Source organism: Hippopotamus amphibius, chromosome 3, assembly GCF_030028045.1.
Source record: "Hippopotamus amphibius kiboko isolate mHipAmp2 chromosome 3, mHipAmp2.hap2, whole genome shotgun sequence".
In the NCBI taxonomy this organism is placed as follows: domain Eukaryota; kingdom Metazoa; phylum Chordata; class Mammalia; order Artiodactyla; family Hippopotamidae; genus Hippopotamus; species Hippopotamus amphibius.
This window is the reverse complement of record NC_080188.1, coordinates 41,525,103-41,587,203: the sequence shown is the minus strand read 5'-3', so window position 1 is coordinate 41,587,203 and position 62,101 is coordinate 41,525,103. Positions and strand designations below refer to the sequence as shown.

Sequence of the window (62,101 nt, the reverse complement as noted above, 5' to 3'; positions counted from 1 at the left end):
AGCAGACAGAGATAAGTAAATCAAAGAATAGTCCAGAGTCCAAAGTAGACCTAGGTGTATGCTTTCAGACATGATTAGTCAATTATAAATGGTGTTGGGAAAACTGTACAATGAGACCCCCCCTTCCATGCCATTTCTCACACACTGCAGATTGAATTAAAGATTTAAATATTAAAAAACTTCTAAATTTTAAAATACAAAGACCACTTTTCAGAAACTTGGAATGAAAACAGCATAAACTCAAGAATCCATAAATAATTTACATGTTTAACTCTATGAAAGATTTAAACTTCTATATGGAGGAAGGTACCATATGGGGTATATGTATAGACAGAGCTGATTCGCTTTGTTGTATAGCAAAAACTGGCACAATAGTGTAAAGCAATTATATTCCAATAAATAGCTTAAAAAAAAGAAAATTATGCTTAGTGGAATAAGTCAGAGAAAGACAAATACTGTATAACTTATATGTGAAAGCTAAAACATAATACAAATGAACGTATATGTAAAACAGAAACAGACTCACAGATACAGAAAACAAACTACTGGTTATCAACAGGGAGAGGGAAGGGAGAAGGGTCAAATTAAGAATATGGGATTTAGAGATACAAACTACTATGTATAAAATAGATAAGCAACAAGGGTATATTGTATATGTAATTATAACCATTATCTTGTAAGAACCTATAAAGAAGTGTAATCTGTAAAAATACTGAATCGCTATGCTCTACACTTGAAACCAATATAATAGTGTAAATCAACAATACTTCAATAAAAAAATTATTAGGAAACAAAACAAAACTACCTAAAAAAAAAAAGACAACCTATTATTAGCTGATAACACTGACAATATATATCACATTAATTAGCATTCATATGTAATTATTAATATGTATAAAGTATAAGAAAAAGGTAAACTCATAGACATAAGCAGAGAATAGGAAAAGGCAATTTCTAGGAAAAGAAATATAAATGTTCAACAAATTTATGAAAAGATGCTTAGGTTTATAAATAATTAAAGAAATGCCAATTAGGATAAAAATGAAAGTGTTTTTCTCCTGTCTGACTGCAGGAATTTAAGGGCTTTATAGTTTCCAGTGCTGATAAGGGTACACAGTAAAAGGGCAAGTGTCATAGACGGTTTAAGTAAACTGTACAACTATTTGCAGAATGATTTGACAACACCTATCAAAATGTAAAATGACTAAACCATATCAAAAAGAGTGTAAGTGTTAAGATACATGTATGAGAATACTCAATACAGTGCAGTTGTAATAGCAACATTTAGGAGTTCTCTGTCGTAAGAACAGGTTAATGGATAAAGACATTTTGGTACATCAATACATTAGAAAAGATGGAGCCATTAAAAAGGAAAAAACAGTTAATATGCTCTAACTCAGAAGTATGTTCATAATACAGTAAGTGGAAAAAAGCTATTTGCAGAAATATTTTCTAAAATAATATTAAACAATGCATGCAAAGAATTATATATAAACATAGAAAAAGTGTGAAATAAACGTCAAACTGACAATATGCTACCCATGCTTCCTGGGATAATCTCCAGAGACAGAGGCTGGCAGGCACCATTTTCACCATCTTTTTTCTTTCCTCTCTTCTTGACAAGTACCATCTTCATTCTCTCTCTCTGCTGGTGACTCAGTTCTTGCAGTTGCCACACAGGGAACACACCTAATCGCTTGTCTCTGAAGGCCACAGGGGCTTACAGTGCTTGCTTCCATGGCACTGTAACAATCAGAGAGACAGTTTTGGGCAGACTACCATCCCCAGGGCACTGCAGACAGTAGACAGAAACAAACCCCCAATCATTCTAAGAAAGAGGACTGTTTGTCCAGGAGCTTTGGTTTTTTTGTTTGTTTGTTTGTTTGTTTGTTTTTAATTATTTTTTTTTTATTTTTTGGGGGGTACACCAGGTTCAATCATCTGTTTTTATATACATATCCCCGTATTCCCTCCCTTCCTTGACTCCCCCCACCTCGAGTCCCCCCCCACCCTCCCCGCCCCAGTCCTCTAAGGCATCTTCCATCCTCGAGTTGGACTCCCTTTGTTATACAACAACTTCCCACTGACTATTTTACAGTTGGTAGTATATATATGTCTGTGTTACTCTCTCGCTTCGTCCCAGTTTCCCCTTCACCCCCCGCCCCCTCCCATACCTCGAGTTCTCCAGTCCATTCTCTGTATCTGCATCTGTCCAGGAGCTTTGGCCTGAAGGGTAGGCTTCTGGTCTGGCACACTTCTACAGGCATACAGAGATGCCCTCAGGGAGCTGTTAGAGCTAATAAATTCAGTAAAAGTGTATAAAATTAATATACAAAAATCTTATATCTCAATACACTAACAGTCAGAAAGAGAAATCAAGAAAACAATCCATTTATAATTGCATCAAGAAGAAAATCTCTAGCAATAAATTTAACCAAGATGGAAGATCTGTATACTGAACACCATGAGACACTGATGAAAGAAATTGAAGACACAAATTAATGAAAAGATATCTGTGATCATGGATTGGAAGAAATAATACTATTAAAATGTCTATACTAACCATAGTGACCTACAGATTTAATACAGTCCCTATCAAAATTCCAATGTCATTTTTCACAGAAATGGAATAAACAATTCTAAATTTTTTATGGAACCACAAAAGACCCCCAAATAGCCAAAGCAATCTTGAGAAAAAAGAACAAAGCTGGAGGTATCACACAGCCTGATTTCAAACTATCCTACAAATCTATAGTAATCCAAACAGTATGGTATTTGCATAAAAACAGACACAAAGATCAATGGAACAGAATAGAGAGTTGAGAAATAAATCACACATATATGGTCAACTAATTTACAACAAAAGAGACAAGTATATACAACAGGCAGTCTCTTCAATAAATGATGCTGGGGAAATGAGACAGCAACATGTAAAAGAATGAACTGGGTGTCTTACACTATACACAAAAATTAACTCAAAATGGGTTAAAGGCTTCAACTTAAGACCCGAAACAATAAAGCTCCTAGAGAAAAAAATAACATAGGTGGTAAGCTCCTTGACACCAGTCTTGGCAATGGTTTTTTGGATCTGATTCCAAAAGCAAAGGCAATAAAAGCAAAATAAACAAGTGAGACTACAAGCAACCTTGTTTTATTGTACTACCCATTAATGTGCTTCACTCATACTGCATTTTTTTATAAGAAGGTTTGTGGCAACCTTGCACTGTCAGATGATGGTTACCATTTTTTAGCAATAAAGTTCTTTTTAACTAAGGTACATACATTGCTGTTTACACATTGTTATTGCACACTTAATAGACTATAATATAGTGTAAACATAACAAATGCACTGGGAAAACAAAAAATTCATGTGACTAGTTTTACTGAGGTATTTGCTTTATTGCAGCGGTCTGGAACTGAACTTGCAATATCTCCACCATATGCCTGTACATCAAACTAAAAAGCCTCTGCACAGCAAAGGAAATCATCAACAAAATGAAAAAGGAACCTACAGAATGGGAGAAAACATTTGCAAATCATATATCTGATAAGGTGTTAATATCCAAAATACATTAAAAAACTCATACAACTCAACAGCAAAAAAACCACTCTCCCAAATTCAATTTAAAAATGGCAGATGATCTGAACTGCTATTTTCCAAAGAAGACAAACAGATGGCCAACAGGTTCTTGAAAAAGTACTCATGATCACTTAGTCATCAGGGAGATACAAATTAAAACAATGAGATATCACCTCAAACCTGTTAGAATGGCAATTATTGAAAAGACAAGAAGTAACAAGTGTTGGTGAGGATGTGAAGAAAAAGGAACGCTCCTGACTGTTGGTGAGATTGTAAACTGGAGCAGCCACTATGGAAAACAGTATGGAGCTTCCTCAAAAAACTAAAAATAGAACTACCATACAATTCAGCAATTTCACTTCTGGGCACTTACCCAAAGAAAATGAAAACACTAATTCGAGAAGATACATGCACCTCCATGTTAATTGCAAATTTACAATAGCCAAGATATGGACATAACCTGAGTGTCCACTGATGTCTGAATGAATAAAGAAAATGTGATACATACACAATGGAATACTATTCAGCCATAAAAAAACAGTGAAATCTTGCTATTTCTGACAACATGGATGGACATTGAGGGCATTATGCTAAATGAAGTAAGTCAGACAAAGACAAATACTGTAAAATTTCACTTAAATGTGGATGGAATCCAAAACAAAAATTTAAAAAGTAAAAATTTTATAAAGTTCAAAAATACAGAAAATAGGTTAGTGGTTACCAATGGTGGCAGGTGGTGGGGGTGGACAAAATGGATGAAAGGGGTGAGTAAAAAGGTACAAATATCCAGTTACAAAATAAACAAGTCATGGAGATTTAATTTTAACAGCATGGTGGCTATAACTAATACTGTATTGCATATGTGAAAATTGCTGAGAGAGTAAATCTCGTAAGTCTTCATCACAAGAAAAAAAAGTTATAGTGATGGATGTTGACTAGAATTACTGTGGTGATAATTTCACAATACATACAAATACCGAGTCATGCTGTACACCTCAAGCTAATGTTATATTTCAATTATGCTTCAATTTAAGAAAACAAATTAAAATGTTTAAAATTTTTAAATGTCTTAAAAATATTTTGATTTTTTTCCCCTTAATTCCTAATCAACATCCTATCTGGACTATTTCACCAGATTGCACCAGGAAACACATTTCCAAACACAGAGGAGAAATGAGCTCTTCCTGCCTCCTCTCAGAAGATTGTGGGCTATGGAGTTAAAACAATGTGACTCAAAGCCTGGCTTTGTTGCATGTGAGCAATAAAACTGAAGCTCATACCAGAGAGAGATGTGAAGATTAAATGTAACATCGTTCAAGTTCTCCCCCCTTCTCTTTTCTCCCTTTACCAGATTTTTGCTATGAAATTCCGGTGTGCTCTGAGCACCTTTGCCCCACATCAGCACTTGGACCTGATGAGTTCAAATGAAAACATAACCCTGTGTCATCTTTTCATGAGTTGGAGTGTACTTTGTCTTATCAAGATTTGTTTGTCCCTGTTGATCCTGCACCCTCGCTTACCCTCTGCTTTACTCAGATCTATGACCTCTTCCCAATGTTTTTTTTTCCTGTTTCTGTACATCCTTGACTGTACTTAGAGCATCTTTGGTTCAAGCCCCAGTGAAGTAGAAAAGTTCCTCAAAGATTACGGACAGTTCTACCCTATTCTATGATGCAAGATAGAATGGGTTGTCCTATTGTTTGTTGGATTTATCCTTAAACCAGTTCCCTGAAGCTGGCAAAATAGTTAACAGTTCCAGGCTTCACATTCACATAATTTAGTCCCATGAGGTGAAAAACTATCTATTTCAGTGACTCTCTCCTAAGAGCCGGCAAACCTTTCCCAGAAATTCTCAGAAAAACTCCCATGGCATTTCATTGGCCTAACAATGCTAACTCCCTAGTTTTAAGCCAAGTCCTGGCAAAAGGAACGCCATGCCCTGATTCAGGAATTCCTAAAGGAATGGGAAAACCCAGGCCAATCAAGTTCACTCTCTGAGGATGGGCCCAGCTATTTCTGAATCACATGAGTTCTAGTAGGGTGGATACTTGAGTGATAATTGAAGAACTATTAGGATGGATAAAAGAATAAATGGAGGCTATAAAGCAAATCAGTAACATTCACTGTAGCTATTATTTAGAATTTATTAATGAGTCAATGTGTCTGTTCTCAAATTACCTCTCAAGCTGTATGACCTCACTGTGGTGATGAAAGACAGCTGCTATAGTGCAGATAATGTATGTCTCTAAAGATGTCTGCTTACAAAGTAAGCAGTTTTTGTTTTGTTTTTTTAATTTATTTTGGTTGCACTGGGTCATTGCGACACGCAGGCTCAGTAGTTGTGACATGCGGACTTAGTTGTGGTATGTGGGATTTTAGTTCTCCAACCAGGGATCCAACCCCAGGACCCCTGCATTGGGATCTCGGAGTCTTAACCACTGGACCACCGGGGAAGTCCCATGAAGTAAGCAGTTCTTGCATGAGTTTTTCTCCAAAACAATATGGATGATTTTGAAATAAGAAACAACACAAATGGAGATTTAACTTTACCCAAAATCCCAAAAAAGAAGCTTATATACAGTATTTTATGTGCACTTAGTTTTGAAAAAACAAAAATAGAAATGAACAAATTGAGTATTCTGAGCTTAAAATTAATCCCAATAATATTGTATCTCCAGACTTCAGTTAAAAACTCTCAGAAGTTACACAGAAGAAAAACATTACTCCCATAGTAAAAGAAATACTTTTAAATAGGACGTTCCCATAAAAACCACTTACAATTCCTAATTTTGTATTAAAATTCTCAACCATTTCTGAAAACCATTACAGATGAAGTGCGTAATAGGAATTTTTGCATTCTATAAGCCAGTTGTTTGCCAGTTGATTGAATATTTCCAACCAAAAATACTGAGCTCATATTCCAGAATCATTGAGTTCCTTGACAACTATGTGAGGCTAATTGCAGCCTCCTGTCTTTTGCCATGTAATTTAAAAATAAAGTTCCTGGACTTCCTTGGTTGCACAGCGGTTAGGAATCTGCCTGCCAATGCAGGGGACATGGGTTTGATCCCTGGTCTGGGAAGATTCCACATGCCACGGAACAACTAAGCCCATGTGCCACAACTACTGAGACTGCACTCTAGAGCCCGTGTGCCACAACTACTGAGCCTGCACTCTAGAGCCCATGTGCCACAACTACTGAGCCCACGTGCTGCAACTACTGAAGCCTGAGCAACTAGAGCCCATGCTCTGAAACGAGAAGCCACCGCATTAAGAAGTGCACACACCACAAAGAAGAGTAGCCCCAGCTAGCTCCAACTAGAGAAAGCCCATGTGCAGCAACAAAGACCCAATGCAGCCAAAAATAAATAAATCTTTAAAAACAACAAACAAAAAAATTTCCTTTGAGTGAGTTCAGTGGAAGCCAAGACCTGGAATAGTTTTCTGACCTGTTATACCCTGAATATCATTTGTAGGATTGAATAGTCTTTCAGATGCCACAGGCAAGTTTAGGACATAAAGAAGAAATTGAAAAGGAAACATGAAGTGTAAGACAACATGAAAAGGAGGGAAAAACTTAGATGACCCAATGTACAGAGGATAAAATACTATGAATTAAGTTCTAAGATTCCTATTCCTACTACAAGGAACTTGAAGTCTAAAAGTCTGGATCAACAGTGTCACATGTGCCTCAATTTTTAATATGTATATCAAATTACATTTGGAATGTTTCCTATTCAAATCAAACAAAATTTTTAAAAGCTGAGATAAAATGACCCACGTGTCAGTAACCCTTACCTTGGGGTCAGGGAACTCTAGCATAATCAATGAGATGCTGGCAACAACTCACATTTCTTTATTATTCCATATATTGATGCCTTAAGATCATAATTTTTAATAATATGACAAAGTGGGATCTATGTTCTTCAGGAAAGTGACCAAAGCATATTCTACAGAAGGATGAAGAGACACATCCAGGAACAGAGGAAAGCTATGCCTATGATGACAAAATATTCTGAGTAAAAGGTCATAGAATGTTAGTTAAGAGAACATTCAACAGCTATCAGACATCTGATATTTGCCCACATCATTTGGGAACTGCCCCTCTTGATATAATTCCAGTGGAGCTGATACAATATCCCCTGCTTCCCTTGCCTCCCATACTGGCTAGTCCAAGAACTCCATTTCCCTGGACATACACACTGGATCAGCAGAGCTGGCTCCATGAAACTAGCATGCCTATTCAGAGTTCTTTCGTGCAACTGACATGGAAACTTATTGGAAAAATGGTCTCTCTCCTTCTGACACTGAGAACTATATGAGTAATAGAAGCCTGGAGATGATTAATGGCCATTTTTGGAACACTTAAGACTATGCCTGAGAATAAAGTCATTATCAAGGAAAGCAAAGCCGAAAGAGAAGTGACATACCTAAACTAAATTTCCCTCTCTTGAATTTTTACTCCACCCAATAAAGCCCTGAATTTCTAAACTCCAAATAGGGAATTCCCTAGCAGTCCAGCAGTTAGGATTCTACACTTTCACTGTTGTGGCCTGGGTTCAATCCCTGGTCAGGGAACTAAGATCCCACAGGGCCAAAACAAAACAAAAAAACAAACACCGAACAACTGAATTTTGTTTTTGACTTAAACATGTTGCTGATGTATAGATTTTTAGAGTCAATACTGTAGAATACATGGAATAAGGGAGGCTGTCAAACAGCTAATCACAATTTCCATTTTACATTTCTATTATTTTGATTTGTGTGCATAGGAAAAAAATTATCATGCAATCTTTTGCACCATGTGTCACTTCTTTCATTCAAAAACATCTGGAGGGGAGAAACCAGTTACTGTGAGGATTAAATCAGCTAACAATGAGTATACAGAATTATACATGATACACAGTAAGAAATAAATGTTAGCTTTTAGAATAGATTAACTGGATACTAAGCATCTTAACACCGAAAATACAAAGCACACTTTAACAAGTAACTGATTGGACACTTCATGAAAACCCTCTTCTTAATAAGGAAGCTTGAAATATGTTTACTATCTTTAGTAGAACCCAGTACCATCATTTTAAATACTTATTTTCTATTTTTTCCAAATGGTGAAGTGACTTCTTCAAAAACACCAAATTGGATAAAAAGTATGGGTAGAATCCTGGCTCCATCAATTACCATCTTTATAATCTTGGGCAACTCATTAGCCTCGTTAGGCCTGTCTCTCCATCTATAAAAATACGGAGTGAGATGTTATATGAAGGTGAAATAAGTCAGTACATGAATGCCCAAAGTGACTTTATATACAAGGTGCTCAATATAATGTATATTTTATTGTTACTATTATTATTTCAGGAAAAGGACTAATATTACCTACCAGATTTGTATAACTGGTTATCTCATAAAGTAACATTTCTGATGATTCCTCTACATCTTAGAAATTCTCCAGTGTTTAAGAACTTGAAAAGAAAACCTTAGATATTAACTTGTAAAACGTACTGATGAATACAAACAAAATGTCAGTGAAATGACATACCACATATTATCAACTAGTTTAATCAAAGGCAATACTAAAACTAGAACACAGGTTTTTTTTAACACATTGTTAAATGTTCTTTCTTCTCTACCACACTGCAGATTTAAAATAAATCCTTAGGCTTTATTTTTGAAATAGGTAAATATAACTACTAATTATGAGTGCATGGAAAAATATTCTAAGTGTCAGTGAGAATATGAAAGCAGTAAACTGATAGTTTTAAATATCCTTCCACAGTGAAGTTCCTGTGTTCTTTTGGGACTAATAAATAGAGTAAATATAAAATTATAATCGTGATCTGGTACAGAACACAATTATGACAATGTATGAAAACAAAAAAATGTCAAATATTCAAATATTCCAAATATTTAAACATTCAACATAACAAAGGTCAAAACTATAGGTATAACTCATAATCAATATAAAAAAATCTCATAAACTGTATTTTATTCAGCTGTTACTACTGAGAGGGACTGATGATTAACTTAAAATAACTACAAAATGCTTAAATTTTAAAAGTGTATTTTAAAAGTAAAATAGACAATATCGAAAGTAGTTAACTTATAAAAGATGAAAACACAAAACGTGAAAAAAGGAAATAATCCTGTAACCAAAGTAGATTAATAAATGTTATCAGATGAATACTTAACCAAAATATCAATGAAATTCCACTGTGTATCATCAGTAGTTCTTATATTAGAAATAGCTTTTAATATAATTGACTTAATCATTTCTGATAAAATATGCAAAAAAAGACAAATGGGGTTCCCACAATTCCTAACACAAAGCATTCTTTTATGTCCACTACTAATACATAAGAAAACAAACTTGTATCCAGACAAGAAATACAAGAGATAAGTGTCAATCTTTACCAATTTATTTTATACAAAACAGTAGCAATGTAGAATATGGGAATTATCTTCTGCTGCCACACACGCAAGTTGTGAACATTCCAAGCCAATGTATACAGTTTGGAGGGGAAGGCTAAACAATAGCATCAACCATGCTACTGAACATAGGAATTTTTTTAATCTAAAAAGATTAAAAATTAGATAGCAATGTCTTCTTAATATTGCTCTCATCATTGAAGATGGAAGAAAAATAAAAAGTGACTTTAAGATTAAAAAAAAGGAAAGGGAGAAACCAAGAGGCTGCTACAACACTGCCATACAGTCAAACCATCATACTTCAATATTTGCATACTTGATAGCAGCATTATTCTTACTGAACCGTGTGCAACTACATTTAGAAATACATCAAAGCAAAATATCATGGCAGTCATCAATCAAGATCCAAAAGAAAGAAAACAAACAAAAAATAACTCTAGGATGAACACACTATAAGTAGATGAACATTTATGGAGACTGAATCAATATCTACATTCTTGGACTGTTTCATTCTGCCCCAATAAAAGTGTCAACTCAAATTGTCAACTGCATTTTTGGAGGATTTGAGTTTTTCCAGTTCTTATTATACTGCATGCTTGGAACGAAGAGGGTCATAATAAATCCTTCTACACAATGAACTTTAAGTAGACAGTTGAAAATAAATTTACTACTTGTAAACACACACAAAAAGAAAAATACAAGATTTTTTTTATCTTTTAACAATCAGTGCTTCCAAAAGCGCATTATCTTCTATATCGACCTCTCTCCCCTCGGTCTCTGTCCCGATCACATAATCGCTCTCTTTCTCTTTCTCTATCACGTCCTCTGTCTCGCTCTCTGTCTCTTCTGTTGTCTCTAGGGCGGTCTCGCTCTCGCTCTCGATCTCTTTCACGGGGTCTACTTCTCCGACCACTGACGACAGCTTGTGTTCGACGAAGGAAATCATCCACCCTCATATCATAATCGTGCTAGAAAAGGTAAGAAATGGCTAAGGTATGTCAAAAATCAAATGGAATTTATGAGTCCCTTTAATTGTTGTCTGGTAGAAAGAATCTAAAGTAATGCCCTAATGCATTAATTCACTGAATGTAATTCTGACATTGTTTAGAAAAAGGATTTTTTTGTCTTACTAATTAGACACCTACAAAAGATTATTCAAATCTCATTAAAAAATCATTTCATACAGTTTTCTATTTAATGATTTCTTCACTCAATCCCTATAAGATTTATGCCACAATAATCACCTAATGATGACCATCAACCACATGATTAAAACATCAATACAGGCTGCCAACTATGCTAAATTAAATGTCATCAATGTTTTTCTGCCAGAGGTAAACCCTACTTATTTTTCCTCCTTTGATTCTACAATCTAAAACCAAACCAACTCTGCCCCCTTAAGGTGAAATTAGGAATTCTTCCATTCCTGATTTTCTTCCAAACTATATCACTGTTAATGACAATTCAGGAATCTGACAGAATTTTAAGAAAATATGTACTGCAGTAAGATTGTGAAGTCTATGCCACACGGCACTAATAATACACAAAAGGTTGAGGAGGACAACAAAGGTTAAGATAAGCAACTAAGTGAGGCGCAAGGCTGTCACTGTGGCTACTTCTAAGCTTGAACCCTGCTCTCAATTTCTACTCTTATTTCTCAACTCATCTCTACTTACTGAACTTGGTCTCTTCAAAAGTCAGCTTAAATATGCAGAATATAAGGTTCAAAAGCAATTCCACACTACCCTTCATATGTAATAAATATGTGAATATTAATAAGCATGATATACATATATGCAAACCAAAAAACTACTATATAAAGGTGCATAAAACAGAACTTGTTAAAAACGACAAGTATATTTTGGTAAAATGATCTCAGAAAAACTTCCTTTTTTGAAAATAACGTGATCATTTACCAAAGGCATTTTTAAAAACACCACAACCCAGCTAGTCAACTAAGTTTTCATTGTACATAGGCTGTATATTTCTTCTCCTATGACTGAAGAAAAAAAAAAAACTACTAAATTAAAGTCTATTAGTCAATCAGGATTCTCAAATTGTTTTACTGAATATTAAAGGTCCTAGCATGACTTTATTTTGAAGGATTAGTATCCTAATGAGGATAAGGAAATAAATGACAGATGAAAGTATCTCAAAGATAGGCTAGGCAACTACTGCTCTGACTAGTCTTCTCAGATACGCATGCTCTTCATCATGTGGGGGGATAAAAGGATGTTTATGTGGCCCAGCACAGTCATCGTGCATGTGTGCGTGCGTGCGTGTGTGTGTGTAATATTCAATAAACAAACTCAGCCCAACTACTACACTGAAGACCCAGAAATCTCAAACTCAAATACAGTCTAAATCATCAAAGGGATTAGCCATTTTTGATAAAAACAAGTTGTAAGTTACTTCAGTCTGCAGTAAGAATATGAAACCATCTATCACTAAACATAATCTGGTATCCCCTACATTTAAATTATCTACAGAATTCTAAGGCGTTCCCTCATACTTCTGCCTTCTTATACACTTACTACTCGTTTATCTCTGTATCTTGCTTCATGTGGTACTGGGTGATGTCCTGAGTAAGGGGGATGAGCTTGAGGAGGTGGAGCGTGGTGCTGATAGTAAGGATGGTGTGGAGGTTGTTCCATTCCAGGATAAGGAGTCTAAAAACAGAAAACCACTTCCATAAGCATCTACCAAACATCCTTGTAAACAAACCATTCTTAGAATTCCCCTACCCAAACCACCCATCCCACATATAATTTAATCTGTACAAGCCATTCACTTTGATGGTATTAGGATTCTTCAAAATACCCTCTTTATTGCTTGCTGAAAATATGTAATGAACTCTCTAATTACGTATATTCTAAAATTTAATATTTATACTTTTATAACATACCATTTAAATATTAACAGAAATAGCAAGCCCTCATTACACAGTGATTACCATGGACCAGGCACTGTCCCAAGCACTTTACATATCTCATTTAATTCTCACAGCAACCCTACAGACAGGTACTACTACATAATCCAGGTTTACCAAAGGGGAAACTGAGGCACCAAATGGTTAAGTAACCTGCTTAAGATCACACTGTTAGTAAAGGCGTGGAAGTTAGACACATCATCAGGCATTCCAGCTCTAGAATCAGTCATCTTAACCACTATGTGGAAATGTACGCTTAAAAACAAACAAACAAACATAAACAAAAAACACTCCAGGATCTAATGAACTTTTACATGCCATTATAAAATGAATAACGGAAAATCAAAGATATTTCTCCCCTAGTTAGTGCCAAGTTAATATTATTATATATTTCTTTACTTTCATAGAATCTGAAGAAAAGAAATCTCATAATTCATCTATCTGTATACAGTACCTTAAATGAAACAAAAGTCAGATGAAAAGGCCACATTACAGGCAGCATTTAAGATAAAAAAGGTAAGAAACAATCATAACTACTTAAACTTCCAAGTTTTTATTTTTTAGGGACTAATGCTTCAACTACCCCAATACCTTAAAATATACTCTAAGAAGAATATCCAGTTTTCTTAAAGAAAGGAAAAAATTAAAGTTTAAGAACAGGGTTTAATTACATTATTTAATACAGAGAATTCGCTGAATACTAGGGTCAGGCACTATGCTAAACTTTACACGTACTTTGTAAATTTAGCTTCTCGGCAACTCTACGAAGGTGACACTATTTCATTATATTTTAAGCCATGCAATGATAGGCATAATGTCCAATTTATTCACCAGTGTACACCCAGCCAGAGCAAGCACAGTGCCCTGAAAAGAGTAGGTACTAAATATTAGTTTAAGGAACCAAAGAATGAATGGGTGCTCACTGAGTTTTACAGATAAGGAAAATTTAAAAAAAAAAAAAAAAAAAGTATTATGAAACTTGTCCAAGGTCAGAGTTGAGAAGGGAAAGTATTTGAATTCCAAAGAGTTTGCACTACTAGCCACTACAATAATGAATCATAACACCTATCAATTAAGCATGTACTATCAAATCAAGTCATTTATTAGCCTTTAGTTTTAAAAACAGCATGTAATTATCACCCAAGATATGTATTTTAAATCTCTTAATGGGTAACTGGTATAAACATATTCCAAGTAAGCATTCAAAATGCATGGAACTGCAAATGTAGTTAAATAACTTGCAAAGTAGAATAATACAAACCATTCCTTGCCAAGGTGGTGGTGGTCCCATGTTATGAAATTCCCTCACATAATCATTGTAGGACTAAAATGAAAGATGACAATGTCAATAAATAAATAAAAAATCCAGAACTTACAAAGTAAATCAGATACTGATTTTATGTACATTAAATATAAAAAATGCTTACCCCATTTAAAAACACATCTCGGCGAACTCCTGAAAACCGTCTGTTGGGAATAAGATTTGTGAAACTAAATTCAGGTAATTCATAAACTAGTTCCAACAATGTAATTCAAAACTAAACAAGAGTGAACCCAACTTACCTATCTACTTCCTGGTATCGTGGATCCTTTAAATACCCTGTTCAAACATCAAGCATTTTAGTATATCAAATTTATATTTTTTATTATGGCATTATAATTAAACCTTCCTTACCACTCATTTCAATTCTTCCCATGAAATAATAGTGATGTTATTAAATGATGCTATTATTGTATTATTCCATTTTCAGATTTTCTTCTCAGATTACATAATAATTTAGAAAGTAACTAAATAACTTACTGATATCACAGAATTATAAACTGCTAGAGAGGTTTTCATATGGATCTTCTAAATCCACACCCCAATTCTTGCTAGACAGAAATTTCTTCATGCTGCACCATAAGGAAGGTAAGGGCAGAGGAATTATCTTGAGGACACTGTAATAGGTCTTCCTTAAAACAAATAGTTTACCTTCCACCTTGAGTATATATAAGACTCGCTAAGTCAACCAGTTTTAAAAATGCAAACTTAAGGGAAGAAAAACAAAATTACATAAGTTGCAAAAATGCAAAATATATACACTTTAAATAAAAGAACCATGGTAATAAAAGAAATACTCTCCCTCCTTTTCATAAGGACTCAGTAAATTAAAATATAAAAAATCTGAGTGGCCAAGTTACTGGGGAAAACTTTAATTTTACTCTCTAGAATATCCCATTTTGGAGAAGAATGAGGCTTATCAAGCCACTTGTCACGTAACAATGCTGTAATGCTCACTAACAGCAACTTCCAAACTGCCTAATTTTTATAACTGTATCACTGACTGCTTTAAACAAGTATCTTCTCTCAAACAGAGTTTGCCTTTTTCAACTCCGGTAAGGGAAAGACTAACTGAAGAGCTTCTTTTAGATTACAAACCAAGTATTTCCCATTCCTCTCTAAAAAACATGAAGTCAAAGATATTTTTATTTAGAAAAATATAGCATAATTTCAGTTTCCAATTAAAGTAGTATACACATGAACTACTAAGTATCAAAGGGAATAAAAAGCCTAACAGAGTGTAAGATCATTGCTTTCCCTAACTACATTTAATCTTAAAAACACAAGTGCAGTTTCCATTTGTGCAATAACGATAAATTAGTAATTTCAGGTATTTAACAGATTATGCTAATGAGTCACACTAGAATAAACAACCTTAACAAAGTAGCAGAAGAATTACTAAATGAGAACTATTAATAATCCCCTAAGGTTTAAGTAGCTGCATCCTAAAGTTTTCTCACTCTTAAAACTACAGGTGATAGAAGTCTGTGTTGTTGTTGTTGTTGTTGTTTCTAATAATTTCAAGTCAAATAGCTGCAGGATTATAAAATATTAACCTGGTCTCTGATGAAACTCAGGGGCATAGTCAATCCTTGGTTTCTTTCTGCTGTTATGAATATCATAATCTTCTGGTCGACGCCTACACAAATTAGACACATTAGAAATTAAACCAAAAACTGCTCGGAGAACAAACAGCAAAGCAAGTGTTTGTGACAGAAATACGCACAAAGAAAACCTCATTATTTTCTTTAAAATAACACCCTAATTTTTGGTGAGAAATATATTAAAATACCTAAATTTTAATTCCTCAGACTAATTACTATACACCAATCCTTAGATGTGTTGCTAGAAATAGATATTCTCTGTAATCCTCATGCTATGATGAGACACTTGCAAAGAGAAATCTGCTCAAAACATGTAAATTACATTTTAGTAACCTAAACAAAAGTAAATGAGCTGCCCTCAAACTAATATAAACATCCAGTCTTTCTCAAATAAAGTCTCCATTCAGGTAAAAAAGAAAGGGGAAAAAAATTATTTCATCATAACACAACAGGTTACTCTAAAATCTATATATTTAAACTTACTAATGTCATTTTAGGCTAAGTATAAAGAAAATTAAGAATTTCTTAAATATTTTTCTTCTGCTTTGCACAAAATTATACTTTTCACATGATCGTACAAAAAATTGATACTTATTAAAAGTGACTTCACAGAAAAGCTTTGAAAATCTTAATACTTTGAAAAACTAATATCTGAAGTTAATAACATTTAGGAATTACGGGAATTTTCTTCCAGAGACAAATGCCTCAAAATAAAACTGGCAAGTAATGGGGCAGAGTTTTAACAGAGTTCATAAAAATGAGTTCAAAGTGTATTCTTTAGAAGGTGAAATTTTACTGTCCGCAGAGGGTTGCTCTTCACTATCTTTCATAATCTCAATGGTTAATGTAAATACATCATTAAATACACTTCATTTTACTTAGCATTTAATAGAGCTACACAAAAGAAAAACAAAAATCCAAGTTTTTAAGGTAATAATATATCTTTTTACCCTTAACGTAAAAAACTACACAATAACCTGGCATCACTAGTTTTCCAGCTATTTCTCTGAATATCAACTGCTTTCATTAACTTTTGCAACACAAGTTCACTCAAACTATGAAGCTGCAATAAACCCAAGCCCCCCAACAGAATAAAAACAGTTGCATCTACAATAAATAAGACTAAGAAAATTAAAAGCTGGTTTAAAAAATAAACATACCGCTTTCTTGTAGTTTGGGGAGTGCATTTACGACCGGTATAAAACATGATAGTAACAGTTCATAAAGTAGTCCAACTACTGACTTTAAGCTGTAAGCCACATACAAATATGGAGGCCCTGGCAGGCTTGAGAGAAGGTGTAGTGGTGTAATAAGTATAGTTTACAGTCCATTGCAAAACTGAGGTAAAAACTTCACTTGTATGTACTGTATTGCACTGGAAACCTCTTAGCTTAAAACTTCAAAAGACATCTCGGTGCTCAGTCCTTTTAGGCCAAAAATAAGGGGGCTCTGCCAGGTTTCCTCCTACCTACTTGACAGCGTCCTTCTTAAGCTCAAAGAAATGGGGACTCTTGTTGGATTATCTGTACCTACCACAGGATGTTTCCACCAAAAGGAAACTTAACCAAAGGTTTCATCCCATCAACCACATATCCAACAGTCTTTAGCAGGATATTTTAGATTTAGCTGTATGCAAATCTATACAGGGGAAGGTGTTGGGTAGAAGGGCTTAAATCAGTCCTTTGCAAAGACTTCTCCAATTCTGCAACAAGTTAAACCCCCTTCTCCTGGAAAATGCTGTTTAGTTCATAAAGTAGTGATCAATAACCATGGCGATCCTCTAAAAAACACTTTAAGTCCACAGGTACTGCCAGCATCTGGAAAAGTTGTAAACAGACACAGCAACAGCCCTTCTTTTTGGTTTGTTGCAGACACAGCAACAGCCCTTCTTTTTGGTTTGTTGCCGGGTCTCCCAGGGCCACTTGATCCCCTTTGGAAAGAACCTATTGTTTTCAGAAGCTCAGCAAGATGTGTGAATTCACTGGGTACATGTTAGACAATATTTGACAATGGGGTTAACACATCACGATGGTAAAATTTGAAATAGTCCCAATAATGCTCCTCTTGAATATCAAAATAACTTAAAATATTTTATCCTCTAAATGAGGCGTCATCTTCTGAAAAAACATTAGTGATCCTTTATAAAAGTCCCATATCTGATAAGGCTTATCCAGAGACACACCTGAAAGAAAAGGCTTTTTACAAAATATTAACAATTTTTGCAAATAAAGATTTCCTCCTCTTCCTCCTTTCTAGCCTGTTCTTAGCAACAAAGGCCTACCTCATTTCAATGGTATACATTGTATTATCAGATTATTATCTAATCTAAACTGGTTATCACTCTTTAGCAGATAATTTTTTCTGCATAAGGAAAGATCCCCATTTTCCTCTTGAAAAATGACTGAGACCAAGGTGACCATGTGAAATCCTCAATGAAGCCACAAACTAGTCCATGCAGCTTGATTTGAGGATTTTCTCTTTCTTCTTTACCGCAGGACAAACTTTTGACGAATCACATTCCTCCATCATGTTATTCTGATACATGTGCCTATTATCAGTCCAAAGAACGTTTCTAACCTTCCCACATCCCGGACTGGTTCTCGACGGGATGGACGTCCTCTTGATCGGGGCTGAGAATGCATTCTTCTCTTGTGACGCATTTTATGAATGACCTGATACAAGTCAATACTTTCATCAGGGGGAAAGAGAAGACAAAGCTGGGTTCCACATTCAAGTTCAATTTCCTAGAATAGGAAAGTAGTAATTTACAAGATGAAAAAAAAGGAGAAACTTTCAAAAGACTCGTATTTTCCTCATGTACAAGAACAAAAACAGACTAACACAGAGGCTTCCTTCCCAAAGTTGATGATCATATGAGATTCTGATAAACTTTCTTGAGAAGTTCTTAAAAAAACCTTTCAAAAGTGTTTCATGTGTTTATATAAAGGGAAAAATTAAAGGTGTACAATTTCCAAAGTTAGCTATACAAAAAATTCTGTGACAATCACCCTCTGCAACAGAGGAATATTTCTTTGTGCAAAATACAGAAGTATCAGGACAAAGTCATCCATCTTAATACAGTGAAGGAAAAACATGTTTGTGTGTCAACAAATTTCATAATTATAAACTGCTAAATGCACTTAAATCCATTATATTAACTACAAAGGCAGACTAATCTTTGGACTTTTTTAAATTAAATTTTATTTTCAAATACCAAAATTTTCACTTATGAGCAATGAAAACCTAGTTCAAAATTACATGTAGAAACTGTAAGGGTCACAGGTTTGGTTTTATTTTAAATTACTACATGCCTTTACTCTCATTTGCAGATTTGAAAACCTGAGTACACACACTTCTCTCTGATGAAATAAAGCTTCCTTCTACTCAGAAAACTTCACCAAAGATGTTAAATGGCATTTCTAAAATGTATTATATGAAGTTCAGAATCTGTTAAACAGTAATAATACGTTTAAAAACCATTTGAAATCACGCCAATTCTCTTCAAAAACTTTTCCTTCAATAATATTAATGAAGTATCATATAAAACTACCTATCCTCAACATTAATGGAGGTCAGATTAATCAGTCACAATCACAGTAATCACAAACTCCAAATAAGAATATCTTCCCACAAATTCATTCAAAAATGGTTTTAAATATCCTCCAATAAAGATCTCTAAAAGGGTTGATTAAATACATTTTTTAAAGAATCAATTAAAACAACAAACCTGTCCATCACGTCCGATCTTTACTGGCTTATGTTCATTCCAAGGATTGGTGAGATGAGCCGACTTAGTGAAGGGTAATTCACGCCTAAATACAAAGTAATATCAATTATTATTATTATATTATTTTGCAGAATCCTTTAAAGACTTTATACTATGAGACTCACTCCCATGTGTAATCAAAAAAAAAGCTAAATAACACACTTAAGAAAATGAGCTTGGAAACCGAGATAATTTGGGGTTTAAATCCCAGCTCTCTCTCAACTTCTCTGAACCTGGGTTTCTTCATCTTATAAATAAGGATATCACCACCTACTTCATACTTGTTTTAAGTAGTTTGTAAATGAAATAACATTTCAAATGTCTAGCATATTTCTTGCTTCTGTGTACTAAAAATCTTCTATTTTTTAATAACTGATCAACAGAGAGAGAAAGCTTATAACCAGGCAGTTAATATCAAATGAAAATATTTGTCCCCATCCTTGGTTCAGGGCTGCTTTTCCCAGATTCAAGTGTCCTCCCTTTTTGATAAATCAATACTCCCCACCACATATGGAATGGTTCTTGATGATACAAATTTTTATATTTATAAATTCATATATTTGCAAGTATTAATTAAGCACTTTACTTACACTACAGTGCTATACCTATATAATTTAAACAAACTCTGACGCTAAGCTCTCTGAGTCACAGGACAAAATGCTCTTCCCAAGTTGAAAAAAGATATCCTGCATTTTTATAGTTATTAACCTAAGCACAACAATGAACACAAACATGACATGTAATAAACACTTGTTGTCAAAAAAAAATCAGAAATTAACATCATTCAATAAGGTTTCATCTACTTGTGCATAAAATGCATAATGCCAAATTAAATAAATGCTTTAATTAAAGAGCTACCTATTACACCTACAATACAAGTGAAACTGCTCAAAGGACATTCAAAAATGAATAAGAAAAACAGCTTGCATTCCTAACCTTTCTTCCATAGCTTTTGTCAAAGAATAAACAAGCACAAACAATTATTTTGTAAAAGAATGGGTACCATAAGCAGAGTATAGAAGTTTTGTTTTTAATGTGGATGGTCATATCTGTTTTGGAAAGAAAGTAAAAACAATCAGAAAATGCTTTCTGGAAAAGGTGGCATATGGGATAAGCCTGAAAGAGAAGTGACTTGGGAAAAGCCAAAGGTAGAGAGGTAAGGCAGGGTTGCATTTGAAGCAATAAAAAGGATCTGAGCAAAGACATAATGGAGAAGAAAAAATACAAGCAAATAACCTGGTCCAGTGGACAAGTTATATAACCATTTATTTTAACCTCATGTGAATTTTCTTAAAGATGAATATTAAATGCTCAAATTTTATACAACTTTTTTAAACCCCAGAAAATATTTTGACACTTACAGGAAAAAAGAAGTATATCTAAAATTGAAGTATCAAGGTGGCATATCTGTGGTGGTGGTGATGTGAATGTATGTGAGAAAGTGAGCAGTGAATGATGCAAATGCCCGCTAGGTACTACTAAAAGGCCTGGATTCTTCATCTAAAAGACATCTTATATCACACATCAAGAGCATGTGTATATATATCCATACACACACACAGCTCCATCCCCCCTTTTCAGGGAAGGCAGGAGTAAAGAGTATCATTAAGCTAGAATAAGTCCATACCAAAAGCCTAGAATATCCAGGCACAGATCTATAGTTAAAAACTGTGTATTTTAATATTCTTAGACTTTTCCTCTAAATTGCCAGCTTAAAAAAAGTTACTAAAAGGAATAAATAACCTACAACTACCAAAGTGCAGGAAGGTTACAAATTATATTACAAAGAGTTACCGCTGTTATTTGAACATTAGCAATGGAAAGCTTAGGTCCAAAACAAAGGCATATGTTGAGCTGGTTGAGTCACTTGCGGTTAAAATTCTCTGGTGGCACTGGTTCTAACTAGATTCTAGAGACATCTGCCCCTTGTTTTGACAAATCAGTTAATCCCAGCCTGAATATCACAGAGCAAAACAGAGCTCAGATTAAGACTAAGAGAAATTACACATCTGTGGTCATCACGATTACAGAGCAAGCATCCTAAAAGTCAGCTTTTGAGCAGACGTAACGAAGAAGCCTACAGATGATTATCTTTACTGTGAGTACTCTAGGTAACATGGCAGTGATTCCCTGCCTGAAGGACCTTAGTAAATGGGGCATATTTAACAAAAGAACATGAGACTGTACAGAGGCTCTTATGTACTAGACAGTTGTTTGGTCACTAAAGCTAAAAGGAATAACATAGAGAAACCATGAAAGAAAAATGGGTTATCTGGACTGGACATGAAAGAGATGAGGTTAAAATATAATATCATCAGTAGATTTAATTCTGGTTGAATGACATTTTATAGATTTTAGCCTTATTTTGATCTAACTCCCAGTGGCAACTTAAGTCACTTTTAATGCCTCCTTCCCTATCTGCTACCATACACCATCTAGTTTTAAACTCCAATGTGCCTACAGGTTTGAGATGCATGTCAGGATTCTGCACTTTAATAATCAAGATACTAGTGATGCAAGTGATCCAGGGACCACACCTAAAAAAACTCAAGGCCAGTTACTATTAAATCCAAAAGGTGCTTAAAATAAAACTCTAATAAACTATCACATCTGAAAAGAAAACATATCAATAGCAGCTACTGATAGCAAAGCCCTTAGGGTTTATATTTATTGAAGTTTAACCCTTCTAACACTGAAGGTCAAATGTAATTCTCATTTCATATAGAAAATTTAGAGTTCAAGTGACTTACTCAAGGAAAATATCAATGCATTGCTAACACTATCACGTGCCCCAAGCACTACCAAGTACTATAAAATTACTCTTGAACATACTTAAGAGTATTTTTTTTAAGTTATAGTTCTTTGTTTTTTTAATTCAAGAAAATTCTTTCCAGGTAAATCTAAAACTTACTTAAAAATAATTTAAAAATTTACAACTCAAAATTTTGCACAAAACGTTAGCAGGATGAACTATTTAGGTTTGTACCTCTTCTGCTGCTATATATATTTCAAATGAGTTAGTAGAAGAGTCAGAAAGTCAATAAAGAAGAAAATGAAGATAATAATCTGTGAATAAATTAAACTCATCTTCTAAAATTAAGAAATAAATTTCCTTATCAATAATTTGAAAATAAAAGGTTAATAAAACAAGTAACATTCAAAATAAAATCTGCTACCACCAATCTAAAACTGGATAATTATTTTTCATGTACTCCTCAGAAAGTATCATCTCCAGATATTTTCCAGTGACACCAATAATGTTTCTAGTCATAAAATCACAGACTTAAGAAATCTCTCCTTTAAAAGGCATTTAGTTATCCATCCAAAAAAATAAGTAAAAATGTCTCTCTCTGCTAAAAAATAACTGGCACCTTGTCTTCCCTATAAACTGCTACCAGATTTTTAAATTTTATAATTTTGAATTATGATTTAACTTTAGAAATTAAGAATTATAAATTTATATTTAAAAACCCTAGGTACAATGGAGTATGGGAATACCATCTATAGTCTCAGCACCCTAACAATGCATTCCAACATTGTAATTATCCATTCTTTCATTTGTTATATCTTTCCATGTTATTACATGGACAATTATTTCTACGTATTACATTTAAGTGACAAACTGTAATTTACTTAACCAATTTCTTATATGGGAGAATTTAGATTGCTTTTAATTTTTCCCTATAGAAAGTAATGATGGGATAAATAATGGTGACATATTTATATGCATATAGTTTTTTGCTACTCTATTAAACATCAACCTAATACACTACCTCCACTGTATCACTGCCCATGTATTTTCATAGTTCCTCACCGTCCAATAGTAAAGGTTTAACTCCTTAGGCTGGCCCACATTACTATTCATCTTTGCCTTTTGTTCTTGACTGTTTCATTAGAAAGGTGGCTCCCTATCCCACCTACATACCTCACACCAACCCCCCACCCCGCTACCCCATGGTTTCTGATTTCATGGCTCTTCTTTGTGCTAGTCTGCTTTCCTGAATACGAATAGCATTTTTCCTTAACCAATTCCTCTATCCCCCTTCAAAATCCACCAAAACTGACTTATGATAAAATCCATATGGTCCCTTTCAGGTAATTCTTGTTTAACTAAAATTAATTTTACAAGCAGCAGATTTGTGCAAGCCATATAAAGTTTACTTAAGTAATCAGCTTTTCATATTGTTGAAATAACTTTCTGGGCCCAAGATGGAGCCACTCCTACCCAGGGTGCCAAGCCAGCAAACTGAAACTTAGATAACTTTCATGTCCCTGTAAATGCTCAACTTGACCAGAAATGCAACATATCCAGTCAGCCAACCCCCAAATGCCAAGCCAACTCTGGGCTTCCTCATCCCAAACAAGGTTGACTATGTGGCCCCCTCCAATCAGATATTTTCTTATTCCTCTCTTCCTTGTTCTTTACTATTTATCCTACAAGAGCTTTCTGCCTTCTGCCCCATTTTGCAGTTCTCAACAAGAGACTGTCCATTTGCTAAGTGTTAAGTTTGTTTATATTATCTAAATTGACTTCTTTCATCATTTTTTAAAATAATGTACAATCATTTAGTTAAGGACAAAAAAAGGTCAAATAACAGAGTTCAAAATGTCTGTTTTTCTAACAAACATTTAAATCTTAATTACTCCAGTTTCAAAACATCACGTCAACTAACATGATTTGCTAACTTCCTTAAACACTACTCGTTCACAACTAAATTAGTCACCTCCAAAATGTTATTAGCCAAGTCAAAGGGTGACTATTTTCCCACTCCACAGTAATGAAATGGCATGTTAAATCACTAAACATAAATATATTCTAAATAACATTCCAAGCAACTGTCTCATTCATAAATTTACTGCCATATTACTAACACAGAGAACCAATGAAAATGAAACACATAAAACTCAACTAAATTAATCTTTGCCCTCTGCATCCTATGTCAGATTATAAAGGTGGTAAACAAGACAATCTAAGCATAATATTTTTGCTTTAACACTGTTAAATAAACTACAGATCCCAATCAGACTAAGACCAAAAAAGGGGAGAATAATTAAAATAATAAAACTAAATAACTGTGGTGTTTTAACATTATTCTCAACTGGTAGCTCATTCAAAACAAGCCAACTTGAATTATCTACACTGAAGTGTGTGATTTACCTGCAAATCCAGTCAATTTTAAAGACACCTCCCAGCATTTTAGCATTCATTCCTGCTGGAAGTACCCAATGTATAGGAGAGCCTCCATGATGCGATTCTGAAGAAAGTCTTGCAAATCCTAAGAGGATAAATCACAACATAATATATAGATGCAAATATAATTAATGTTTTTACACGTACAAATTATTTTTACTCTTACCTTGAAATTTTCCACTCTCTCTCACAGAAAATATTAAGATAACACTCCTAGCAGATCTGAACGCAGCATTTAATTTCTTCTCATTTACTGGCAGTGTAGACCATACACCCTATATAAATGAGTTAAAGATCACAGACTGAAATTAATGTAAATTTTTTATCTTTCCAATTATATTTGCAAAAGAACAAGGCTACCAATAATCTATAATGCATAAAGGTCCTATTTATCAGCTGTCAAAAAAATGGAATAATCTATTAAACACTCAGGAAAACATGGAGAAAATTACCAACCTTAACAAAATCATTAAAGCAATTAGTAAACATATGGGGACAGGGGTGATCAAAATGTATGGACTAGAATTTTATACACGAAAAACAATCACCTACAATCACTTTAAAATCAGAACCATTTACTGTGGTAAAAACATTTTGTTTGAAGGTGAATCACAATGTGTATATTTCTTCTTTAAGAAGTGCCTTGGGGCTGGGCGCGGGCCATGAAGGGGAAGCTGGGACGAAGTGAGAGAGTAGCATAGACATATATATACTACCAACTGTAAAACAGATAACTAGTGGGAAGTTGCTGTATAGCAAAGGGAGATCAACTCAATGATGGGTGATGCCTTAGAGGGCCAGGACAGGGAGGGAGGGGATATGGGGATATATGTATAAATACAGCTGATTCACTTTGGTGTACCTCAAGAGCTGGTACAAGAGTGTAAAGCAAATATATTCCAATAAAGAGCTTAAAAAAAAAAAAGGAAGAAAAGAAAATAAGAAACAACTGCCTAGGGACTTCCCTGGTGGTCCAGTGGTTAGGACTCATGCTTCTACTGCAGGGGGTATGGGTTTGATCCCTAGTGGAGGAAATAAGATCCTGCATGCTACGCAGCATGGCCAAAAAAAAAAAAAAAAATTTTTTTTACTTTAAAAAATAAAACAAAAATAAAAACTGTGTCTAGCCAAATAATTTAAAATTATTGTTGTTAGTAAATCCATAACTGAAGAATTTCTGTTAAGTTTCTAGCATTTTTCTAAGTTAAAATCTTCATGTATCAAGTTTGATTGAAGAGACCTATGTTTTATTTAGAACTGGAATATAGTTATTACTTCCAAAGCATTTTAATCAATTCTTTGTTCATGAAAGAGTAAGAGGCAAGAATGGTAAAATAAACCAGAAGCTCTAATTCAGTTTAATCCGCTGATATATATTAGACCTCATTCACACTAAGTGCTTAACTAATTCTGCCTAAATCCACTCCAGCTGAAGAACAGAATATACTTCCATCAGATAGTTATTTAGTGTACTATTCCTCCCACCTGTAAAATTTAATGGCTAATCCTCAACTTAAGTCAGAAACACAGAATTATTAATATTGACAGAAACACAGTTTGAAAATGCTTAACTTCAGTTTTATCTTTCTCAAAGTTAGTAGAAACTGTTTTAAACCAAAAGTACAAAAATATTATAATTGTTGTTATAAAAAGTAGACGTATTTTTGTAGCAAAAACATTAAAAAAAAAATTAACCTTAAAACATTCTACAGCAACTAGGCATATCCCTTTTGTAAAGCCAAGGGTGGGCCTTTAAACTAACTCTTCCCTTTTCTTCTAAATCCAAGTGAGCTTACTTCTAAAAGTAAAGGACAGTCCCCATAAAAGAATGATTTCTTTTCAAGAAAACCTCAAAGTGTAAAACAAGAAGCAACATAAAACAAAAACTGGTTAAGTAAACTGTTTTAAAAGCGTTGGTATAATAAACTAGCTAACTACATATAGAAACACAACAATAAAAAGAAACACATCTTTTGCAGGACAACATATAATTATACATATTCTTCAAATATTGGATATTTTTACCTCTAAACTCATCTTTAAAAGATTTAAAAGAAAACTCAAATTACTACTAGGTTATCTAACAGTTAAAAAAGAGACCCTACATGACAACTGGGCTATGGATCTTTAAAGCTTTAATGAAAATTACAGTATCTCTCATGTACTCTGGTGAAACTCAAAAGTCCACCTTCACATTTAAACCTTTCAAGATTAGGACAGATTCAACATAACTGATGCTAATACCTTAGCTTTGGCAAGGGACACATTCTCATGGTTGTTACTCTTTATGAGAAAAAATCTTGCATCCTGTAGGACATATTTGAGTTTACTGGTTTGATCTGAAAAATAGAAATCCAAATTCATTAACCAGAGGCCACTATCACACACAGGGATATATGTACTAACTGAAATTAGCCCTCCACAACCCAGCTAAACTTTAAAAATTCATAATCACCCATTCAACCTGGAAAGCTAAGCCACAACACATAATAAAGCAAAGCTAAGAAAAGACACCAGCATTTTGCAAGAAGGCAAACCTAATATAGTAATGTTCCGATATATCAGATAACATATTTTAAGTGTGAAAATGGCTATAAATTATATAGGTTTTAATCGCATTAATCATTTAAAAATTGCTAATGGACCATTATGCTATTAAATATATATATATATACCATCCACTGTCTAAAAACTGTTACGATATCCTAAGATGTTTGCAATTGTTCTAAAAGATATACAGTAAGAAGTGAACATGGAGCTGTGTGTAAGACTGCATTTTTTTCCTTTAATGTAATACATCAGAACATTACTACATTAAAACCAACTATTAATGGAGAACCAATAAGGCAAAATAATGACTTCAAGGCAGCATGCAATGAAAACAATTTCAAATTTAAATGATACCTTTTCGGACAGCACGAACGGAAGATGATAATTTCTCATGCTTCTTTTCTGAACCTGTATTTAGCCAAAGTACATTTGTTCAGATTGAGCTTTAATAGAGATAAGACAAAATTTCTACAGTCTTGTCACATAAAGTTCTCATTCAAGACAAATTATTCTTCCTGGCGCACCCACACACACAAAAAAAATACTTCTCAATGTGTACGAGTGTTTTGCTTTTTGGGTTGTTTGGATGTTTTTAAAAATATTTGAACAGTTTCTCACTCAGAAAACTAGTCACTGAATCATCATCTTCCAAGAAAAAAAAAGTGAAATTCCACTTAAGCAGTAACAGAACAGGATTAAAATAATAAGAAAAAGCTTAGTTTCCTCTAGAATTATTACACTGAACATGCCAGAAATCAATACTAATGAACATCAACAAGTTCACACTAAACTACAGTCTCCACACACTTTTTTTATAGCAGATTACATTAGAATCAGTCAGATATGATCACAAATAAAAGTAAAATGAGAATACCTGCATATGACTCTGATGCAGAGCTTCCACTTCTATCAAAAACAATAGGAGATATGCCTCTAGCTCTCTTCCTTTCCTTCTTTTTCTCATCTAAAAAAGAATTCAAACAAGATTTAAAAAAACATTACAATATAGGTACAGTTAATCGAATAAGGGTGTATCATAATGCGCCTGGATTTCGCATAATCCCTAAGTATTAGTCATTACTAATCTCTCCAGAACCCCTCAATTTCCTCAGAAGGTGTTCCAATTCAGACACTGTTCAAAAACTAAGGACATTTTATTATCTCTCTCACCAATTTTAATCAAATAAAAATACATGGCCATAATTAAGAACTACTTATCCTATACATAAAAGGTCAAAGTTTCAGATGGGAAAAAAAAATTCTGCAAAGCAAATGCAACTTTTCTTTCAATTAAATTTAGTGTTCCCTTCTATGTATCAAGTAGCACTGTTTTAAGTCCTCTTTTTAAAAAGTATACTATTATTTTTCATCACAATTCCAATTCTGATTCATAAATGTCTAGTGAACCCCAGAATCCAAAGCTTTCCAGCTGTTCGTTTTTTTTTTTTTAATTACACTATAGTAAGTGAGTGACTCCCTTCTGGTTGCTATTGATTGCTTTTGTGTCTTCAATTCCACTCTTCTCAATATTTCCCTCCTGAATTACTGCTTATTTTCAAATTCAATTTAAAATTTATCTCAAACCTCAGTGATAGTCTATGTATTTCTATAAAAAAGGTGGGAATCTTCAGTAGACAGAAAAGGTTTACATTAGCTATAAGAACCATTTCAGGCTTAATTTGGAACTTTATAAGCATATAAATGAGGGCCTAAAATGGCATTAGGCTTTCCTGTCTGTTTATTGGTATTTCAATTACATCACTGTAAGTGCCTTTACTTATCAGCCAGAAGAAGGACTATGATAGGAGAAAATGCACACATTTTTATAAAAATAAGAGAATGCGGAAAAATAATCTTTCGTACAAACTCCTGTTTTAAAAACATTAAATAAATTCTCTCCCTTAATTCTCAAAACAAATTCATGAGATATTATTCTCATTTATAGAAAAGTAAACCTCAAATTAGTAGTGTGGTTAGGCAACTTGGCAAGGGTCCCATAGTTCCTGAGTGGCAGAACTTAGTTTCTAACTTGAAAGTGCAAGCTTTAAGCTCTATTCTTATTTAGAGAATAGAAAAGATATTTTACTACTATTCTTGAAAGGGGATTCTAGATATAAACTAGTTTAAGATGGAAAACTCCAAGGACATAAGTTCCTTTTCTTTAGTTTAAGCATTTTTCCCTTTGTAATTTACTACTAATTCCTCCTCCAAGTAAATGTTAACAAGAAGCTTGTAAATGATGCTGATTTTCCTAACTCAGGGCAAAAAGGAAGGGCAAAGCAGTAAATACTGGCACAATTACAAAGCCAAGCCCATTGAAAACTAGCAACTTGGGAACATGATATTCATATAACTAGCTTTAGAGAAAAGTATTTATTTCCAGGCTTATTGGCTTTGAATGATACCTGACTTCATTGTTTTAAAATCCTTTCCCTCAGGGGAAACTATAAGACTTAAGCCTTTTATAGGTAAACTATAGACTGAAGCCTCTTGTATAAAATGACTGAGAACCTCACCCAAACAGATGAGAAACAGGAGGTTTTTTGTCCTAACCCCAAATCTCTTTCCCAACCACATCTGTTTTGTTCACTGACTACATACTCTTATATAGTATCGGCACACAGAAGGAACTGAACTCACTCAATCAATGACTATGGTATACACATGAAAGAGATTAGAAAAATAAAACTTTGTTTTAAAAATTTTTTTTAATTATTTATTTCAAAAATTCTGACATGTTTTATTTTTTCCTCTTTGAATAGTTAGGGATCTAAGCATTATAAACTGATCACAAAGGATAACACATCTCTTGTGGCTGTTTAAAATAATATTTTATGTTTCTAAGTACTAAAAGAATCTCTAAGATGATGCAGGGAAAAAAAAATACAAGCAGAAGTAAGAGTTCACCCAACAATTTTCATGTAATGTTAAATATAGCATTACCATGAAAAATCTACAAGGATTTTTTATCTTTTTTGTATAAATAACTGTAACTGCTCTTAAGTTTATGATCCCCTCTCCTATTAGTTTCAGGTCAAAAAAGCAATAAAAGTCATCTAATAAATAAACCTTTAACAACCAAGTGTGTCACTTTTGTAAGGAAGTTACCGAAAATTCTGAGAAAAAATAAGGTAAAATAAACTGGAATCTAGAAAACTCATGACACAAACCAAACTTTGGTCCCTTGTATTTAAAAATTGACATCTCCTAATCAAAGATTTCCAAGATCCATCCCATTTTTCTTCCATGTATTATTATAAAGAGAAACTACTTCATGATAAAAATAATAATGTTCTGCATACTATATAGTCTTTAAAATACATTCCACGTAAGAGGTCTTCCAAAGAAAAGCCACAATTTTTCCTTATAAGGAAAGCAAGAGCTCCAGGTACCTCTTTCAGGTATAACAATAGATCTCTTAACAGTTTTAACATCTATGTTTTATAAAACTATTCGCTACCATTCAATCTGAAACGTCTAATCCACAAAAAACATAAAGTATGAGTAAGTATCTTGCTAAGTATCAGCATCTACGAGCTTATTAAAAATACACATTATTTCAGACGCTACCTATTTATACAAGTCTCCCTTGTTTGACTTAGGATAAACACTCAAGTCTAAGAAATACTGTTCCTAACACAGACACCAAAAAGAAGATTCCTATAATAAAATGTTTTCTATTTTTACAGGTTTCAAACATTCTTCACCACAATAAATGAACATTCATTCATATTGCCCATGCAATTTTTGTTCTCTATCCATTATCATAAATGCATAGAGAATAAAACTTCTGCCCATCAGTTTGTAAAAAGTATGATGGGATAGCAGAATTAAAGATTCCACACACACACACACACAAAAAAAGATTCCACAAGTTTTTTTTATATCAAACCTAACTACCCATCTATTTAGTTTAACTCTTTAACCTCCTTCAAAAACCTGTCTAAACTCCCAAACCTAGAACTCTAGTGAGCAAAAGGCTGGAAGTACTTCAGCTGCCAACTGGAAAACACCTGACCATTTGATCTATGATTTACACTGTATCAAGAATATGATTTACTAATATGATAAAACTCTATAATAATGACACTGTAACTATGATATCTATCAAAAGAATAAAATTGTTCTTGTATTCCAATGTTTAGTACATTTGGCCTATGTAGGAGATCTGGCTATATCTTTACATAAGACAGCCATGAGAGTATAATCATATAGGGGCCAGTGGTCTTTAAGTACCCTGATCTCCCCTTGCTCTACTCTCTGAATTTCCCCCCAAAAGAGGATCCTCTCAGCCTAGTGACTGCAACTATCTACCACTACTACATTCAAGTCTCATGGGTCAGATAGAGATAAAATGGTAGGACATGTAGCATTGAAGGAATGACCCAAGACAGCTCTTACCCAGTCTCTCCACAAGAATTTTATACTTTTATTTTCCAACTTGTACCTTTATACCCAGCCCTCTTGAGACCCTGCCCCAGTCAACCTACAGGTATAGAAATGAAAGAAGTTTGTGCTCCCAAGAGAAAAAGAAAGTACATTATTTTGATTTCTGTTGCCACATGATGGAAATCTAGAGGCATCTGACATGAAAATATTATAATACCTAGCAGACAGGCTCCATATAAATATATGCTTCAGGTACATCAGTGTTTAAATAAGCTGTTGTTGACCCATTTGTAGCTGGGAAACGCCTTTATTAAGTTATGTGAATCCTATTCAAGTGCATTTATAATACTCAGAAGTACACTATATATTTAAAAAAAAACACACACAGGGCAGTCTTATTAACATCCCCCATTGCCTCAAAACTTTTATGATTCAATTTAAATATGTTCAAGGAAAACACAAATCAGGTCAATTAAAAAAAACAAACAAATCTTTACCATATAAAAATTAATACCTGATCCATCTGTTCCTGAACCAGATCTGACAGACCCATCCGTGAAGGAAACAGATTCAGAATCAGAGTCACTAGCCTCACTTCGTGTGTCATAATCATTTCCCTCTTCCTTCTGGTCTCTCTCATCCTGTTCATATTCTTCTTCTTCCTCCTCCTCTTCTTCCTCCTCCTCCTCCTCTTCCTCTTCTTCCTCCTCCTCCTCCTCCTCTCCATCATCATCCACCTCTTCATCTTCCTCTGCATCTTCTTCTACCTCTTCATCTTCCTCCACATCTTCCACCCCTTCCTCCTCATTCTCAGTGTTGTTGCCTTGCTCATCAGAAGAACCACTGCTGCCAGTCTCGTGGTCAGAGCCATATTCTTCAGAATTCACTTCTTCCTTAGAAGACTGGCTGGATCTGCTTGCACGTCTATCCACTTCAAGCCCAATTCTCTGATGTTTAAAGAAAAAGGGAATCAGCAGTCATGTAACAGACAAGATCAGAGTGAAAAAACAGTTCTAGCCTCAAAAAGAATTGCTTTCTGTATTATATCTGCAATAATATTTACTACCTCAGAACCATCTGGTGTAGGGGATTTGACTCTCCTTTCAGGATCCCTTTTCCGCAGACAAGTTTTTTCAGGTTGACTCTTATAAGGTTCTCTGGAGGCACTGCTTGACAAGCGAATCTTCCGATCAGCTTCTAGACGCTTGTTTCTTTCAGATCTCTGATATTCCTCATTTTTATACTCTGTGACTGACTTTCCTTTTGTACTAACCATTCTTTTGTTATTGCTAACTGATGAGCTCAGTGGCTTAGAAATCAATTGTCTTGAATGAACAGAAGGCTTTTGTCGCTTTGTGTCAGTAGATTCCATTCGGTCACTTTTTCTTTTTGAACCTTAAAAATAAAAAGTAAAAATATATATATATATAAAACAGTTTGGGTATTACTTATTTCACCAAAGTTTAACAAGTAAATATATCGGAGAGAAAAAAAGCCTCATTTCTTTAAAATGTCTTCTGAAATGTTTTTACTCCAGTTAATCATAAGGAATACACAGCTTTCAAATACTGGAATAAATTCATTTATTTCAGACATTTCACAATTTTGAAAAAAATATATTACTCCCATTCCTATGTAACTGGGTACCGCTGCTTACTATGATTGTGCTTCTGGTATTAAATGCTTCAAGGGACAAGTACAAAAGCAAAAACTCTTTCTTAAGAAATTATTCTCAATTTATACTGTTATTTTAACAAAAATAATAGAAATCTTACACACCCTTTTTTTCATTTTTATCTTGTTCACTCTCTGGATTATAGAGTTCATCATCCTGTTCTGGTACTTCAGTCAAAATATCATCTAGAACATTAAGTTCTCCATCTGAAAACAAGAAAGTTAAAAAGTAATAGGGAAAAATCATTATCATTAAGCATTTATTTTTGAGTACTTACTGTGTTGAAGCTACATAAGTATGAGAACATTACCTTCAAGGAGCTTTTATTTCAGGTTCAAGACTCAAGAATAATTCCTATAAAACCATACAAAGTAAAGAATATGATATAGAACTCAAGTCTACAAAGCCAGTAGTATATACCCCATAGGGTGTGAAAGGATATATTGGGGTACAAAAAGAAAAAGTGAGAACTTCTGTATTTGTATCTCATCCTGTAATGTCTAATTTTTGTAACTACTTTAAATGTGTGCAATAAAAATACATGTGTACAACTTTTAAATAAACATACATTTATCAAAGATTGTGTACTCTAGGCAAAATACCATTTTACAGTCAAGAAACCTGGCATACTTCAGCTTAAGCAAGTATCCAAAGTTAACATCACCAGTAGTGGGTTAAGTCAACAAAAATGGACCCCCTGGTATGACCCACTATGTACAGATCAATTCTGTGATATTTTTATGCAAAAGGCAAAACCTGAACCTATACATGAGGAAACAAACATCAAACCAACCCAAATTTAAGGGCATCCAACAATGTCAATGTCATGAAATACAAACACTAAGGAAATACTTCAGATTAAAGGAAGCTAAAAGATTTAATAACTGATGCAAGCACATCATGTGAAACATAACTTTCCTGGAAAAACTAGTGAAATTCAAATATGGTCTGTAGATTATAAGTATCAAAGTTAGTTTCCTGATTTTGATAGTACTACAGTTAAGTAAAAGAGAATTCTACTTTTCAGGAAATACATAAAGTATTTAGGGGCAAAGAAGCATCATGTCTACAACTGACAAAAGAGGGAGAGAGAATAATTAGAGAAAGAAATGTGGTGAAATGTTAACAACTGTGGAATGTGGTTGAAAAGCAAAAGAATTCTTTGTGATATTCTTATAGCTATCCTGTTTGTCTGAAATAATGTCCAAGTTAGTTAAAAGAAGAAAATTTCTGATGTGGTACACAATCAAGAACATTTGAGGCTGCTGGTATGGACTATATGACTTGTTCAGACAAGGGAACTATGGACTATAATTTATACATTCAATGATCATGAAAACTCAGAATTCAGTTTTATCACCCCACCCCCTTCCCTACTCCCCACCCTGTCCAACAGGACAAAATATGTCTTAGAAATACATGGAACTATGTATTTACTACTTTAAATTGCTATTTTTTTTCCAATTAAGCTAATGGTAAATGTTCTGAACACTAAGTATCCCGGTATCAAAAATACCTTTCCAAATTTAAGGTGCCATAAAGAAAGGTATAAAATCATAAAAACTGATGAGACAGGACAATTGTATTCATGGCTCCCGCCAAAAGGCAAAGCCCACTCAAAGTATAGCAAGGGTTATTAACCTGAGGTCTATAAACAGCCTAGATGGAATTCAAATTTCCCCAAAAAGGATCAAAATCAAGTGACTGAAGAGAACTAAAATAGATAATTAATGTATGCATAGTAAGAAGGAAAGCAAAGTTACACGATACAGAAAAGGTAACAATGCATCCTCCTCTGTACTTGGAGTCACAGTTGCTACTTAAGAACACTAAAAATTACATATACTTGGAATAGCATAGCAACTGATTTCTTTGGTACAAATGCTTTGCTGTACTTTACCATTTTTCTAAAATGAAAATATACTATATGGGCTGTTTTCATTTTTGTTTATTTTTTTAAATGTTACTGAAATTCAAGAGAAGCCAACCAGAAAGGCTTCTCTCATCCTCTGGGTTCATGTTTTCACTGAGGAAATTCCCTCAAGACCTGAATGGTGGCAAACAATTTCTGGACGCTATGTTGTAAATAAAAAATAAAAACATAATCTGATTTTTAAAAATCCAAGTTTTTCTGATATTAAATGATTCTTGGATCATAGCTCTCTAGTCACTAAAAAAGTGGGTCTGGGAATTCCCTGCTGGTCCAGTGGTTAAGACTCCACACTCCCAATGCAGGAGGCCTGGGTTCAATGCCTGGTCAGGGAACTAAATCCCAAATGCCGCAGTGAAGAGCCTCACATCTGGCAACTAAAAAAGACCCTGCATGCCACAACTAAGACCCAGTAAGCCAAAACAGGAAAAAAAAAAAAAAAAAAGACAGCAAAATAGGCAATTAAGTAAACACAGTGCTACACAAATCTTTTCATGAAATCACCAGTTCTTGATTAGGAACATCCACCCAAAAGCTTGAACATTCACATGAAATTATACACATTCATACATGTTAAATCTAACACAGAATGAAATAACTGTGCAGGTTAATTAAATCAATTTAAATTTCAGACATGCCTATAATCATGGTTTCCCTACAAAAAGAATATTATTGGTCTTAAAAAGCTTTAACAAATAAATGTTTTAGTCAAATTCAGACTGGTTGCAGTTTTAGTAAGAATCTACAAAATTTTAAAATATTAACAAATACTTACTTTTCTAACATTTATCACTTTCACACACATCATACATTACACACGTAATTTTAGATCCAGTACTTTGCAGATAAAAGTTCAAGTTGAGCAAATTCACTTGTCTAAAGTTCAGGCTTTCTAAATTTAGGGTTAAATTAAGATGAGGGACATTAAAAGCACCTTTAAACAAAGTACATTATAAACACAAAACTACAAAGTATCAACTGAAAGCTCCTGTGCACTGGTAGGTTAATTTCAAATGCGTGCACCAGATAGCTCTGTAATACCAACAGTATAGCATCTTAAATTTACTTTAAGATCAACCATAACATCCTCACTTGGTGGTCTACAAATTTTTATCCATATTATCATCTATGAAAATTAAAAATCTCACTGCAGTTCTATCACATTACTGGCAAACTCAGACCTGCAGGACAAATTCAGCCCATGGCCTATTTTTGACTGGTAAGATAAGAATGGTTTCTGCATTTTTAAGGTTGTGTTTTAAAAAAAGGAAAGAATATATGACAAAGACCTTATGTGGCCCCAAAAGCCTAAAATATTATTTTCTATCCGACCCCCTGATATAAAAGATCACATTTTAAGTTACACTTCTCCAGCACTGAAACCACTTGTATATTTGCTGAAATGTGATACACAGGAAAAAGAGATCTGTATTTGGAAGCAAGAAAATCAAGGTCATCATTTAAGAGCTAGGTATCTTTGGTATGGTAAAGTCCCAGTCTCAGCTCCAGTTTCTTCACCTCTGATAAGAGGCATTTACAATAAAAAGATCAGTGTCTGGGGAAGGAGGGCGGTGTTACTAGACTCTCTTGAAACTTTTGTTAATGACTAAGGGTACATGATACACAAAATCTCATCCAGAACATAAAACAAAATCCTCTTTTCTCAGTAAAAGGAATATATAACTGCTCTGATTATCTACTGCTGTAAATATAACATGCTACCCCAAAATTCAGTGACTGAAAACAATAATTTACTATTACTGCTTATCGTTCTGAGGCTCAACTAGGGTCTCTCATGGGGCTGCAGTTAAGGGCTAGGTAGAATCACTTGAAGGCTTGCTTATTCACATATCTTAGCTGGGAAGACTCAAACCAGCTGGGGCTCCTAGGGCACTCCTTTCTACGGTCAACTCTCCACCATCACAGGTTCAGCATAGGTCAACCTCTTACATGGTAGTTTAGAGCTCTAAAGATGTAGAGCCCAAGAGAGAAAGGGCCAGGCAGAAGCTCAGCAACACTGCCACAGTATTTTACTCAAAAACAATCACAAAAGTCTACTCAAGTTCAAACAGAGGAGCCATGGACTCCACCTATTGTTGGGAGAAATGTTAAATACTTGGTAGATGTTTTCAAAACTACCACCACCTACTTAGTTTTGTTAAAACTTAAGAATTTTAATTATAAATGTAAGGAATGTATTCTTAAAAACCATAATCTGGTTTAAAAAGGTGAGAGTTCATAGTATTGTGTTATAAAGCTAACAAGCTGCTTCCTCTGACTACTCCATTCACTGGCTAGAAAAAGTACACTTTGTATATATATTGATTCATTTTTTTTTCAACTTAAAATCAGTTATAAATAAGAAAGATTACTTTAGTTGTCTCAGAAGCTACTACTATTAAAGACTAATCCATCACTGGCATATTCTCTTTGGAAAGAAATAATTAGGTCTTTTAAGAGATAAGGTTAACACCCACCAGTTCTCTAAGGTGACTTTCTTTAAAATACTTTGTTTTAAATCACTCACTTTATCCTGAAATTTAACATTACTATTCTACATAAGGATATGTACATATTCAATTTCTTCACAGTTGGACAGCTGCACCATAAGAATATTAACAGTAAAATGAACAAAGGTTAGCAGATACCAGGGTAAGAAGAACTCATATAAAAAATAACTTGGATGCAGTATTTCTATAAGTTAAAGCACTTCATATTTTTTTCAGAAATTTATATGAAGAACTATACAGTCTTAAAAAAATCCTTTTAACACCCTGAAAATTGTCTTAGATGACACAACAAAATGAATTCTTTCAGGGGTCAGTGCAAATTAGCTCAAATGAAACACAAACAGTATTTACATTTACCGCTAAAGTTCAAATCCATTCAGTTATATGCTAACAGCCTGTAGGATGAATCTAGCTCTGGATGCATTGTTTTTGAAAACTCCAAAATATATATTATACATATTATATTTTTTAATATAAAAATCGAGACTCTACATTCTTTAAAAAGACTATTTGATTAGACTCTTATCTGAAAACAACCAGCTGGAGCAGTCCTGATAGTCTTCTGTCAAGACACTGAGAAGGTAACTTATGTCAAAGTTTTGCATGAGGCAATCTGGGTTTATGCCCCATACATCAGTGTATTTACCAATACTGCCTGAACATAGACCATGCCTACTTCTTTAGTCTCTATAACCTAATGCTCACCATTACCTGCTGTATTAAGTAAGTACTTTATCTGCCTGACCCTAGAATGCATATAGACTCGCAACTCCTAAACAACACTGACGTTAAATACCTTCAAAAAAAATTTAAGGTTCAGTTCAAGACACAGAGGCACAGGGACACCAAACTCCAGTTTTAATATATATACTTTGTGAAAGAGCAGGAATTCTAAAGCAGAAAAGCCTACTCAACTCCAGTGAATTAACTTCCTCGACAGAATGCAAGTACCATATCAGATCTTATAAATTTTCAAGAGAATTCCCAAATTCAGATTTTTATTTGGAATTGTCTGACTTTTAAATGCTGCCTCAAAAATATAACAAAGCAGGCTGCTGCTAGTTTGATTCCTCTATGGAAATACAATCACATGTGAGCGTTTTGTACTCACAATATATGATGTTTGTATACTGACTTCATTAACATCACTGGTTCAGCAAGCATAATCTTAGTTATTATCACAAACTACTATAAGCAAACTGAATTTGGGGATAAAGGTATAGATCTAAAGGTATAGATCTACAGGTATAAGAAGCAAAACAAGAAAATAAAAGATACTGTTTTCAGAGCCTGTTCAAAACTATGTCAGAATCAACAAGGTTTGTCTTTTGTTGACTAGGGGATTTTTGTTTGGGTAAGATAACCAGGAACTTTAAAATCTAACTGGCTTTCAAGGTAGTTTAACCTTTACAGGGTTATGTACAGAACAAGTATTCCAAAATGAAGCCCAAAGAAGTAAAGTAACATGACTAAAATCTCACAGTTCTGAATTCAAATTTAGTGCTCTTTCCACTCTACCAGAATTACATCTCAACCTTGAAATTCCTGGCCCAGAAAGGCCACAAACCTGAACTCCAGGGATATCAGTGTAGAAAATTAACCTTTATCTGAGACACGGTTTGTTTTTTTGACCCTGGAAGCTTCTGGGTTAGGAGATACAAAGGACTATTTATTTCGGGATCCAGCATCAGACTAAGACCTGAAATATTTAAAGAAAAAAAAAAAAGGGAGGTTAAATATACTACACATTTTGTTTTCCAACACAGGGCACCAAAATACATTACAGTTTTTAATTCACTTAGTATGGTTTTAGTGGGGTTTGGCAATGGAGCAAGATTTCCTGGAGCCTCCCTTTCTGTATGTTTTACATTAGACCAGTCTCTTAGTTACTTTTTTGTCATTCAAAACGTCCGTTCTTTTAAAAGATGTGTAGACTTGAATTTCCCATCCCATCCAAATTTGCTGTCTTCCAAAAAGCATACAATTGAAATCTATGGAGAGCATTTCTAATTTTTCGTCTACTTCTATTATGGGTAAAACAAATATGTCAAATACATACTCTTTGCTTTATAAAGCCCTAAAGTGGACCAGGTCAATCTAACCCTATGGACTTACTACAGTGAGGGCTACAGTGTGTATATACATATATGTGTGTATATATAACCGTGCATACATACATATTTATAAGTATTTAACTGCGTGAGTTTGTGTATGTATATAATTTAAACTCAGAAACTCTTAACTTTGGACATCAATAGCAAATATCACATAACTAGTCAGTCATTAATGAAGTCCAACCTTGAGCTAATGGTTAACAATCTTCTAAATCATTTATTCAAGGCACTGAGACACAATTACTGTACACCAGGAAACGGGTAAACAAGACAGACATACTCCTGGCCCTCAAGGAGCTTCCAGTCTAGTAATGTAGAAAACATGTTACTTTTGAAAGTGGCACCTCATTATCAACATTTTAGATATGTTAAACTTGTGTAACTGTACTTCAGAGGGAACTTTTTAAGAGCTTAAGAAATAAAATGTAAACTAGGTGTTTATAATAGAAAAGATGTGTATTTCCTCAAATAGAAAAATGGCAGAACTTCCCTGGTGGTGCAGTGGTTAACAATCCGCCTGCCAATGCAGGGAACATGGGTTCGATCCCTGGTCAGGGAAGATTCTATCTACATGCCTCAGAGCAACTAAGCCCAAGTGCCACAACTACTGAGCCTGTGCTCTAGAGCCCATGAGCCACAACTACTGAAGCCCATGCACCTAGAGACCACGCTCCTCAACAAGAGAAGCCTTGGCAATGAGAAGCCTGTGCAACTCAACGAAGAGTAGCCCCCACTTGCCACAACTAAATAAAGCCTGCGCACAGCAACGAAGACCCAAGGCAGCCAATAAATTAACTGAGAAGAAAAATGGCAACTAACATTAGTTAACACCACCAACATTCCAACATCTTCCAAATCCACTTTTTGGACAATCACCACAGGAATCAGGAACCTGGCAATTTCTCCAGTTAGAAGCTTCAGCTTCTAGCTATGGGTATTACAGAAGCAACTATAGAAAGTAACGTCTGCTTAGTACACAGCTAATGTGCAAAGCCCAATGATGCAAGCTTTATGACCTAACGTTTTTTAACTATTCTGTGATTTATAGAAAATTTCTGCAACTTAAATTCATTTCTTATCAACATCCTACACCATTTAAGGAATCTTTCAAGAAAAGACCTAAGGTTTGTGACATGTCTAAGATTCTTACAGGGCTTATCTTTATAATCTCCTAATGTTTCATATAAGATAACTTATGACCATAAGTACTTAGCTTCCCATTTTTCTTTGCTCAACATTTAGAGAAAGAGTCAAGCATTATTCTAATTCTAGCCACTACTCTAGCTGTTTGACAAAGACTGAGAAAGTGAAACACCGTAGGTCTCACCTAGAAGTCTTCCCATTCCAAAATTAAATAAGCAATTCTAATAGGTACGTATCTGCTAACTTTCCCAGTAAACTAGAGACAAACTATAAGATAAGCACTTATATCATAAATTTTGAAATAAAGAAGCTGAATTATGAAAATTAGTTTTTAAAAACTACACAAAGGTGAGGCCTTTCAAAAGCTGGACAATTTATCCTAAGTACTGATAATAGGTGGCATTACTACTTACCAAAAATAGTTACAAAGTTTATGTATTTAGACATTTTCATCGCTAAATCCATTCCTAAAACAAAATTTTTAAAACATCCTACTTTTCTTCTTCCGTGTACAATAATGTGTCTACCACATAATCGACTTACAACTATGTTCATCTTATCAATGAACTCCTGAAAAGTACTGAGTTTGACTTATTTTTTTATCTAGTTCATGTCACCCACCACAACCACCACCCACACCCCTACACACAGCTCATAGATTATTACACTCTGAAACAATCAATGTTGACTGAATTAATTCTTATTGGCTAAAATCATCTATTTATTACTACTTTACTAACTAAAAGCAGTTTTTTATTCACTAACACCATGCAATCCTATGATCATATTCCTTCTGGATTTCTCAAAAGGAGGGGAGAGGATTTTCAGGATGGGTTTAAGGAAGAAAAATTAAACTACTAAAACCTAATCAATCACAGAGTTGTTTTAAGATAGGAGCAATATCGAAAACATATTCCCACCCACTCCATTTCCCACACCTGCCCCTATCCTTGTTCACTGATTCATGAAGACTCTTCCTTCTTTCAAGGAGAAAAATTAGAGATCACAAATCCAATAGAACTTGACTCTACAGACCATTTAGCAAATTCCTTCCCCCACCTCCCAATTAATTAACCGCACGAAAGAGTAGATGCCTAAAACACAGGACAGCAGCTGGCCATATTTTTAACTATAACCTTCCCAAAACTATCATGGTAATCTTAACAGTTGTAAAGAACCTTAACGCAGCATCCAATCTAGACCACTCTCCAGACGTATATTGATTCAGGATCTATATTAACATTTATAGGGCCTGGAAGGTCTGTATTTCAAAAAACAGGACATTTCATTCTAGCAACATCAGTTCTTCCAATATTTCAAAGTAATCGTATCCTTCCGACTCTCTACAAATTACATCCATTTGTTCTTGGTTATACCCTCTAGGAACTACGTACAAAATGTGTCTATCAGAATAGTGGCCAGGATTTGGGGCGGAGGATTTTTTTTTTGGGGGGGGGGGGGGGTCGGTGGCTGGCCTAAACCGCATAATCGTCCTTTCAAACATCACGTTTTCCAAAATAAGTATCTGAGGAACCAAACAGGCCATTCTTGCCACTTTGACTAACAGGAACACGCAGAAGTTACTTGCAGACATTTTTCGAGATTAATCATCTACCTATACTACTTCTTAAATATGCTTACTTACTAGACTACCAGCTTTAATAGTGGCATTAAGGGTTTTCAAAATTTAGCCTAACAGAAAAGGCTGTTCTAGAAATACGCATTACATCCGCAATAATACTACCAGGAAATAAACCTAAGGGCCTGCAACTCAGAACAGGCCTTCTCTCAGCCGCGCCCAGGAGATAAACGTTCGGTGAAGAAGAGAATTAGGATCAAAGAAAAATCCAAGGCTAGACGAAGTGTTAGGTCATACAGAGATCGAGGACGAAAGGCCAGGCCTGGTCTTCTCCAATGAGCCCAAATGTCTCGATGGGGAGACCGGCTCCGCGCGGAGCCAGCTAACCTCCCCAACCCCCAACCCACAACGATGACCACGGCTCCGTCTACCCACTCCCGAGCCCCGCCTCCGCCCGTCACCTTTCTCCACACTAACCTTTCTCCTCTCGGCTGTCGGCCGCCATTGCTCCCCTCTTGTTTCCGCTGCTGCTGCTGCTGCCGCCACCGCCGCCGCCGCCGCTTCGACGCGACTCGCGCGGGCGCCGCAGCCGCGGCAGCAGCACAGGCGCGTCCGTCAGTCCGTCCGCTGGGCTGCGCGCTTCGCACCTTAGCCTCTACCACTCACCCTTTTCGCGACTCACCCTTTCTCTCCGCTTCTTCCCTTTCTCCCCTTTCCCCTTCCCTCCTTTCACTCCTGCTTCCCGCAGCCTAGGCCCAGCCTTCCCGTTGGGGCTTGGGGACGGGAGGGGGTAAGGGGGAGGGAAGGGAAACAGATGGCGACGGCGGGCGGCGCTAAAATGGAGCCTGCTTCCTGCGTGAAACAATCCCGCTCCCGAAATGCCTTGCGCTGTTTACGCTTCGTTCCTCCCTGGGAACGTCACAGTGCGGAGAGGGGCGGGGGAACGTGACGTAACGCCTGCACGTCTCCCCGCCCCCGGAGCCCGGAAGTCCCTGGAATGAGTTTTATTTCTAGTGATTGTCTCGCGTTATTTTAGGCGCATGCGTGCTTCCAGGTGGCGTACGTTTTCTCACCTGAAGCGCTAATTAATCGACCTTCCAGCCACAAGCTAAAGATGCTTCCTGTAGCTCCGCGGGACCAGTTCTGGAAATTGGAGACTTATTTAGGACAAGTCTGGGTCAGTCCCTTTGCAACCACCACCTTCTACTCTACGTACCGGATGTACTTCATTTGGTGCTCCAGTGTTACCCAAAGGCAGCGCAAGATGCAACCAGCTGACTTGTCACAAAAGCCTACTAGTTTTGTTTTTAACTGGGGAAAGGAATTATATTGTATTTTAAAATAGCTTTGTAATTCACAGAAATTTGATTTAAACATTTATCAAGGTCCTGGAGTACACAGTTTATTTAAACAGACTATTGAGAAATTAAAACTAGAGAAGTGACCAAAATTTATTTTACATGATATGGTAAGATCTGTGAGGAAACTTGCTTAAAGTTCATTGTCCAAAGGAATGAAAATATAATTTTGCGTCACTGCTCCATAACTGAGTTTACAAGAGAAAGAAAATTTGAAGACCAAAAAAAAAAAGGTAACGTTATAGATATAAAAACAAACTAATGGCAAGTTTAGAGAAAGACAGATTTACGGTGTCTTGGCTCTTGGTTGCCCTTTTAACATAAAGAGAACAAACTGAAAGCAGTGCGAAGATTTTAAGTAGTGGGAAAACACGAATAGAGATTCGTTTGGCGTCATATGGACAGCTTGAAGGGAGAAGAGAGGAGGAAATGAATAAATATAAAACCCAGCTTTGTATCAGATGCTTAGGAATCAAGAGTCACTAGGACAGTATTCCTGCCTTTAAGGAATTTTCAATATGTATAAGGAAGAGACGACAGAAAATTACTGTGTAAAAATAATATCTAAAAATTGCATGTTCTTTCTGTGTGGCAGGTACTGTTCTGAGCACTTGACTTACACGATTGGGATGGGTGGAAGCTTTTTATATAGAAAAACTAGTAAAGTGCTCTCTGAGGAGGTGAAGTTGAGACTGATACCTAGTAAAAGGTGGAGATAAGAGTCTTCCAGGAAGAGAACAGCACACCCAAAGGCTCTAAGGGAGAAAGAGGCCTTGGTGTGGTCCAGGATCTAAGGAGAACACCAATGAGCTGCCACCCAGATAATGAGTGAGAAAGCAAGTAGCTGAGATAATGTTTGAGGGACAGGCCACATCTTATTAGTAAGGTCCTAATCAGGACCCAACCCTAAACAAAAGCAGTACAAGATCTACAGAGACACAGAATATCAAGGGTGAGCCCACTGGAGGGTGAGGATGGAAAACACCTTTGGCTTTCCACAGATCCACACCTGTAAAATAAAAATAAGCCAACACAAGTTTAAAATGATCAACACTCCTCAGAGGAAGACAACAAAATCTAAAATCTCTGAAACATATTTTTCACAATATTTAATATTAGATCAGGCCAGGGCCAGGTCCTATAGCACAGGTTGTGAGCTGGTGCCTGCTGACCTAAGAGTTTCCTTGAACCATCAGTGTTTCTGTGCTTTTACTGAAGCTTAATGCCTTTAATCAGGGCATGCACTTTCCAATAACACTTCCTCCACCATCCCTCTCAATTGCCTTACCTTTGACCAGTATTACTGATTGAAATATATATCTATTGTGTGTGGATTCAGAAAAAAAAAAAAAAAAAAAAAAGGTAGTTGTATTCGCCCCAGGAAGATTATATAGAATGAAGAATAAAGGTGACTCAGTCCAGCATCTTAGAGAAAATCAATAAAGGGAATATGCAATATGAACCTAGAACAACTTATATTAGAAAGTAGTAATCAGAGAATGCTAGGGACCTATCAAACTATGAGGCATTTTGAGCAACTGTAAAGATAAAATTGCATTGGACTGAACCATATGAAAATATGTTTAAATCCTTGAATTCATAACAGTTCAAAAAAATTCATCATTCCCCTTTGGGTGATGCTAGGGAACCAGTTCATTATTTTGAAAACTGGTAAACAAAGTGAAATCATCATTTATCCTGTCTTACAATTAGAACTGCATCTTGGGGTTACCAAGCAAGCAGCTGATGAAGGGAAGTTTCTCTTTAGGGAAGTATTCCAGCTAATATGTGGCCAGGGCAAAGCAATGATAGAAGTAGGACATCACTATTTTATAACTGTTAATGAAATAAATCGGTCAAGACAGTGGTTATTAATGGCTGCTAATTTGTATAACAGAAGGACAATCAGATGTTATGTGCCTCTGGATGGAAGTACATAATTCTATCTATGAAGTAATCTTGCTAAAAAATTAAACCTGGATCTCATCAAGACTTCCGTCAGTGGTTCTCAGCCGGGGCTGGCCCAGGGGATATTTGGCAATATTTGGAGAAATTTATGGTCGCCACAACAGAGAGTGCGCTGTTAGAATACAGTGGGTGGAGCCCAGGGATGGTTTTAAATATCCTATAAGGCACAGAAAAGCCCCCCCACCCCCAACTATAACAAAGAACTATCTGACCCAAATGTCAGTAGTGTGTGTGCTGAGAAATCCTGCTCTAGGGCACAGACGAAGCACAGGTGACTATGTTAAGCCACCCCACACAAATACTATTAGCAAAATCCAGACAACAGAAAACTCTACAGGACAAACAAGCAGGTGTCTTCAAAAATAAATTTCAATGAAGGAGGAAAGAAAAACAGATGAGTACTTGACTTATGCGTTAAAATAAAGTTACAAGAAATATAAAAAATATAAGCCAATTGTAGTACATGGATGTTATGGGTTGAATTGTGTTCCCCCAAATAATATGTTGAAGACCTAACCTGCAGTACCTCAGATTGCAACCTTATTTGGATATAGGGTTGTTTCATATGTAACTAATTAAATAAGGTTATAGTGGAGTAGGGTGAGCCCTTAATCCAATGACTGGTGTCCTTAAAAGAGATAAGAAGAGACACAGAAACAGAGGTACACAAGGAAAATTTGGCCTTGTGACAAATGGACGCAGAGGTTGGAGTGATGCATCCAAGGAATTCCAAGGATTACAGGCGAAAAACCAGAAGCCAGGAGAAGCAAATAAAAATTCTCCCCTATAGATTCCCAAAGGAATATGGCCCTATTGACATCTTTTTTAAATTTTTTCTTATTGACATCTTGATTTGAGTTCTAGCCTCCAGAACTGTGAGACAATAAATTTCTGTTGTCTTAAGCCACTCAGTTTCTGGTACTTTGTTACAGCAGCCCATGAAACTAATGCCATGGACCTTATTTAGATACTGATTTGAATACATGAATACCTTTGCACACACAGACACAATCATACACATATACATATCAGCAAACAACAATACTGAGTGAATGATTTTGAAGGAATTACTGTTAATATTTTTAGTTTAATAAGTTATGTTTAAAAAAGAATTCTTATAATGTCATGATACATACTAAAATATCTACAGACAAAATGACATGTTATCTGAGATGTGTTTCAAAATAAACTTGTATAGGGCAAGGGGATTTGGGTGGCATCATATATGAAGCATGTCAGCTCATGAGTTGAAAATGGTTATGCATTCGTGGAAAAACATATCTCTTCTCTACCTTTTTTTTTTTAAAATATATTTGATATTTTCTTTAATAATTTTAAAGGCAGAGCAAGAGAAACCAGCCAAGAAAATTAAGAAGATATCAAAATGCCATTTTCCCTAATCCATATGTATCCTCTCAGAACTAAGAAGTAATTGAAAATAATCTTTAACGTTATTAGAATTATATATTTAAACATTTGCTATTAAAATAAGGTTACGTGAGAATCAGGGTGCAACTGTTTAAAAAATTCATTTTTCATTTCAGTCATGTTAACAAAAAGGAAAAGTTATAGGGGCTATAAATGATTGAACTTGAGATTTGTTGAACATTCGAGCAAATTACTGTGTAGTTATTAAAGCAACAAGTCTTGCAGTCATAATAAGCTGGTACAAATTCTGGCTGTGCCATTCACTAGCATGAGATCTAGGGAATATTAACCTCTAATCTTTAGTGTCTTTATGAATGAAAACTTAGAAATCATTTTTAAAGAGTTGCTATAATGTTTAAAATGGTTAGAAGAGGGCAGTTAAATGTTCAGTAAGCTGGAGCTACTGTTATTTTTATTCTTTCTGCAGTTCAGCGTTGATGGATTGTTGCATCAATTGTTGTTGGTGAACTTAACCAGAAAATGTAGCACCAAATGACTCTAGGTGGATTTTTGGCTGAGCTGTCTATGGATGCATATGATTTCCTGAGTAAAGATCGGTAAACTAAAAACATACAGCCAAAAATTCTCTTTATACCTCAGGGATCATCAAAATATTATGTAAAAAATACGATACAGCTTCTAAAGGGGGAAGTTCCTTTTAAACTGACGGTAATGAATTGTGAAATGAAATTAACAGAACTTCAGGAGCAGTAAAGTGCCCAGAGCTATACATGTGGAGAGAAAAACCATGATAGACTGATTACCAGATTTCAGTTACTATTGGGTTAATATCAGAACAGAGATACTAGAGGACAAGCAAAGCTAGAGGAGGAGCAGTGGGAAGGAAATTTGGAGATCTAGCCCTTCTGGGGTAGAGATCTCATTCATACCTCGTAATACCCCAGATCTCCACCTGGGACACCAGAAAGACCACACCATAAGAATTAGGACTTTAGCCTAAGGTAAAGTCTAATCATAACCTACTCAAACGAAGACTAAAACCAAAGTCCAGGAAGATCCACAGGGGAAACAAAATGTGTAAGTTGAACCTTGCATATCACAAAGGATTTAAAAATTTGGATTACTCCTATAGAGCATAAACACACATTCTACACAAGTTCAAGGTGATTAACCTTCATATGACTGCAGCCCTAATCTGACCTCAGTTTCATGAGCCAGAACTGCCCAGGTGAGTGGTTCTAAAATTCCTGAACCACAGAAATGGTGAAAGATTATAAAGGTTGTTTTTAAGCCACTAAACTTGGGAGTGTGTTATTACATGGCACTAGGTAAGTCATACACAATGTCACATGTAAAAATCAATTGTATTTCTAAATATAGCAAAAAATAATTGAAAAATGAAATTTAAAAACATTTATAATAGCATTAAACATAAAGTACTTAGGAATACAGAAAACTATAAAACAGTATTGAGAGAAATTAAAGAAGACCGAAATAAGTGAAATGATACTCATCATGCATTGAAGGGCTCAATACTGATGTCAATTCTCCTTAAATAGATCTATAGATTCAAAGCAATCTCATTCAAAATCCCAACGGATTCTCGTAAAAGAAATTGACAAGGTGAATTTAAATTTGTAGGAAAATGAAAAGGACCTATCAAAACAATTTTGGAAAACAAGAACAATTTTGGAGGATAAAGCACTACCTGATTTCAAGACATCATAAAGCCAGAGTAATCAAGACAGTGTGGTACTTAGTAAAGTAAGACAGATAGATCAAAAAGCAATAAAGTATGATATAATCACACCTAGGCATGGAATACAGAATTAAATGTATAGGTAATTTGTGTTATATTCATATACAGTTGTGTAATGCAGCATTAAAAATGAACAAAAGCTACACATACCAACATGGTTAGATTTCAAAAACATAATGTTAAGTGAAAAAGGAGCTTTTAGATTGCTATGGTAATATTGTTTATATGTTAAGAACACACAAAAATATTCTATATTCTTTTATAGAAACAGATATAATGTATGAAAAATACAAAATTATAGACCAGAAGTGAAGTAATCTTCAATAACAATGTTTATTTCTATGAAGGGAGGAAGGAATAGAACTGAGAAGGGGTACAAAGAGGATTAAGTGCTCATCAGATATGCTTTATTTATTTAAAGACAAGAAAGACCTGAAATACACGGGAAAGCAATAACATTAGCGAGTACATGAGGTTTACATTACTGTCTTCAGTGTCTTTGAAATATTTCATTTTTAAAAATTACACGTGAAGTATTTTAGACAAATTTCTAAATGGAACTTTTATCATTGCATTATGCAGTTGTGTTTAAAATAGTTGCTCAAAGCAGTGAAGAAACTGAGCTTCCTATAGTCTTTGTCTCTTGGCCTTCTCTATTAGAGGCCTTGTTTCTACTCATTCTGAAGAGCTTGATGCAGACTTGAGAACATTTCCTATTCCTAACCAAGTGTGTGTAGGTGAGAGGAGAGCACAAGATAGGACTCTGTATCCTTTACTGCAAGGCTTATCTGGACATCCAGATGCATAAAGTCTAGCTTGCCTTCGCATCCCAGCCTCTCTCCTATCTACTGACTGCTTGAGTGCCTCTGTAAGTTACTATGTGAGCTAATGACATAGGGCCTGATTTGCTATTCCTGACACTATATTTTCCCATCTTCATCCATGCCTGGTAAGGATGAGGTGTTTTTATAAAATGACACATCAAGAAGTTTAGCATAATAACAGAATACATTATTAGGAGAGCTACAAACATTCAGCTTTAAGATGAGTAAGTTCTAGGATCTAACAGACAGCATGATGACTATGGTTAATAGTACTGTATTGTATACATGCTTGCAGTTTGCTTAGACAGCAGATCTTAAGTGTTCTCACCACACCAAAGGGGGAAAAAGAAGGTAATTATAACTATGTGAAGTGATGGATGTGTATATTAACTTGATTGTGGGAATCATTTCACAATGGACATGTATATCTCATTGTAAATCTTAAATATACACAATTTTTATTTGTCATTTATACCTCAGTAGAGCTGGGAAAAAGTAAAGTAAAAAAACAAAAACAAAAAAAAAAAGGAGAAGAGTTGTTCGTACTGTAGCTGCTCCACTCTGAAAAAAACATTTCAAGGGCAAGTGGGTGTCTCTGGGCTGACAGGAGAAAAAGAGGCCAAAGGACTCAAAATCCTGAGGAGGAGAACAGAAGGCTAGAAAACAGAGCCTGAAGGAAAGCCTTAGAGAAGGGAACTTCCTGAACCCACTTGAAATAGGTTTATAAAGATTTAAAGATACCTTGATAGGAATTTAAAATATTTAAAGGTATTCTGCACTACCTTCTAGAATCTGACTGAACTGATGTTTGGCTCCTAGTAAGGACTGGGTCTTTTCCAGTACTACACTTGCCTGAAGCTCTTCTAAGAACTTCCCAAACAAGAGGAAAGGTTACATTACCATAGTAAACACTGCTGAACTATTGAAAACAATGCAGCAGAGTCCTTGATGTAGCACTGAACTCCTGCCTGCACAATTTAGTATATTATGTAGGCTTCAAATAACTAACATTTGACTAGCACATTTACTTAGAACTTCTTTTTCACATATATTATCTCATTTAACTTCACACCCAGCTTCTGAGTTAGATCAATAAACATTTATCGTAACAGCAATTATACTTTTAACTTTAAAAATCAATAAAATAGGACTGTTTAAATATTTCAAGGTATTTTTAAATTTGGAAATGTATTAATCTTTTGATTTGAAACCAGGTACCTGAAACTTTTCTTCTACACCAAGATGTTAATGTCAAGTTTTCATTTAGCTTTCATGAGTACCACAGAAGGCAGCCTTGCATTCATTCTTTAACAGAAATTCTATTGATTCAAGTCTTTTAATAGGAAATAGATTTTCAAAATACAAGTACTTCAAAAAAAAAGAATAGAATTTTTCTCAGCTTTAAAAACAATTAGCTAATCCTGGGACAGTTAAAGAATTCTGGAATTTCAAAATTGTTCTGCTTACTTTTTAACAACGTCGATAGCTGACATTTACTGAGTACCGACTGTGATGAGTCTGTTTTGAATTCTGCCTGTGTTTTACTTCCCTTAATCCACGAAACATCCCAATAAAAACTTGTTATATTTATTTTACTGAGGAGGTAAGTTTCTTTTGAGTAAATGCTTAATCTTTCAGGGTTTTCCTTCTTTTCTCTTTTTCTTTTCTTCGTAACATCGTCACACAGGGGTGAGCTGGATCTCTCTGGCTGCCCTGAGCCATTTTTCATACACGCTATCTTGCAGGTACCTTAGAAAGGAGATCCATACCGACTGGCCAATAGGCTCCCTTCCTTGGCTTTGGTTGAGTGCAGACAACAGAAGGCACAAACAGAAGACCTGAGAGTAGAGTAAAAGTTGAACCATTTATTTTCGTGACTGCCTCCATTCAGGGATACCTGAGGTTGGCTCTGTCCTTCTATCCATGGCCCCAATTTCTAGAAGTCAACACTATCTAAACAGTTATCCTATCTGGGTTCTAGTAACTCCAACCTTTATTTGCTCATCCTGGCTTAGGGTAGTACTCTGGACTGAATTGGGTCTCCCCAAATCTCTTATGTTGAAGCCCAAACTCCCAATGTGACTGTGTTTGGAGATAGGTCCTGTAGAACCCAGGGATGGACAGATTGGCTCCAGTGTCACTCTTAGTCTCCTGCTCTTTGAGGGGGACTATAATGGGAATCCGGGCTGACAGACCTGGAGCAAGTTGAGGAGGATTCTGGGAGCTCTACAAAATCAGCAGCAAGTGCTGTGAAAGGCACGAGCCAAAAAGGTAAAGGGAACCTGAGGCACTAAGAGCCTCTCATGACCTGCTTAGGGCTGGCCCAGTGAAGATAAAAGACCTAGAAACTCCTGTTTCCACAGAGTTAAAATCTGTCAAGCAGGAAGAACCCAGGGTTTGAAACCATCTCAGTCCTCCAGGTCTGAGAAGTCCAAGGAATGTGCCTGATGGTTCTCTACTTTCTGATTCTTTAAAGAATGCTGCTTTTGTTCACTTCTCCCTATATGAATGGGTACAAACTTAGTTCTCTCCAGCAGCTGGAAGACATTCCTCCTATACTTTTTCCTTCTTGGCCCAAGAAAGTACCCACAAGGCGGGAGGACCTGGTTTCTCGGGTGCTGGGGACAGTCAGATCACTGCTTGAACTCTGCTTTGAGTAAGGATGGTAAATATCCTGTCTGCGTGGCTTTCCCTTTCCCTCTCTTCTCCTATTCCTATGTCAGATTGCTCTGATTATCACAGAATTTTATTGAGCCCAGCTGCAGCTGCCTAGCCATCTGGACGCTGTCTGCTGCATAGTCATGTGATATGCTGGGGGGTGGAGCCTGTTTGTCTCCCCTGCTCTACAGGATGTTGTCATGGGAATCAGGGAAAAGAAGGTGGTGAGCTGACCCTTGTCTCTCTCTCCACCTCCCACTCTTCCACATTCTCCATCCCTGTGTCTCTTTCATTCAAAAGGAAGGAAGAGGCATTAAGGGATGGAGGAGACTGTGTTACTTATCCATTTCTGAATAAATATTTGTTACTCCTTAAAAAAAAAATGGGAAAAGGATATACAGTGTTGGGAAAACTGGATATCCACATACAAAATAATGAAACTGGACCCCTCTCTCACACAATACACAAAAATCAACTCAAAATAGATTGAAGATTCGAACGTAAGACCTGAACCATAAAACTCCTAGCAGAAAGCATAGGGAGTAAGCTTCTTGACATTGGTCTTGACAATGATTTTTTTGATTTGGCAACTAAAACAAAAATAAACAAACAGGACTACATTAAACAGCAAAGGAGACCATCAACAAAATGAAAGGTAACCTATGAATGGGAGAATCATATATCGAATAAGGGGTTACTATTCAAAATATATTTTAAAAACTCACAAAAGTCAATAGCAAAAAAACTCAAACAATCCAATTAAAAATAAAGGAAATGAACAGACATTTTTCCAAAAGAGGATATACAAAGGGCCACAGGTACATGAAAACAACTCACCATCACTAATCACCAGGAAAAAGCAAGTCAAAACCACAATGAGATACCTCAACTCCATTACAGTGACTATTATCAAAAAGACAAGAAATATCTTGTGTTAGAGAGGATGTGGAGAAAAGGGAACCCTGGTGCACTGGTGGTGCAGTCATTATGCAAAAGAGGAGGGAGGGTCCTCAAACAATTAAAAATAGGACTATCACATAATCCAGCAATTCCACTTCTGGGTATTTATCCAAAGAAACAAAAATACTATCGTTAAAAGATACCTGCATCCCTATGTTCATTGCAGCGTTATTTACAATAGCCAAAACATGGAAACAACTGTCCATTAATGAATGAATAGACAAAGAAAATGTGATGTAAAAAAAAAGGAATTTTGCCATTTGCAACAACATGGATGGACCTTGAGGGCATTATGCTAAGTGAAATAAGTCATATAGAGAAAGACAAATACCGTAAGATCTCACTTACATGTGAAATCTTAAAAAAAAAACCCAAACCAAAACCAAGCAAAGAAACTGAGGTCATGGATATGAGGTAGGAGGGTGTGGAGTGGACAAAATGGGTGAAGGGGGTCAAAAAAGTACAAACTTCCAGTTATAAAAGGAGTAAGTCATGGGGATGTAAAGTATAGTGTGATGACTATAGTTAATAATACTGTATTTATATTTAAAAGTTGCTGGGAGGGCAAAGTTTAAAAGTTTTCATCACAAGAAAAAAAATTTGTAACTATATGTGGTAATAGATGTTAACCAAACTTATTATTGTGACAAATTTTTCACAATACATACATATATCAAATCATAATGCTGTACATCTAAAACTAATACAATGTTATATGTCAATTATGCCTCAATCAAAAAAAAAAAAAAAAAAAAACAGTAATGCAGGCAGAAGTGGAGAGAAACAGAAAGAGAAGCCAGAGGCCATGAATTTTAAAAAGGCATAGGGTCAAGAGCAGAAGACCACAGTACGCTATTAGTGGCATAAAGGGCGAAAGTGAATCAAAGCTAACTCGCTGTAATGACGAAGAAGGAAATAAGAGAAGGATATAGGAAATTCCCACTTCTGAGACACATTGGCTAGCGTTGTTATTGGGTCAGTAAAACTTGTGAAACAATTAGAGCTATTTTTGTGTCCTAAGTTATCTTCCAGTTGTTTATTTTTTGTGGCACTTGCCTAAAAGACTGTGAATTAGGAAACTCGCTGCTCCCTACAAGGAGTCAACGTGCTTCCCAACTGTGACGTTTTCTTTCTACTTTTCTTTAATAGAACGTAATTTTAATCAATGTTAGATAAGTGTGTACACCTTGCAGAAGGGAAAACTATGTATTTATTTGTGTGTTTACTTTTTTAAGATATCATCAGGCAACTACTGCTTCTGATGACCACTGCCTACTCTGTAGTCCCATGACGCTTGCTGTTCTCATCGTGGTTACTTGTGAACATGGCTATCCAAACTGCTACCTAGCTATCCAAACTCACAGTCATCTCTTAGAAATAACTTATCCTTAAAAGTGCCAAAAATAATTTAAAAAATTATAGAAGAAGCAATTGCATTGTTATCAATTGTGTTATACCTAGTTTGAAGGAACTTATCTTCTAGTACAGCAGAAGCAACAGAGAGTAGAGAAAAGGGGAGCTTTTAATTGGTGATGAGCTGGTAGATATTTAACAACCAGTCCTTCAGGAGGAAAACCATCTCTGTAGTGTTTGCCAATTTCTATTGCATAAATACTTCCATCGCGACCTATTTCAAGCTACCAAGGTGACATCACATCACTGAACAAAGTTGAGAACTGTGCAGTAACACACAATTATATAGTATTTTCATCACACAGATGCAATAGATGTAAATGTAAATAAACTCAAGAACAAAGTATTAAAATTTAGCTGAATTAGAAAGTGGTGAGTTTTGAAATTTATTACTTTTGTTTTTAATGTAATTTACTTAACTAAAACTTCATATAATCTAATTTTTAATAATCCCTGTGTTTAACAACCAGCTTACAAAATTTCTGAAAATCTCACAATTGGCTCTCATAAGTCATTATAAGCCAGTTCTAGCAAACCACTGCCCTCAGATACACAGCTCCCAGTGGCCATATCTGTATAATATCATTTTCTCTCCTGGCCACAGCTGATGAGAGTAATGCAGAATTTAGAAGTGAATTAAGACGGAGAATCATTTTTTGTGTGTGACTGAAGCTATAACCAACATGTGAATATTTGAGCTAATCACTTTTAGACCATAATGTGGACTGAGTAGCAGATAAGATGGATCTTCCAGTAAAGAAGAAGAAATGCAAAGAGAAAGCAGAAAAGGAAAACACCCATCTTGGTTGTCTTACACCATTCTAGTTTTCAGCTGCAGTTCTTTCTGAGACTTAGATGCATTTTATCCTTGGATTTGGACACATAACCTTACCTTCTGTGAAATTAAACAAGGAGGCCATGAGATGGCTCTAATGCCATGGCGGCTGATGTAAGCAAACCAAAACCTAAGCCTGTAAATGCCTCAAGGTTATGAAATCAAACCACCAGGGACAACCCATTACAAACAGCCAACTAGGCTTAAGCTATAGTCAGTCAAATATTTTCCTTTGCTTCTACGCTTTCTTTTTTTTTTTTTTTTTTTGGCACACGGGCTTAGTTGCTCCGCGGCATGTGGGATCTTCCTGGAGCTGGGATCGAACCCGTGACCTCTGCATTGGCAGGCGGATTCTTAACCACTGCGCCACCTAGGAAGCCCTACGCTTTCTTATATAAAGTTTTTCCCCTGACTCTTATCAGCAGAGTACTCCTAACTACTTCCAGTTTGAATCCATTTTTGCTCAAATAAATTCAGAAATTTTAATATGCCTCAGTTTATCTTTTAACACTGGTGACAATGCAAAATGGTACAGCCATTGGAAGGCAGTTTGGCTATTTCTTACAAAATTAAACAAAGTCTTATTATAAGACCCAGCAATCATCCTTCTTGGTTTTTACCCAAAGGAGTTGAGAATTTATGCCCACAGAAAAACCTGCACATGGATGTTTATAGTAGCTTTATTCATAATTGCCAAAGTTTGAAAACAACCAAGATATTCCTCAGTAAGTAAATGAATAAACTGTGGTACATCCAGACAATGGACTGTTAATCAGCACTATAAAGAGATGAGCTATTAAGCATGAAAAGATGTGGAGGAATCTTGCATCTTAGTGAAAGAAGCTAATCCAAAAAGGCTACATACTGTATGACCCCAAATACCTTCTGGGAAAGAAAACTACGGAAGCAGTAAAAAGATCAGTGGTTGTCAGGGGCTGAAGGTGGGGAAAGGAGGAAAAGGTGGATCACAGAGGATTTTTAGGGCAGTGAAACTACTCTGTATGAAATTATAACGATAGATACATGTCATTATCCATTTGTCCAAACTCAAAAAATGTACAACACCAAAGACTTACCTAAGATAAACTATGGACTTTGGGTGATTATGATGCGTCAATATAGGTTCATCGATTATAACAAATGTACCACTCTGGTGGGGAATGCTGATAATGGGAAAGCTTATGCATGTGTGTGGGCAAGGGTTATAAGGGAAATCTCTGTACCTTCCTCTCAATTTCGCTATGAACCTAAAAACTACTCTAAAAAAATAATAAAGCCTTAAAGTCATTAGGACACTTTTTACTTGGGTTGTTTGGACTTAAATTGTGCCAGACTTTCTGAAACAGCTTTCAGACCAAATTTCCAGGAACATTTTAGAAATTTTGTGGGCTAACTGGAACACAGATGTGCAGCCCTACTTCTGTAAATGTGTGACTAGGAAGTCAACACAAGCTGTGTTCCTATACATCAGTGCTTCCATCTAAACTGATTCATTTAACCAGAACAACCAGTTCATATGTCAGTGCAAGCAGAGAAAGGTGTGATAAAAAGAGAAAAAGAATGAAAGGCATTTAAAAGTTGAGTAGTTAAAATTACACTTAGTTAATCATTGCATTTGTTTTTCAAGGGCTACAATCTTTTGGAGAAAGAAAAACAAGGCAGAAATTAATTTGTGCAGGATTTCTGTAAAGAATCTAGTCTATCTTCCTTATCTCCATCTTAAGCCTTAATTTTATCGAAAACTTAAGTAGCCAAATCAACTTCCTCAACTTCCTCCCCTTCTTGCCTCCTAGGGTTTTTTCCCCACAAGTATTTATTGTACTTCTATTACATGGCAGATACGGCCTAAGACATTGTTTTTTATACCAAAATAAGGAGTCTGAACTTCACCTTCTTGATCTGGAGTTCTCAAAGTATACTGTGCATAAGATTCATAAGGAAAATTTATTGAAAAAGTAGATTCCTGGTCTTGAACTCAGAAATCAGATTCAGGGGCTTGTTATAAGCCTGGGAACCTACTATTTTAACAGGCATCTTGAGTGACTGGAGGAATAACATGATTGGATCATTTTAATATGATAACTCTATCAAATTCTCTATGCATCTAGTAAGTTGATTTGTGATGAGCCTGGCTGCAAATTTTTCTCTGTCTTTAAGAACTCTGGAATCAGGCTCTCTACTCTAATCCAGACTCTGCCACTTAGGATCTATTGATCAAATTAACCCCTTTCTGCTCTATGTCCTAGTCTGAGGGTATGTGGAAATCAGAATACCTGCCTCAAAGAGTTACCTTGCAGATTTAGCAAGTAAAGCATGTATGGCATCTGGTACACAGCAGTAAGCACTTAAAAAACAGAAGTCATTATCATTGTCATTGTTATTGATAGTAGGCTTACCACAGCTTTATTTTTTAAGAGGGAAGAAGGGTAGGACATACAGTTTTTGGCCCTGTAAGTAGTTGGGCTCCTGGGGCATGACTAGACAGATGATTGCTTCAAAAGAGAAAAGGGTTCTGACTGATTCTATTATCTAGAAAGAAGGCAGAGATGATTGTGTTAGCAATAATCATTTGTTTTTACACTTTTCATGTATTTACTCATTAAATCCCTGGATGGTATGTTCTACCATTATTGCTGCTCTGAAATTTTCTTCTCGTTTAATTTAAAAGAACCAAAATTATACCTTGCCCAGAGAAGGAAATACCATCTGCTCTTGACACACATCTAAAAAGATATCATTAACAGAGATAAGGAATATAAAGGAAGAATCAGGATTGTAAAGAAGGTAAGTTCAGTTTGGATCGATTTCTTCGCTACTTACATACACCTAGGGTCTTATATTCTTAAATGCTAAATTTAGTTGCATACATTATCTTATTGATTCTTCATAATCACCCTATGAGGACAGTACAAATGCAGAACATATGGGTGTATCCTCAGGTTTACAAAAGTGCAAGTGAAAATACGATGACTTAGAGAAGTCTTGCGGAATGGAAGTGGAAAAAATCATTTAAAATTGAAATTGACTCTTCTGCTTTTATCTTCTGTTAAAAGATAAACTGAGGCATATTAAACATTTTAAGAGTTTGTTTCAGCAAAAATCAATTCAAATCAGGCAGTGCCAACCTAGAAGTAGTTAGGAGCACTGCACCCACATGAGCAGAGGGAAAGACTTACAGAGAAAGCTGAGTGCAAAGTAAGGAAATTACTGATTGACTATAGCTTAAGGCCTAATTGGCTATTTGTGACTGACTGTCCTTAGGTTTTCATTTGGTAAACTTGGCATTTATTGGCTTAGGTTTTGGTTTGCTTACATACACTGACAGGGAATTTAGAGCCACCTCACTCTAGTGGCCTCCTTGTTTAATTAATTTAACACAACTAAGAAAACAAGCAGAAAACCACTAGATTAATTGTTCAGAAAAAAAATCAAACCTACCCTCCCACCTTGCCTCTCTTTCCCAAGAATTAGCTGAGCAACAGAAACACAGGGGAGTGCAGGATTTGTACCATTTATGTGGATTTGAGCCAATTTGGTTTGAACAATATAGGACAGACTACTTTAGTTGATAACTGGATTACACTTAAAAACAAATGCTTTTGAGGGAAACTGGGTAGTATAGCAACAGAATAGTGGCTTAGCTGAAGAGCAGAATGGAAATCTTTCTAAGTGCTGTGTTAAAACATCATTTTTAATTTTCTCTACCACCACGTTGAAATACATGTGTTCAGTTAGCTCTTAAAAATATAGAGGCCCTTTAAGAAAACAGTTTTTGACATAAATGATTGTTATAAATCAGCGAAAATTTGAACCAGTAAAAACAGTTACAGAATTTACTCCTATATCATTAAATATTAATTTTGACCATGTGATTTTTAAATTAATGTGCCGTATTCCATCGTATGAATGAGCTATTGGCAATGGTTCATTTGCACACCGTTCTATCTAGCTCAAGCAGGAAGGAATTTATTACCGCGTATTAGATGGCTTAAACTCTTTGTAATGACAGGCGCTAAGGAGCTTCCGGGAACGACTTCCACTCTCCAGAGTCACACCGCCGCCGACCCTCACTCCTGAAGCAGCAGTGCCACTAGGAAGTCATCAAACCACGAGGTTGCGGCAGATAGAACAATACAGGCTCTGCCTGGCTTCACAGCATCAAAACCAGCCTCTGCTACTGTCCCGTGTCCACGGATCTCTTGTTCCTGAGTGGTGGAACCCAAACCCATCCGCAACCCTAACAGCTGGGGCATCTGGGAAATGTAGTTTTTACTTTCCAACCTCAAAGGCACAGAAAGAATACTAGAAGCAGATTGGAATGCGAGTAGAACATTGTTATAATTTACCTAAACATTCCTTAAATTTTAGATTTTTAGGTTACATATTTTTAGGTTACATATTTTTCTGTGTGATAAATAAATAAAATAAATTCCTAGAAGTGGAATCTCAAATAGTATGAATACTTCTCAAGTTTTAAAAAATTATTTAAAAATTCCCCTCTTGAAAACTTATACCAATTTATATTTTTTCCAGCCGTCCTGTGCCATATTGTCAATCATGATTAATGCATTTGCTTATATTTTTTAAAAAGGAAAATGACACATCATTAAAAAACTTCATTTCTTTTGCTAGTAAGTTTGAATGCTTCCTTAGACTACCCATTTCCTCAGTGTTTCTCAGCAATGCATTCATACATTATCTCAAATGATGGGAAACAACATTTGTTTTATTCATCCGTATACTATTATTATTAGTTAAATAACTTTAAGATCTAGTGACCCCTTACTAGGGCCCTGTGTTGGTAGGTAAACCATCCTCTTTAGGTCTTCCAAGTAAATACCAAGGAAACTTGCTTCTTTTACTGTCTCTAAAATTAAACTTAATTAAAGCCTGTAGGCCATAACTTAGACGTAGGATTATGTAACTTCATTATGATGCAACCACTTTAATTTAGGTACAAATACTAGACTTGAATTGTAAGCATCTGAATAGCTATCAGTATAATTTTATGAAATCTGTGGGTTACATATGCATGGGTCCAGGCTCTGATTTTCTTGCAATTCACAGTAAGAACCATGGAAGGAAAGTTGCTCTGTGAAGAAGAGCTCTGTTGCTCAGGGAGTTCTGAAAGGTCCAAACATAGAGTTGTCATTCCATCTGCTAGAATCCATTGACAGAGTCGCTAGCCCTCCCTGATTTAATGTGTCTCAGTGAATTCCCAGGGAATCCTTGGGCTGTCAGGACAACAGTTCCCACATCATTTTCTTCTAGTTGGCAGCATGTACAGCATCTACTCTGAAATGGTAAGAGACTGATTGATCAATTGATTGATTGATTGATTGATTTTCCACTATTATTGAGGTTAAGGATCCTCTCTTTTCTTCCCAAAATAAGCATAGGGAGATTTAGAGCAGGTGTTAAAGACAAGGCTTGTTTTATTCATATTTAGTGATTTAGAGGGGAAAGAACTTGTTCTAAATTCACCTTTAAAACTAGAATCTTAATTTTTCACCAGATTAAGACAAGACCCCATACATATGTATTATACTTAAACAGCTATATTTAAAAGCTGTTTATCACAAAAGCATTAACTGTCATTACTCTCCATCTAGTGGCAAGATAGGTTAATTAAAAGCAAGAAATGCTGACACTCTGAGTGCTAGAGCCAAATATTTAAAAATAGAACAGTAAATATTACAGCATTGAATAAACCTCACAACTGTTCTGTTAAATTTTGATATAAATAAAAACTGTATGTAAAATGATCCATGATTATAATTTGATATTGTGTCAGGTCATCTCATTTGGAAATGAAGACCCTTGCTGGATGATAAACAGAATATTCATAACCACAGGCCTTTTCTTGAAAGCCTTTCTTCTTAACATTTTAAGATCTTAGAAAATCTCATTATTTTTAAGAAAATGCCAAATTATATTTTAATTGTTGCAAGGAGAAGATTTAGAAAATATGTTGCCAAGCAATTTAGAGCAAATCAAAATCAGAATTGGGTCACTGGGCAGGATATTTTTGGCACAAGAATTTTGTAATCTGGGGCTATTAGTCAGGATACATTCGTACATATAACTAGCAAAGATAGCTGATAGTCCCAAATTAAGCTCACATTCAGTATTGAGCCCATATGGGGTAGTTGCAATGGGCATCTATCTTCTCCAATGTGTTTAACATTCATGACACCTGGTTAGTAAATCATTTGGGTAATACTCCAGAT

At 35.3% G+C, this 62,101-nt stretch overlaps 1 protein-coding gene across 5 annotated transcripts; it reads right to left on the bottom strand.

Annotated features, from left to right (window-relative positions):
* Positions 1–9,980: 9,980 nt before the first annotated feature.
* LOC130848116 (YTH domain-containing protein 1) lies at positions 9,981–60,051 on the bottom strand. 5 transcript variants are annotated; one of them, XM_057726077.1, is made up of 17 exons: positions 59,845–60,051; positions 33,536–33,637; positions 32,823–33,151; positions 32,271–32,703; positions 28,242–28,331; positions 27,722–27,775; positions 27,062–27,156; positions 24,984–25,092; positions 24,785–24,902; positions 19,588–19,672; positions 18,438–18,604; positions 15,813–15,895; positions 14,499–14,535; positions 14,363–14,426; positions 14,197–14,259; positions 12,541–12,675; positions 9,981–10,974 (listed from the first exon to the last, which is right to left on the bottom strand). In XM_057726077.1, the coding sequence occupies exons 3-17, from the start codon at positions 33,126–33,128 to the stop codon at positions 10,750–10,752; spliced, it is 2,064 nt and encodes a 687-aa protein (XP_057582060.1). In that variant the 5' UTR covers positions 33,129–33,151; positions 33,536–33,637; positions 59,845–60,051; the 3' UTR covers positions 9,981–10,749. The 5 variants fall into 5 exon arrangements, with proteins under 5 accessions (XP_057582060.1, XP_057582056.1, XP_057582057.1 ...); XM_057726073.1 differs by lacking the exon at positions 59,845–60,051 and adding an exon at positions 43,185–43,582; XM_057726074.1 differs by lacking the exon at positions 59,845–60,051 and adding an exon at positions 43,185–43,582 and having other exon boundaries at positions 14,363–14,402.
* Between the last annotated feature and the right edge of the window lie 2,050 nt (positions 60,052–62,101).

Bases quoted from the DNA above. Each gene is read 5' to 3' on its own strand.
- LOC130848116 (XM_057726073.1), bottom strand. From the start codon at position 43,212: ATGGCGGCCGACAGCCGAGAGGAGAAAG. The intron at 33,152-33,535 runs GTGTGTAAGATT...TTTATTTTTAAG, and splicing joins AGATAAAAATGAAAAAAAGG to GTTCAAAAAGAAAAAGTGAC. The intron at 18,605-19,587 runs GTTTGTTGTTTT...TTCCTATTCTAG, and splicing joins AGATCGGACGTGATGGACAG to GAAATTGAACTTGAATGTGG.